Below are 66,930 nucleotides of genomic sequence, written 5' to 3' on the forward strand. Positions count from 1 at the left end.
TCTTGAGGGCCGTGCTGAGGATCCCCTCTGAGCAGGGACGGCACAAAGCGTTTTCCACGTGTCTCCCTCACCTGGCTGTGTTCTCCCTCTACGTGAGCACAGGCATGTTTGCCCACCTGAAGCCTCCCTCCGTCTCCTCCCCATCCCTGGACCTGGCGATGGCTGTTCTGTACTCAATATTGCCTCCAGCAGTGAACCCCCTCATCTACAGCATGAGGAACCAGGAGCTCAAGGATGCCCTGTGGAAATTGATGACTGGATGGTTTTCTGAAGCAACAAACTGTCCATCTCCTTCTGCATATGAGTTTTAATGTAACTAATTTCAGGCCTGACCTGTCATCTCTATTTTTTGTTGTTGGTGGTGTTTCTATTGTGATAATGTTGTCATCCCCTTTCAAATTCACTGTCTGTTGTTCTTTTATAACCACTGACTGTGCTCTTTGTGTATTTAAACAAAATAAAGAGCACCTTGCAGTGCAGGTGGAACCTGGGCAGGGGTTCCCGGGGCACCTACACCCGCACCAGCTGTTTGTACCCCTGGAGCTGAAGACATTTGTGTCCTAAATCCATTCCCAGTTCTGGAAAACTCTTTCCTTTTCAAAGAAAAGAAAGCCTCTCAAAGAAAAAAGAAAAATAAAGAAAAGTATGTTGACACCTTCCTTTGCTTTGGATCTTTGTCTTCATTTTTTCTTATTTTAATTTTCATTGACATCAACTGACATCTGATTGGCCTACAAGCATTAAGCCAAGATCATTTTGTGTCTTGCCCAGCACCCCATGCCCTCTAAACCTTCCTTGCCCAGGACTCCTCACACGTTGCCCAGAGCGAGTCACATTGTGGTGTTGGCTGGTTCGCTGGCTGAGATGTTGGTTTAGATGGTCACCTACAGCACAGGCGGATTCGTGCCCCATCATCATCTGCTCTGCTCCAGTTAGAAACAGAGCCCAACATCGCAATGGGATCATAAGAGAACTGAGGTTGAAGGGACCTCGGGAGTCTGCAGTCCACCCTGTCACAAACTGGGTCACACCAAGGTGTTCAAGCCTTGATTCAATCCAGGTTTTAGCAGGACTAGAGAAGTGATCATCCCTTTGTAGTGGGCACTGGTGAGGCTGCACCTTGAATCCTGGGGTCAGTTTTAGGCCCCTCATGGCAAGGAAGACATTGGGGTGCTGGAGAGAGTTCAGAGGAGGGCGACAAGGCTGGTGAAGGGTCTGGAGCACCAGTCTTATGAGGAGAGGCTGAGGGAGCTGGGGCAGCTTAGCCTTCAGAAAAGGAGGCTTATTGCTGTCTACAACTACCTCAAAGGAGGCTTTGTCATGGTGGGTGTTAGTCTCTTCTCCCAAGTAGCAAGTGATAGGACAAGAGGAAATGGCCTCAAGTTGCACATGGGGAGGTTTAGACTGGATATTAGGAAAAAATTCTTCAGGGAAAGGGTTTTGAAGCAGCGGAACAGACTGCCCAGTGAGGTTGTGGAGTCGCCATCACTGAAGGTGTTTAAAACACAGATAGATGGGGCTCTTAGGGACATGGTTTAGTGCCAGATTTAGGTTATGGTTGGACTCAGTGATCTTAAGGGTGTCTTCCAACCACAATTATTCTACGATAAGTCATTTTTTATATTTTCTTCTCAGAGGTCTATGCAACCTCCCTGAGAGCCAGGACTTTTCTGAGGTGTTTAGGAGATATCTCATGGTCACACCAGCCAGTTCCACCAGCACCTGTCTGTCCCTTCCCAGACCAAACCTTTTCTCCATATCCCAACTTTCCAGGCAACTTTCTGGGACACAGCAAATGCTGCCCAGGTCTACTGGGCTTGTTCAGAAGAGAGCAGCTTGCCAGTATGTTGATGGGCTCTCTGTGCACTTCAAAGCTTTCCTGACCTTTTTGCTCAGTGATCCATTTCTGCCCAACCTTTCTGGTCCTTGAACTGTACATGTAAGGAAGGTGTAAAAAAAGACTTTGCCAAACTGTCTTGGGAAGGCTGTTCTGGGCATCCCACAGTCAAGGATGAGCGTCCTGTAGAAAACAGTGGCATTGGTGAGAGGAGCTGGTGGAGAAGGCCTTGTGCCTGTCTACACTGGGGTAGAGAGCTGGGATGCCCATGTGAACAGGAAGGGGACCAGTGGCTCTAGAATGCCCTCCAGCCATTTCTTTACCCATCACAGATACACCATCCAGGCCATGAGCTGCAGCTTCTCCAGGAGATGCTGTGGGATACAGTGTCAAAGGCTTTACTGAAGTCTAAGGACACAACATCCACAGCCTGTGTGGTGGATTCACTCCCCACAACAGACTTTCTCTCATCTGCTCAGCCAGACACCTTGTCATAGAAGGAGATCAGGCTGGTCAAGCAGGACCTGCCTTTCATCAAGCCATGCTGATTGGGCCCAATTGCTTGTCTCCTATGTGTGACCTCACAGTCCTTTGCCAGCCATGTTCCTGCTCTTGGCCTATCCCCTGCAGAGGCAGAAATGACCTTACAGTGGCCTCCACAGCCATTGGCTTCCTACTGGACTATGAGTTCCTGAGACACAAGTGACCACATCACATCGTACCCACCATCACCCTCCTTGTGGTCCAGTGTGTGAGCAGATAAAACTAAACTGGTTTCATCAAATTTATCTAGTAGAGTTCCTATCAAGGGTTTGAGTGGAGAAACGTTCCTGAGAGGAGCTGCTGTATTTACACTGGGGCATTTTACATCTCTGTTTCTGCCTCTTATTATTTTTATTTCTTTTTCCTCTGTCTATTCTGATGTGAAAGAGCTCTCCAAGGAGAAGATTCATGGAATCCTACAATAACGCAGGTTGGAAGAGACCCCTGAACACCAACTCTGTCCCACTGACCTTTATGGCACCCCAAGGAGTAGCTGACAGCATTTGTGCTCACTTGGGTTCATCTCACCACATGCACACAGTGGACATGCACATGATGTTTGTGTTTACAAGTCGTCTATACAATGAAAACAGGGACAATTGACCTAGTATTTCATAGAATCCTAGAATATCCTGATTTGGAAAGGACCCATCAGAATCATGGAGTCCAACTCCTGTCCCTGCACAGGACACCCCACAGTTCACACCGTGTGTCTGAGGACGGTGTCCAGTCTCTTCTTGAACACTGTCAGGTTGGGGCCGTGGCATCTCCCTGGGGAGCCTGTTCAGTGTCCAGCACCTCTGGGTGAAGAATCTGTTCCTCATGTCCAACCTAAACCTCCCCTGGCACATCTTCCTGCCATTCCCTGGGGTTCCTTCACTGGTCACCAGAGAGAAGAGCTCAGTACCTTCCCTTCCTTCTCCCCCTGTGAGGAAGCTATAGCCACCATGAGGTCTCCTTTTAGTCTTTTCTTCAGCTCTGATGCTGAGAAACCCCTTGATTTGCTTTCTGAAGCAGAAAGGAGAAGCCATGACCTCCAGGCAATGGGAAGGGGGATCCTGTCCCTCACACACAGCTCAGGGCTCTTCCTGGGACCATGGGATGCGGGTGTGCAAGGCCCAGGGAAGGACAACACTGGTACAACAACTTCCAGCTTCCCCATGGAGCTGCAAGGAGGCACCGAGGCCCCAGTGCCATGAGGACAACATGTCTTCTCCTGGGCCTCAGTGGCAGAGACAACTGCCATGGCCAAGGCGACAGAGACCTGGGTTATATTGGTCCCTTCCAGCCTCACCAGCACCCTTTGCCATCTCCACCATAGGCTGTTCTACACAGTCCTACACCCGCCTCTCTTTCCCTGCAGGCTGTAGACACCCATCTCGCTTCCTCTCCGTGTTCAAATTTGTCAAATACATTTTCTACTGACAATGAGAGCGAAAAGCACTCCTCACTGGAACTGCTGTATTTATGTTACCGCCTTCTAGATCTCCCCTTCTACCTTTCTCTTTTTTTTATCTTTTTTTTTTTTTTTTTTTTAAACTATTCTTCTACCTATTCTCTCTCCAGAAACCTCTCCAAGGCAAAAATTCTGTCAAATCAGAGAAAAACTCAGGTTTGCAGAGAGCCTTTGTCTCACTCATTTGTCTCACTCTCCTGCTCAGGGTGATCCAGGTGAGGTTGCTCAAGGCCTCCACCCAGGTTTGCATCATCCTCAAAGGAGCTGAAAGTGCACTCTGTTACATCATAGGAGGGGAGAATAAAGATGTTCAAGAGTGTTGGTCCAAGTGCTGGTCACTGAGAGATGACACCATTAACTGGCTGCACAAAGGACTTTGTGTCACTGATGATATTTGGGCTTGATGGTTCAGCCAACTTCCCACCCAGCATCCACTTCTTGAGCCCCATCAGCACCACTCTGGCCAGAAGGAGACCATGTCTGAGGCCTCGCAAACACCCTGTACACAACATGCCTTTCTTTCCCCTGTCCATTTGGGTTCAGCAATCCCTTCCTTGTCCTTCACATTCCTGGAAATGGCTGCAGGAAGACATGCCCCTTCCCAGGGAGGGAGGTAGGGTGGCCAGCCTGTTATTCTCCCAGTTGCTATTCCTGCTCTTCTTGAAGATGGGTTTGAGGTCTGAATTTTCTAAGGACCCAAGAACCATTCTGGTTTCTGGTGCCCTTTTGACATCACAATCTGGAATCACAAGAAAGGGTGACAGAGCAGACTGGAGCACTTGCAATGATCCTTTCCAAGGCAGCTGAGATGAATCTCACTGATCCAAGGGGGTTTGTTCCTGGAGTCACACACAGAAACGTTAGGGTTCTGTCAGGTGTGAACATCTGAGCTGGCCTCATGGACTCCTTAAGAAACCAGGGATGCTCAGAGACAGAGCCTGTCCCTTTTACTCACAGAGGCAGGAGTCACAGTGTCCCTCTGGCCTCCTGTTTCCACTCCAAAGGGATGGGAGACACCTCATCCCTTTGGTGTGTCACTCTGCTCTGCACTCATCTGAGATGTCCCACATCATGAGGAATGGACACGGGGACCTCAGTTAAAGGAAGCATAATCCAGTGATGCATTCAGGTGATTTCCCATAGGTTGTTCCTCCCAATATGAAGTGATCTCAAGACCTTGTCTGTGCCACAGGCCTTCACAGAATGGAAAGGAATAACTGATGGTGTTTGTGCTCAGTCATGTTCATGTCACCTCATGTACAAGGTGTGCATGCTTGCATCTCGTCTGTACAAAGCAAACATGGACTACTAAACCACTCATTCAGTGTCCCTCCATGGAGGGAAGAACAACCTTTGTGGGTGAGAGGCGAGTGCTGGAAATGGTGGTTGTGAGGGGTCATTCCATGGTGATTGAACTGGGGCTCCTTCCACGGGGTGTCCAGTGCACAGGGGCACAGCCCAGCCCCTGCTCTGCTGGTCCTGCAGGTCTCTGGCAGGAGCCTGGCTGTGAGAGGACACTGCTGTGTGCCAGCCCTGCACACACACACTGCTCAGCTGTACAATGGTGTTTCGTTTGCGGCCACTTGTGTGGGCATACTCTTGAGAGAATCTTTGGAAGAAGTACTAAGCCTTCAGGTCCTGCCCTGAGGAGATCACCTTTCTATCTGGAAAGGCTGTTGTGAGTCCAGCTCTGTCACAGCAGTGCCCATTGCCTGTCCCTGCCTGCGCCCACAGGACTGACACACAGCAGGACGGTGACCAAGCTGCCAGAGCACTCAGGCCTTGCACCAACACCAGGGATGAGAGGGAGAGTGTGGAGTGGAACCAGAACAGCTCTGGAAGAACAAGCGCTGGTGCTCCCTGGCAGGGCTGCCATGCTGGACTCTGTTCCCCTCCTCCCATGCACACAGAAACTGTCCCTGAATCTCCAAACAGGTCTTGGTGAAAGGATCCCATGAAAAAGAGTCACTACAGGCCAGCACCTCAGGTACACTGGGCCCCTGAAATGGCACTGGCTGTTTATGGTGAGACAGCTGATGACTGATGTTTTTCTGGAAAGGTGCATTTTTTGTTGTTGTTTTTTGGGTTTTTTTTTTTTTTTTTGGTCGGTTGGTTGGTTTGCTTTTGGTTTTGTTTATGTTTTTGATTGTTGTTTTGCCTTGTTTGGTTTAGTTTTGTGTTGTTTTTTTTTTCTTTGGTTTTGTGGGTTTTTTTGTTTCTTTGGTTGGTTTATTTGTTTGATTGGAGTTTTTTTCTTTGTTGTTTTTTTTTTTAACATATTAGATTGTAAAAAGGCGAAAAGTGAATTATGGGGAAGTGTATTAAGGGTAGGAGAAGAAATATTGGTCTTCCCCTGTACTTATTACCAACACTATATTATTTCATCTCCCTCGTCATTCAGGAGTTCCCACCTCTCCTGATTAAATGTCCCTGTCAAAGGACAACTTTCCAGCACTGTCTGGACGTTTGCCCTTCCCAGTGCTCTCAGGTTTCTCCTCCACTTGCTCTTTGGTCATTCAGTGGCCTCTCAACTGTCTGGTTTCTGCTTTGAGCTTCAGGGAGTTACAAACTTACCCCATTCTTCAGAGCTCTAATTAACATGACAGTCAACACGTTCATTGTGTTTATTTCTATCTATCCTTTCCTATCTCTCTGTCTCAAACAGTTCTTGTGTGGGTGTCCCTTGTGGATGCTGGACCTCATCAGATCCAGCTTACACACACAGTGAGGAAAGTGTTTTGCTGTTTATTAAACTGTGAAGTGTTTGCACAGGAGAGCAGGTGGAGCTGGTGCACAGGAGCTGCAGCATCTCCTGCAGAGCTCAGTGGAGAAGTCTGATGTAGGAAAAGTGATGCAATCTCTGGTGGCCAATGAGGGAACCGGCAGACTGGGGGTGGGGGTGAGGAGCCAGGTTGTCCATACAGTGTCCAGCCTCAAGGGACTCTTCTCCTGCCTGTCCAGATGTCTTCAGGAGACCCTTGGGATCAATGTCCAGTGTAGAATGCTGCTGTCACTTCTTCTATACACCGGAAAATGACAGAAAACACCCTTGAAAGAAAAAATACTCCTTTATAAAATCTTCTTTGAAATCTTCATCACTAATTGTCCCATTGAAACCTCTCCAGTTAGTTCTACAAGTCTGGAAGATTTGAAGAAAATTAGGGAAAGAAACATCGCTCATTAGGGCTCTCTGTGTTTTAATGAGCCCCATGGTGTATTTGGTGCTGAGTCCATGAACCTCAGATACCAAGGACAGACTGAAGAATCTGCTCAAGAAGTCAAAGCCAGAAGCAAACTCCAAAGTACCTTGAAGCATTAATGGCCCCACTGAGGGCTGTTACTGACAAAGCCTCCCCAGGGACTCGTTAGAGCAGATAAATGGAGGCAGTGATTGCATCAGGCAAAGGCAAAGTGCAGCAGCTCTGATGCTGAGAAAGCCCTTGGTTTGTTTGATGAAGGACAATGGCCAAGCCTTGAGCCCCTGCCCCTGGGAAGGGAGATCCTGTCCCTCACTGTGGTTCAGGGCTCTTCCTGGGGCTGTGGGGAGTGCGATGCCCAGTGCATGACAATGGTGTGACACCTCCTGGCCTGCATGGGGGGTGCAAGGAGGCAATGGGGAGCCATGGCCATGACAACCGTGTGTCTCCTCTTAGGCCTGGCTGTCAGGGACATCAGCCATAGCCAAGGGGACAAAGACCTTGGCTCTCGCAGGGTCATCCAGTGTCACCCTTGGCCATCTCCACCACAGTCCATCCAACACCATCCCAGGCCTGTGGCTGTTTCCCCACAGGCTGCAGACACCCCATGCACATAGACCAGAGTTCTAATGAAGCTGGGAAATTAAACCATTTTTTTTTAAATAGACTTATTCTGTGGTAATTAGTTGTAAGAGACTTCTTAGTAAATTCACCGTGCCAGTTTTTGAGGTCATGGAGAGAATGAAAGAAAGGCCACTTTTTGAAACCAGAAGAATGCCAAATTTGGAACAAAGTTTTACCATAAGAATTCTTGTAGTTGCCAGAAAGCCCTCTACCCCTCTTGGGTCAGGATTTGTTAAGTAAATTGTAAGCTGAAATAACGTTTTCTGAGAATTCTGTTTAGTTGCATGTCCCACAAGAAGCTGCTTGGATGGTGCAGATCTGCTTGTGCAAGTGAGAAACCTCCAAGGAAATTCCGAATGCTGTATTTCCACCAGTATGAACAGCCAATGTCTCGATAAAGCAAACACTACACTGATAGAACTGAAACAGGACTTCGATCCGGTAAGGGAAAACAATATGCAATAAATATGACAACAAAAATGGTGTTAGAGACTTTGAGGAATAAATTCATGACAACCTTACAGGCTGGCTGCATTCGATTGGACTTGCGGATTTGTCTGTTTGTAGCTACAACATAGAAACAACCTGTGGCTATTGTGGGACAGTATGATGAGATTGCTAACACTGATATACCGATTGTTACTCTGATCAGGAAATGCAGGGAATGAATTTAAGTCTCAATAGGCCATGATCCTTTTGTCATATATGTACCATTCGTGAAATCTAATTTTGATTTTTTATTTGCAATCTACATCCTTGTAAATTGCACTAAGCTGATTTTCTTACCAGCACAGCTCTTGGCAGCATGAATGTAAATTGCTGCAGAACCTGCAAGTCTTTAATGTCAGGTCACAGGCCATACGTGTATCTGGTCTGATCCTACACACTCGCACAGTTTTGTTGGTGGTTCTGGGCAGTCTCATAAAGCTGTAGTGGTTTGGTGTGAAGATAACAATTGGCATCATTCTGTACAAATTATTGAAGGTTCAACCCAATGAGCAGAACTTGGCGCAGCTTTACATTATTAGAACTTTTTAAGGAGAAACCTCTAAATTTGGTTTGTGATTCTGAGTACGTAGTCAAGGTCCAACGCATGGATCTGATTCTGAACTGGTTTTTTGTTTTTGTGTTTTCTTCATTTTTAAACAAAAAGGGGAGAGAAATAGGGAAAACACCACACAACCAATTGTCAAAAGCGTTGGATGTGATGAATCACTTATATCTAAGTGGTGCAGCCCAAATTTGCCCTGTGATGAAACACTTTGCAAGTGTGACCCAAAACATGCTAAATCAGAAAGAACCTACATTAGTTATGGTCAAATCACTAGTTAATGGTCAATGGAAAAGGCCACATCAATTGATAACCTGGGGGAGAGGCTCTGCTTGTGTCTTTACAGATCAAGGGCCGCAATGGTTGCCAGCACGAAATGTGAAACCTGTGTTATCTTCCTGACAATGATTGCTGCAGCCGCTGCGTTTTGGATGCCCACACAGACAAAGACTAACATGTGGAGTACTTTAGCCAACATGACTGGCCAGGACTCCATATACCAAGCTGTGGCATCTCCGGAAAACCCGTTCCGCACATGCTTGGTTGGCATCTTCCTGGATGACTACAGCAGCATCACACAACTGTTTCAAAATAGTGGTCGGTGCAAAGGCATTGCAACAAACTGTAATAATACTAACATGGCACTTTGGATTAACTGTCTCCCGGAAATAGACATTGAACCACAGGAACTGGAATTGCTGGGATCTGTGCCCATGGATGCTTGTATACAACTGGTTTGTGAAAAGTGTCAGAACAATATACAAGAACATGAATGGATAAAGCTGCAAAGTGTTAATGCTACCCTTGGTGACTATAGAAATGAAACTCGATGCTGTAATGCCTCGCAGAAGAATCCAAGGGCTGTCATTGATAATGTGGGACAGCGACCCCAAAACCTCCTGCATGGTGTATTCTTGATCTGTGGAGATAGAGCCTGACCAGGAATTCCTGCTAATGCTGTTGGAGGACTGTGTGTTTTGGGACTATTAACTCTCTTAACGCCCAATGTATCTGTGATAATAGATCACAGAAGAGCAAGACGAGAAAAACACTTTTTGCATGTATATGAGTCAAAATGTGATGATAATGTAGATTTTTGGGGATCGGGGTTAAGGGTTTTAGGATCTCTTGTACCTGGTGTTGGCACAGGTAAAGCTTTAAATACTTTAGAAAAAATAGGATGCTGGCTAGTTAAGCAAACTAACAGAACTTCTAAGGCTTTAAGTGGACTTTTGTTAGATGTAGATTCTGTAAGACATGCTACACTGCAGAATAGAGCCGCAGTAGACTTTTTGTTATTAGCTCAAGGACATGGGCGTGAAGATTTTGATGGGAATCGTTAAATAAATTGCGTAGCGGTTGGGGGTTTTTAGGATGGTTGTTATCAGTAGTGAAAACGGGACTGATTGTTTTGATGATTGTTGTGGTTGTGTTACTAATTTTGCCATGCATGATTTCTCTGCTGCAAAGGGCCCTGCAGCGGACAATGAAGGCAATTTTTTTAGCACAAAAACAAAAAGGGGGAATTGTGGAGGACTACAGTGGGTCCGTGGATTCCCTGACAGAGGGCACGGGAACAGAAATTAGCCTTGAAGATATGAAGGCCTACCTGTGAGAAAGATGGGAGTAAAGGAGTATCCGGAGATGTTAAGGATGTACCCGTGAGAGAGAAGGGAGTAGAAGAGTAACACTGATGATAGCAAAATTAGCCAATGAGATGTTACTGCTGTAACTTGTAACCAATAGTGAAGAGACACCTAAATTGGTAAAACTGTATAAAAATGCCCTTGTGGCAATAAATGGCATCTACTACTTTAATCCTGGAAGAACTTGGTCTATGTCGTTTGTCTGTCTCAACCACGACAGCACCTCCCCAGAGCTTGAGAGCAGCGGATGCTCCAGCCCCCCAGGCCTGTGCGAGCACGAGACCGCTCCCAATTGCAACGTCAGTCACAAAATCCATACAGCCGGCCCGGACGTCGCTGTGGGACCAGCCGTGGGCCATCCCAAGTGCTGAGAGCAGCACCCATAGCCAGGAGGTGCAGGGGCCATCTGTCTCCCGGGTACCTGAGACCAGCAACCCCAGCACCACCAGCCAGGAGGCATCAGGGCCATCCCACAGCTCCGTGGAAGTGGAAACCAGCAGCCCCAGCACTACCAGCTTGGAGTCTTTGGGGTCTTCCAGTAGCTCCACAGAGCAGGAGAGTGGCCAACGCTCCTGGTCCCCTGGGCCTGTGCGAACATGAGGCCACTCACGTTTGCAGCGTCGGGCCCAAATAGAACAAATGCCTCTTCTGTCTCTGAATCCGGTAAGAGGTATCACTGTTTTTACAGATGCAGGAGGTCGTTCACAAAAAGCTGCAATAACAGGGCAGGAAGAGGGAGAATGGAAGGATCTTGTGCTAACTGATCTAGAGGGTTCAGTTCAACTCTTAGAACTACAAGCAGTAATTCAAGTCTTTAAGATGTGGGACAAACAACCTGTAAATGTAGTTTGTGATTCACTTTATGTTGTAGGGATTGTACTGTGGTTAGAATGAGCAGTTTTGAAGAATACTGACACTTTACTACAGTACAGATTATTTAAAATTTTATGGGATTTACTGAATCAGCCAACACATCGTTACTTTATCACTCATATCAGAAGTCATACAGGAATTGCTAGTAGCTTAGCTGAAGGTAATCAGCACGCAGATAAATTAGTTGCACCTGCTTGGACGGGTCCTTCTATAGACAGGTTTGCTTAAGCTCGTGGCTCACATGTTTTTTTCCATCAGTCAGCTAGCGTTTTACAGAAACAGCTTCATACTCCTGAGAGTGATGGACGAAACATTGTTTTGTCTTGTGCTGATTGTCAAAATTGCTCTGGTAGGCTTTCAGGAGGTGTTAACCTGCAAGGTCTTGGGCCTTTAGAGGTATGGCAGAATTTGGATGTCTCAAGTATGTTCATGTTTCGGTTGTAGCCTTTTCTCATGTTATCTGAGCTGCTGCTCAGGCAGGAGAGTCTAGCAAATATGTTCAAAACCACTTGAGGACAGCTTTTGCGGCTCTTGGTATCCCAAAATTAATCAAAATGGATAATGGTCCTGGCTATATTGCTTAGGCTACCAATCAATTTTTATCCTTATGGGGCGTTACCCATACGACAGGGACGCCACATCAACCAACGGTGCAAGCTATTGTGGAACGTACACATCACACCTTAAAACAGCTGTCGCAAAAACAAAAAAAGGGGGAGGTTGGCCTAGCACCTCAAGAACAATTATAAAAAGCTATATATGCTATGAACTACCTTAGGTTACCCAGGGGAGAAAAGGTTCCTCCCATGGTAACTCATGGTGCAGGTTTAACAGGAGGTTTAGAACAAGTCAAAAAGGGACAAGCAAAAGTTTGGGTAAAAAATGGAGTTACAGGACAATGGGAAGGTCCATGGAACTTGGTAACATGGGGACAGGGATATGCCTGTGTCGTTACAGGTTCCAGCAAAGTGGATCAAACCCTGGCTAGAAAACCCTGCTCAGAGCACACAAGTGAGAAACAACGGGGAGACGAGAGAAGCAGAAGCAGCGTCATCTAGTGGTGAAACTGATTAGGTACCTAACATACAACTAATAACATAGAGGGGGAAAATTAAGACTGACTAATTCTAACCTGTTGGGATAATATAACTGCTTTGATTATTCATACAGAGTTCAATGATGTTATGGATTTTGCAATGCATAGTAGGCATTACTCTAATAGTGCTAAACATAAGCGATGCTGTTTGGCTTCCTTCTCAGCCAAAGACTAACATTTGGACAACTTTAGCCAACATGACAGGTCAAGACTCAATCTGTTTAGCTACTGCATCTCCGAGCAATCCTTTTTCAACATGTTTGGTTGGAGTTCCACTAGATAGCTGGCCTGTTCCTGGAAACAAGAAACAATTGGTTGGTGGTAAAAATGTGACAGATAATTGGGACATCTGGGTTGTAGACCTACCACAAGAACGTTTGGAACCTCAAGAAATTGAGTTACTAGGATCAGTAAAAATGGATTTTTGTCTGTACTTCAATGATTCAGGAAAAAACATCTCTCTCGTGCAAGTGGTGAACACTTCATCATCTGTATATCACAATCAGAGTTTTTGGTGTAATCATATCAGTCCAAATGTATCCAGGGCTACCAACATTCCTTTGAAATTACTCCCAGGAATTTTTCTAATTTGTGGAGATAGAGCTTGGCAAGGAATTCCTTCCTACATAAAAGGAGGACCATGTTCTTTATGGAGATTGACCCTATTGACTCCAAATACATCACCCATTTTAAAGCATAAGAGAGGAAAATGAAGCATCCATGCCTATAACAAAGATTATAAGAATAATATACAATTTTGGGGAAAAGGTGAAACTATAGCATCTTCTATTTTTGCACCTGGAGTTGCAGCAGCACAGGCTTTGGCTATGCTTAACAAATTAGGATGCTGGTTAGCAAAACAGACTAAAGCTACTTCTTTATCATTATCTGGACTTTTAGCAGACACAGATTCAATTAGGCATGCTACGCTTCAAAATCGTGCTGCCATAGACTTTTTGTTGTTAGCGCAAGGACATGGTTGTGAAGACTTTGATGGAATGTGTTGCATGAATTTGTCTGACCATTCTGAGTCAATTCACAAAGCAATTAGAAGGATAGATGACATGACCAAGAAGTTAACCTATGAAGACTGGGGCTTAGACAAGTGGTTGAATGGTTGGGGTATTACAGGATGGATTAAGGATCTATTGAAAAATGGTCTAATTATATTGGTGGTTGTTTTAGTAATGTTAATGCTTACTCCTTGTATCTTACAATGTGTACAACGTACAGTAGAAAAATCCGTGAAAGGTCTATGGTTGGTTCAAAAGCAAAAAGGGGGAATTGTGGGAGATTTGAGGGATTCTCTTGAAGTTAATGGACATTGTATGGAACTGAACTGAACAGGCCTCTGAGGCCTCTGTGTCCAGCAAGAGAGCAAGCGAGCAAGAGTTGAGCAGCCTATGTGTCTTATGTGACTTTGTACAACCTTGGATAAAACAAAAGAAAAACTGTCTAGTGAAGAAAAGAGTCAGCAAGTCAGCTATAATATAAATACATTTTGTTTAATATTAGAGCTTGTGCAGAAATGTATAATCCAATCACCTATTAGTTTGCGGCGCGTGAACAGTAGCTATTGACCAATTACAAGCAGCCTTCTGATGCATGGACAGAGTGTGGACAGGTCAAAAGATATTTAAGGAGAGTTGTGACAAGTAATAAATGGCTTTGCTTAAATTCACATTGGATTGTGTGGAGGCCATGGAGTCCATGATTTTTCACCGTTGCACATGCCCCCTTTTCCTATTGCTGTCTGCCTGGGAGAAGAGACCAATCCCCACCCGGCTATAACTTCCCTTCAGGTAGTTCTAGAGAGTGCTGAGCTCACCTCTAAGCCTTCTCTTCTCCAGACTAAACAAGCCCATCTCCCTCAGCCTCTCCCCACAGGTCTTGTGTTCAAGTCCCTTCCCCAGTCTTGTTGCTCTTCTCTGGACCCGCTCCAGCACTTCAATCTCTTTCCCGACCTGAGGGGCCCAGAACTGAACACAATACTCCAGGTGTGGCCTCCCCAATGCAGAGCACAGGGGAAGGATCACTGCCCTTGTCCTGCTGACCATGCTATTTTGGATACAGGACAGGACACCATTGGCCTTCTTGGCCACCTGGGCACACTGATGGCTCGTGTTGAGCTTCCTGTCCATTAGTCCCCCCAGGTCCCTTTCTGCCCGACTGCTCTCCAGCCACTCTGTGCCAGCCTGGAGCGCTGCAGGGGGGTGTTGTGGCCAAAGTGCAGGACCCAGCACTTGGTCTTGTTGAATTTCATCCCATTGGAATTGGCCCATTTTTCCAGCTTATCCAGATCCCTCTGCAGAGCCTCCTGCCTTCCAGCAGGTCCACACTCTCTCCCAACTTGGTGTCATCAGCAAATTTGCTGACGATGGTCTCAATCCCCTCATCTAAATCGTCAATAAAGATGTTAAACAGGACTGGACCCAACACTGACCCCTGGGGACACCACTAGTGACTGGCCGCCAGCTGGATGCAGCCCCATTCACCAGCTCTCTCTGGGCCCAGCCCTCCAGCCAGTTCTTAACCCAGCGTAGAGTACACTTGTCCAAGCCATGGGCTCCCAGCTTTTGCAGGAGTATATTATGGGAGACAGTGTCAAAGGCCTTGCTGAAGTCCAGATAGACCACATCCACGGCTTTCCCCTCATCCACCAGGTGAGTCACCTGATCATAAAAGGAGATCAGGTTGGTCAGACAGGACCTGCCTCTCCTAAACCCGTGCTGGCTGGGTCTGATCCCTTGTCTATTCTGAAGGTGCTATGTGATTGCATTCAGGATGATCTGCTCCATAACCCTGCCAGGCACCGAGGTCAGGCTGACAGGCCTGGAGTTGCCAGGGTCAGCTTTGCAGCCCTTTTTGTGGATTGGGCTAACATTTGGCAATTTCCAATCATATGGGACCTCCCCAGTGAGCCAGGACTGTTGGGAGATGATGGAGAGCGGCTTGGAGAGCTCTTCCGCTAGCTCCCTCATCACCCTAGGATGGGTCCCGTCTGGTCCCATAGACTTGTGAGGATCCAGGTGGCTCAGTAATTCACCAACTATTTCCTTCTGGAATACAGGGGGGCTATTTGGCTTCCTATCTCTGTCAACCACCTCCAGAGGCCAGCTGTCCTGAGGGCCACCTGTCTTACTGGTAAAAAATGAGGCAAAGTAGGTATTAAGTACCTCAGCTTTCTCCTCATCTTTGTTAACTATATTTCCCTCAAAGTCCAACAGAGAATGGAGGTTTTCCTTGCCCCTCCTTTTGTTATTAACGTATTTAAAGAAGGACTTTTTATTATTCCTAACAGAATTGGCCAAATTAAGTTCAAGTTGCACTTTTGTTTCCCTGACTTTTTTTCTGCATGATCTAGCTATTTTCATAAATTCTTCATAAGTAGTCAGCCTTTTTTTCTACAGTCGGTAAACTCTCCTTTTATTTCTGATTTCCTTCAGAATCTCCCTGTTTAGCCAAGCCGGTTGTCGTCCCCGCCGGCTAGCCTTTCGGCACACTGGTATAGCCTGTTCCTGTGCACTCAAAACCTCCTGCTTGAAGCATGTCCAACCCTCCTGGACCCCTTGTTTTTAAGCATTGTTTCCCAGGGTATGCTCTGAACTAGACTTCTGAATAGGCAAAAATCTGCCCTGGGGAAGTCCAGTGTAGAGGTTTTATCAATGGCTCTCCTTGCATCTCTGAGTATTGAGAATTCTATTATTTCATGGTTGCTATGCCCCAGGCGGCCTCCAACCACTATATCTCCCACCAGCCCTTCTCTGTTTGTAAACAGTAGATCTAGCGGGGCCTCAAGTGACCTCAAGACTGGCCGTGCCACAGGCCTTAATGGAACCACAAGAAGTAGCTGATGGTGTTTGTGCTCAGTCATGTTCATGTCACCTCATGTACATGATGTGCATGCTCACATCTCATCTGTACAATGCAAACATGGACTGGTGAACCACTCATTCAATGTCCCTCCATGAATGGAACAACAACTTATGTGGGTGAGAGGCCAGTGCTGGAAATGGTGGTTGTGAGGGGCCAGTCCATGATCATTGACCTGATGCTCTTTCCATGGGGTGTCCAGTGCACAGGGGCACAGCCCAGCCCCTGCTCTGCTGGTCCTGAAGGTCTCTGGCAGGAGCCTGGCTGTGAGAGGACACTGCTGTGTGCCAGCCCTGCACACACACACTGTTCAGCTGTACAATGGGGTTTGAACCTACAGGTTGTTTGTACATCTTCTTGAAGAAGACCTAAGCCTTCAGGCACTGCCATAAGAAGATCACCTGTCTTTATAGAAGTACTGCTAGAGAGGCCAACTCTGTGACACAAGTGCCCATTGCCTGTCCCTGCCTGCACCCACAGGACTGACACACAGCAGGACGGTGACCAAGCTGCCAGAGCACTCAGGCCTTGCACCAACACCAGGGATGAGAAGGACAGTGTGGGAGTGGAACGAGAACAGCTCTGGAAGAACAAGCGCTGGTGCTCCCTGGCAGGGCTGCCATGCTGGACTCTGTTCCCCTCCACTAGTGCAAACAGAAACACCCTGCATCTCTAAAAAGGACTCAAAAGAAGATCTCAGGAGAAAATCAAAACAAGACAGAACACTGTAGAACCCTTTATTTTTTTTTTTTTTTTTTTAACACAGGCAAAACGGCTCCTCATTTACATAAAGAATTGGTCAGGAGAAAAGGCAGGCAGTGAATTAGGAAAGAGATGACAACATTATCACAAAACACGATGACAACAACAACAACAGAAGAAGAATGGCTGAGCCTGCAATGAGTTATACTGTAACAGCTATGCAGAAAATGAGAGTTTGTTGCTGTTTGTTATTGAAAACATCCACTTATCAGTTTCCACATGGAACCCTGGAGTTCCTTGTTCCTCATGCTGTAGATGAGGGGGTTCACTGCTGGAGGCACCACCGAGTACAGAACCGCCATGACCAGATCCAGGGATGGGGAAGAGAAGGAGGGGGGCTTCAGGTAGACAAAAAAAGAGGTGCTGACAAACAGGGAGACCACGGCCAGGTGAGGGAGACAGGTGGAAAACGCTTTGTGCCGTCCCTGCTCAGAGGGGATCCTCAGCACGGCCCTCAAGATCTGCACATAGGACACCACGATGAACACAAAACACAAAAAGAATAAACCGGCACTAATGAGAAGAAGAGCCAAATCCTTAAGGTAGGAGTGTGAGCAGGAGAGCTTGAGGATCTGGGGGATTTCACAGAAGAACTGGTCCAGGGCATTGTCCTTGCACAGGGGCAGTGAAAATGTATTGGCCGTGTGCAGCAGAGCATGGAGAAACCCAGTGGCCCAGGCAGCTGCTGCCATGTGGACACAAGCTCTGCTGCCCAGGAGGGTCCCGTAGTGCAGGGGTTTGCAGATGGCAATGTAGCGGTCGTAGGACATGATGGTGAGCATAGAATACTCTGCTGTTATCAAGAACACAAATGAAAAGAGCTGTGTAGCACATCCTAAAAAGGAGATGATCCTGGTGTCCCAGAGGGAATTGGCCATGGATTTGGGGACAATGGTGGAGATGTAGCCCAGGTCGAGGAGGGCGAGGTTGAGCAGGAAGAAGTACATGGGGGTGTGGAGGTGCTGGTCCCAGGCTATGGTGGTGATGATGAGGCCGTTGCCCAGGAGGGCAGCCAGGTAGATGCCCAGGAAGAGCCAGAAGTGCAAGAGCTGCAGCTCCCGTGTGTCTGTGAACGGCAGGAGGAGGAACTGGGTGATGGAGCTGCTGTTGGACATTTGCTGCCAATGGTTATGGGGCACTGTCACAGGACCAAAAGACAGTGACAAATTAGGGGAGACTTCTCTGGGAGAAATCAAATACACCCTCCCCTGCTCCACACCCCCTTGTCCTTTTCCAGACCTCCCTCCAGCTCTGTAGCTGAGCCCTGGGTGGTGCTGGCTGGAGGAGCCGTGAGGAGCTGGGCCTGTGCCCACTGGCTGCCGAGGAGTCAGCCCTGCTGTGCAGCAGGGGCCAAGGGAACGGGGGGCAGGGCCAGTCCTGGGGTTCAGCTGTGTCAGATGGAACTTCTCCTGCTGCAGAAGGGCCTGTCAGCATGACAGAGAATGAAACAGGATGGTTGAATGAAGTTTGAGAGGTTTGGTTTTTTTACAGCTCCTGCAATTGCCCTGGAGAGTGTTCTTGTATCTTAGAAACACTCAGCATTTGTGCTGCAGTCAGGGAGAACAGAGCAAGTCCTGCAATACCAGAGGATGCCTGTGGGTCAGTGCAGGGTGAGGGCAGCTGGTCTGTCCCTCTGTCTTGCTCCAGCTGCCCTGGGCTGGCACCTTTCTGAGATGGGGGCTGATCACACTCCCATGTTACCCTGGAAAGCCACCAGGCACTGCTGAGAGCAGAGGGACCCACCTCAGAGCACGACATGTCTCACCCTTTCCTGAGGTCTCAGCAACCCATGTTTTGCCCAAAACACACTTGGCACATTTCAAAAACCCAACAGCGTTTTCTCTGTCACAGAATCTCTGTGCTTCTCCATGGGGCTAAAGTGCTAAAGTGCTGTAGGACAGGTTTGCATCCTAGAGGCATGGTCACAGTTTGGAAGGACACCTCATGGAGACAGCCAAGAGTCCTAATGATGGCATTTGATTCAGGGAGACTCTGGTGCTCCCTGGCAGGGCTGCCATGCTGGACTCTGTTCCCCTCCACTAGTGCAAACAGAAACACCCTGCGTCTCTAAAAAGGACTCAAAAGAAGATCTCAGGAGAAAGGTTTGGTGTTTCTACAGCTCCTTCTGCCCTCCCACCCTGGGGAGTGTTCTTGGACATCAGAAACACTCAGCACTTCTGCTGCGCTCAGGGAGAACGGAGCTGCGAGGTCTGTTCTGTGAGACCAGAGGATGCCTGTGGGTCAGTGCAGAGTGAGGGCAGCTGGTCTGTCCCTCTGTCTTGCTTCAGCTGCCCTGGGCTGGCACCTTTCTGAGATGGAGGGTGATCACACTCCCATGTTACCCTGGAAAGCCACCAGGCACTGCTGAGAGCAGAGGGACCCACCTCAGAGCACGACATGTCTCACCCTTTCCTAAGGTCTCAGTACCCCACGTTCAGCACAGGACACACAAGGCTCATTTCACAAACACAACAGCATTTCCTCCATTATAGCAGCTCTGCACTTCTCCATGGAGAATTCAGATAATGCTAAAGTGCTGTAGGACAGGTTTGCCTCCTGGAGGAAAGCTCACAGCTTGGAAGGAAACCTCAGGGAGACAGCCAAGGGTCCTAATGATGGCATTTGATTCGTGGAGACTCAGCTCATTCCCCAGCCCCACAGACTGCATTGCCCACACCCCACAGGTCAGAGCAAAGCTGGGACACGTGTGCCCATGGACACACCTGCAGGAAAGGACCCACAAGATCAGGCTGTGACTCTGCAGCTGAACCTGCCATCCCCAGAGAGCCTGACAGCAAGAACAACATCCCAACAGCAGTGACCCAGAGCAGGGGAGCAAGAAGGACAATGCGGTGAGGGTGGGTGTGAGAGAGGCCAGGGCAGAGGCAGCCGGGCACTCAGACAGCGTCACCCTTCCCCAGCTGTGCAGCCACCTCCCAGACACCAACACTGCCGGGCAGCTGCTCTCAGCCCTGTGCTCTGCAGAGGAACTGCAGCTCTGGCTGCACAGGAGCTGCTTCATGCCCTGGAGCCCCCGGCCCTGAGGGCAGAGGCTTTGCTGGGTGGGACAATAGGCCAGGGGGCTGCTCACAGGAGGGATCTGACCTGCAGGGGGTCACAGGGACTTTTCTCTCTTCTCCCTCCCATAACCATTCCGGGTTTGGTTTCCTCTCATTTCTGATCATTTCCCTGCTGCCTGGGAGGTGTTTCCCTCTCCATGTCTCTTCCCTGTCAGTGCTCACAGACCATCCCACCCTCTGTGCCCTCCCCCTGGCCCTACAGATCCTGCCTGTTCACAGGGCACTGCCTGGGGGCATCTTCCTGTTTGCAGGCTGGAAAACAGGACAGGTCAGACTAAGGCTGACGGGTCCATCAAAGGTGATGCAGGTGCTGTGCACAGGCAGAGGAGGGGTTTAGGGGTGTTGTGAGCCTTCTGGGAGCTCTACTGATCTCTCAGAGATGCAGTTCAGGAGTCTCAGTGACTTGTCTAAGCATGAGAGCTCATTTTCATTTTATCCTTTCCAGCACCCCCTACACCTTGGGTTAGGAAACTGAAAAGGCAGGCTCAGGAAAGCTCCTTATCTTTCTGATAATCTTTGCATTGATCTTGTCCTTGGAGCATTCACTCGGAAAAATCCTGGGTGTGATCTGGAGCTGTGAGCAGCCCTGACCCACACAGCACCCTCTCCATCGCAGAGGCACCTTTCCTGCCCTGATAGGGGTCACTCCTTCACCCGACAGCTTCTCCCCACAGCACCGTGGAGATCTCCCCGGGCAGGCTGAGCGCTGACCCTGGCAGGCGGCAGAGTCCCTGCCCGGCACAGCCCTGGGGTGCAGGGACCCTGCTCTGCAGGACAGCCCTGGGCACCCCTGGGTGCTCACCCGGCTTCACAGCTGTTCAACATTGCCTGACAAGATCCCCTCCTTACAGATCCCACCAGCTGTGCCTGTGCCAGTTTCAGGAGATGCCTCCAGGAGCTACAGCTGCACTGCCCTGCACCAGAGACTTACCATGGCAAGGGCTGTAAAAGGTTTCTCCTCCATTGAGCTCTCAGTCATCCTCCCAGTCCTGACCACCTTTAATCTCTCTCTGCCTTGCTCGTCTCCTGAGATCCCCAGGCAGAGCCCTCAGCCCTGCTGCGTGTGCAGAGGAGCTGCTCCTGGGCAGAGCTGTCTCTCTGCAGCGCTGCCGCTGCCATGAGCTCCCTGTGTCCCAGGAGCCCAGCCCAGCTCAGCAGCACAGGAGCAGCCCAGGGCGCTTTAATGACCCCTCTGGTGGGTTTGGTGCTGACTCCATGAACCTCAGACCCTGGAGGAAGTTGAAGAAACCTCTCAAGAAGTCAAAGTCAGGTGCAAACTCCAAATTTTCTTGTACTTTTAATGGGTCCCACTGGGGGACACTACTGAGAAACCATTCCGAAGGTCAGTTAGAGAAGAAAACTGGAAGCAGTGAGGACAGGTCTCTCTGATGCTGAGTAAACCTGGATGTGTTTCATTAACCAAAGGGCCAAGGCCTGACCCCCAGCCCTGGGAAGGCAGATCCTGTCCCTCCCACGCTGCCCAGGGCCCTTCCTGGGACAGTGTGATGTGGGGCTGTGCAAGGCCAAGGGCAGGACTATGGTCCCACACCTCCCAGGTTCCTGGCTGGGGACAAGGAGCCATGAGGCCCCTGTGCTGCAAGGACAAGGTGTCTCCTCACAGGCATCAGAGGTGCAGACAACAGCCACAGCCAAGGGGAGAAGGAGCTCATGTCTGGTGGGGCTTTCAGCCTCTTTACATCCCTCGATCATCTCCACGACAGCCTGTCCTGTGCTGTGGCATCCCCTGCACCTCTGTCCCTGCAGGCTGGAGACATCCCCCCTGCTGCCCCACCTTGCTCCTGTCTGAGCATCTTCCTTCCTTTGCTGAGCTCTCTCCATCCTCCCCAGCTGGTCCTTGAAGCACAAAGCCTTGGGCTGATGCAGACTCCCTCTGCTGACCTGCTCCACCACAGCACTGCCCTTCCATCACATTCCTTTCTGCTCATGTCCAGCCTGGACCTCCCCAGCTGCACTTTGGGCCATTATTTCTTTCTCAAGCTCTTTCTCACTATGAAGAAAACCTCCACCATCTCTGAGACCGCCCTTCAAGCACTCTCAGGCTACTCCTACACTGCTGCAGCCTCCCCAGCGCTGCTGGGCCAAAGCAGCCCAGGTCCCTCAGCACCCCACACCATGTGCACAGGGTCCTGAACCTGCCTTGGCACAGCCCTGCACTCTGCAGTTCCTCCCGTCTGCTCCAAGCTGGGAAGCCGCACACTGGCACACACCCATGTGTGTGGGTCACACCAGTGCTGAACCGAATGGGATGAGAACTGCAGGTGTCTGGTCCCCACACTCCTCCTCACGCAGCCCCGTGTGCAGCTGCCTTGTTCATGGTGAGCGTGCCCCACGGGCTGGTGTGGGGACCTTGGAGTGCCCAGGCCCTTCTCCTCAGGGTCACTGCTCAGTGCATCAGGTACTGGTCTGTCCTCATGTATGGAGTTATTCTTCTGCCCTAATACAGAACTGGTCACTTCCCCTTTTTTGATGTTTTCTGATGGGTGAATCCCAGATTGCCTCAAATTTGTGACTCTCCCTGGACTGAAGCTCCATTTGATCAGCTGTTAATGTTTGCATGCAGGTGGCTTATCCTGATAAAAGTTTCTCTCCCAAGATAACAGGAGAAGGAGCTGCAGGGCACTTCACATACCATCTGATGGAGAGATTGTGAAGTCTTGGGGGTCTGTTACTCACAATGCCAGAGATCTGGACTCAGAGGGGACGTTTTCTTTCATGTGGGAGAGCAGCAGGAATATGTGGAGCTCTGCCTGGGGACAGACAATTTCAGCTGAACATTGAGGAGTCAGCATGAGAGGCCAGAACAACATGGGCAATGTTGTGGTGACTGGACATCAGCTACTAACTCACTGATGAGGAAAAGGAATGAGATTGAAGCCTCCTTCAGACAAATGAAAGAAGCCTCATGTTTCCAGGGCAGTGTCCTCATGACAGACCTAAGATATCCCAATATCTGCAAGGTACCAGCCATCCAGGAGGGTTTTGGAGCCCATTGACAAAATCTTCCTGACACGGGTGACTGAGGAGTCAGTGGGGTGAGGTGCCCTGTGGGACTTCAGACTTACAAACCAGAAAGAGTTGGTCAGGATGGAACAGTCAGGGATGGGAAAGTAGAGTTGAGGCTCCTGGAAGATGATAACAAGGCCAAGAGCAGGATTTCAGGAGAGCAAGCATTGGCCTGCTGAGGGACCTACTTAGGTCCTATGGGATATGACCTTGGTGTCTGCAGCATTTTTTCTCTCACATTTCCTCCCTCCTCCCTCCCACCTGCTGTTGTGCAGTGTTTTTTACCCTTTCTCAAATACAATATCACAGAGGTTCTGCCAACATCTCTGAGTGGGTCAGATTTGGCAAGGAGTGGGTCCATCTTGAAGCCAGATGAAATCTGCTGTCTGATATTGGTCAAACTCCTGTTGTCTTCTTTGAGAGTCAACAGCTGTATTACACCCACCCTCACCCCCAGTTCCAAGAATTTGCCATGTAAACCCAACACAGGGTGACAATGTTTTGGGTGTTACAATCTACTTGATCATGGAGAAGAAATGAAAAAGATCTGTCAGCAACTTGAGAAAGACTCCAGTCAATGAGCAGCTTCCTATGGGGAACTGTAATTGCCCTGACACTCACTGGCCAGGCAAACTAGCAGGTGCCAACAGTCTAGAGGATCTTGGGACAACTTCTTAATGTGGCTGTCTGGTAGGAGAACAAGGGTGATGCTCACCTGGTTCTGGAACTGGGAAACAAGGAAGAGCTGGACAGGCATGTGAACATCAGTGTCCACCTTGGCTGTCGTGACCAGGAAACAATGGGGTCCCAGGCACCAGAGGGGAGGGAGGAAGGCCAGCAGCACAGCACAGGCCGGTGGAATCCAGAGGAGAAGTCTTTGACATACTGGGGGATGGCAGGCGAGGTGGTGACATGGAAGTAGGTCTGAGGGGTGGAGGAACTCAGGGAATCTGACAAGCCTTACAGGACACCCTGGTGGAAGCACAAGAATGATCTCTCCAAGTACCCATGAAAAGAAGCATTTATCTCGTGAGGCTCCTTGTCTGAACTGATGGAGCTCCAGGGCAAAAAGGCAGCACACAGGAGATGGAAGCAGTGGGAAGATGCAAAGGAGGAATTTAGAAACCTTGGCCATGAATATAGAGATGATGCCAAAGCTCCCCTGGACTTGTTACCTGAAGGGGAGTGTAAGGGCAGCAAGATGAGGTGATACAGCTTCCTTACAAAAAAAGAATACACAGTCGATCGTGGGCCTGCTGCTGAACTTCATAAGGCTAGAATCAGACAGGACTGAGGTTCTTCATGGATTTTTTGCCTCCATCTTCACCATCAACGTCTCCCAGGACTTTGTTCCTGAAGTCAGGAATCTGGAGAACACCCAGCAGTGGATGGGGCTGATGTCAGGGGTGATTTGAGCAAACTCAGGCGCCGTTACAGAACAGGAGATGGGTCATTTGATCAGCTACCTGAACACAAGTATCACTGTGCTGTGACACCTGAGATTCCCAGGAACACCCACCTCTTGGTCCAGAGGTGTCTGACTCCTCTTGAGGTGTCCTGGCCTGTCTCCTGTCTCAAGTGGTGCATCAGGTACCCACTTTTCTGACATATTGTTTTGTCTTCATCAGTAAATACTCCAGATCAATCAAAATTGGAGATTGCTGATACTACCTCTTCTGGAAATGTGGAGGAGGGACAGGGGGGAAGGAAACAGAAGAAATCTGGCTTTATTACTCTTTAGTATGGAAATGCTCTCTGTTTGGCTATCCCTGAAATCCCCCTAATCATCCAGACCAGACTCGAAGCCTCTAGGAAAATGATGCACAGAGCCTTGGCTTGCGAGGGCATTTTCGATGTTAATGAGCCCTCTGCTGCCATGATCCTGAATTGCAGCTACTGAAAGAATGAACAAACCTCTAATGAAGTGAAAGGCAGAAGCAAAACCCAAATTTCTGAGGGTGTTTTTGTCCCCATGAAGGGCCATCACTGACACAGCTGTGAAGGAAACAACCAGTGCAGGGCCCTGTCCCTGGAGGCTGGTGAAGGAAAGACTTGGAGACACTGGTCACAGGTGGTGAGGGCCATGTGGAGGTGGCTCTGATGCCATGTCAGCCCATGATGCTTGTTCATCACCAGAATGGCTGAGCCTTGACCCCTGGGACCTGGTAGATTTTTCTTAAATGTTTTTCAAGTCTTTTCCTGTGGTCACTGTGAGTGTTTTGGGGGTGGGTTTTATGTCAAGTGCTGTTGCTTTAACTGCAAGGCTCTGGTTTTCTGTGGAGCTGGAAATGCCTGTGAGTTCCTCATAACTCATCCAACTTCTTTCATAGTCCTGGCAATGGTCACCAATCACCTCAATGTCCCAGTCCTACACTTGCTTGAATCCTCTGTTTGAATTCACACCCCATCACTCCAGGAGGTTCATGCATCCTCCAGGCTCATGGATGATTCCTGAGGTCCACCCAAGTGCGGGCAGTGTAAGAGAGGAGCAGAGCAGGGCCAGCTCATGGGCCATGACTGAGCACAGCCTCCCCAGCAGCAGCCGTTCCCCATCTCCCAGGCACAGCCATGCCCACAGCATGGAAATGTCACTGACATACATGATTAGCCCAAGAGAGGCCTTTCTTCCTTCCATATTCTTAGGAAAACCTTCCTCCTGTTCTTCCTCTACCTGCAGACATCAACTGTTTTACATTTCTGGGCTCAGACAAGTGGGGCTACTACAGATGCGGAGTGAAATGTTGGAGATATTTATATTTAGTCAGAAGCGAAGGGCAGGATGGTTTGGGCTCTGTCCTGGGATCTGGAAACTGAAACGTGCTCCCATCTCCCAGCCCCCTGCCTTCCTCAGTGAGGGGTGTGAGACATTCTGCAGCGAGGGCTGAACTCACAGCCATGACAAGTATCTGATGTCCAACTGCAGCCAATAGTGTCCTGCCAGCTCAGGATTGGAGCTTCCATTGCGGGAGGTGTTTAAATGATGTGGAGTTGTGGCACTTAGCGATATGGTTTAGTGGTGGATTTGGCAGTGTTTGATTTATGGTGGGAGTCCATATTCTTTTCCAGCCTAAATAATTCTATGATTCTCTGATTCTATGATTTGGGTTGAAACCATTTCAATTCCATCACCTCCAGCTTCCCCCAGAGGCTGCTGTTGTGTGGCACAACTGTCCTGTCTCTCCAGGCAGGTTGGGCACTGGTTGGTGCCTGCATTGCAAGTCTTCCCCTTCCTGGGGTAAAAGGCTGTTGAGCAGAGACAGTTGTAGAGATTTGGGTCACAGAGGTTTGAAGCAATCCTGTCAAAATCAGCAGGCTGAGCTTTGGAGCCCAGGAAAAACGGAGATGCTCTGAAGGGTGTTTGTGAACAGTGGTGCTGTCACTAGTAACAGTAACAGGGAACTCCTTATTCTCACTGATGATGATGATAAACTAAATCTCTTTAATTTCATTCCTAGCAGTCATTCTTGCTTTTCAAAACATCTACTACATCTCAGTAGTTGTGTCTTGAAAGAAGTTCTTAGAATAATGCCTCATCTCTCACCTTTTTTTTTTTTTAAAGAGTACACCTCTTGGACAGAATTACCCCCAAAGCATTCTTCTTTCATAATTTTTCTCCTTTTGTTTTTTTTTGTTTTTTTTTTTTTTGTTTTTTTCCTGCTGTGAGGTGTTGTTGGCATAGGAGAATAGTTTATTTTTGAGACAAAGAATACCGAGAAACAGATCCCAGGTCAGTACAAAGGAACAAAGGAAGCCAGAATCTTTATGTGTGTGCACTGACACACACTGTTACCTGCATTTTCAGCCTCTGCAGTCCCAACTGTGCAGCAGAGTCTGGAGTTCTGAGCTCCCTTCATCTGCCCTGTGTGATACATGTAAAATGGAAGCACTCCAGTCAAATGGCTGGTTTTGATTCTCTTCACAGCCTGAAGCACCACATGGGTCAGGAGACAAGCCAGGATACCCAACCAGGACTCACATACTCCTCACTTAAAGTTTAGCTGGTCCCCAGCGTGTCAGGAGACAAGGCATGCCGATTGCCTGGTTCAGGGAGCTGGTCAAGAGCCTAATCTCCATTTCTGTAACAATGGATTTGCTGGCTGGCTGATGTGCAGACTCTGTACATGGATGCTGACACCTCTTGAATAACCTGCTCTGAAATGACTATCAGGATGGGCTGTTCTTTCTGGAAGGGTATTAGGACAGCAAAAAAGAAGACCCTGGGTTGGGGCAAATGAGAAGGGATGCAAAAGTTGTGGTCAGGACTGTTCATGGGTACTTGTAAAGCAGCCCTGCACTTCATGTGAATTATTCTTGTGGTCGGGGAGGACCTGAGAGCTTTCTCTAAATTGAAAACATGAAAGGGGATGAAAGGACAGTGTCATTCAGGCTGGATGGGACCTCAGGAGGTGTCTTGCCCAACCTCCTGCTCACAGCAGGGTCAGACCAGATTGCTCAGGGTTTTATCCAAGCACATAATGGTCACTTTCTGGGACACAGTGAGTGTGCACTCCTGGGAAACAGCTTCCAGTGCTGGACTGTCCTCATGACTGGAAAGTTTCTCCCTTTCCATAGCACCTTTCCAGGCCCACCATCCAGGTTGTTTTAACCCATCTGCTTACACACTGACACAGACCATAATATCCTAACTAGGACACAAGAATATTGTGGGGGATGATGCTGAATGCCTTGCTGACTTCCAGGTAACAGACCACCACTGCTCTGCCCACATCCACAACCCTGTCCTTTCCTCACAGAAAGCAAAGAGAATATACATGCACAACCTACCCTTGGTACACCCCGTCACCTTCTCTTTCAGACACCCAGAAATGGGGTCAGGGTGGGCATGCTCTGGGGCACAGCCCTTATTTCCTCTGCTCACCCATTGTCCATTTTTGAAAAGTGTACACACTGTGTGAGTGCTCCCAGTCTTCAATGAGTCTCCTCAGTTTCCATGAGTTTTCAAAGATGGTGGAGAGTGGCCTCACTGTGACATGGTCCTGCTGTCCCAGCTCCTGGGATGCTGCCCCTGCTGTCCCATAGACTGGAAAGGATTGTGTTAGTTCCAGTGACCCCTGACTTGATCCCCATCCACTGCTGGTTGTTCTCCAGATTCCTGTCTCATGTCACAGAGGCCTGGGAGACCTTGCTGGTGAAGATGGAGGACAAGAGGACAGAGAAATTCTCACCTCTTTCTCTTTCTCTTATTAAAGTCATCAGTCACCACACAGTGTCTTTGTTTCTCCTTTAACTGTTATGGGGCCCTTGAATTGCCCTACAGGTCTAGACTGAGTTCTGATCTGGAGTGTTGCTGTGCTTGGAGGCTGCTGTCCTTGCAAACCAGATGAACTCACTCCTGCCACCCTGCCTGGCAGTTCATTCCATCCGTGTCACAGCTCTGTCTGCAGCACTGACAGCTCCAGCTCCCCAGTCAGGTCCCTGGCTGAGGACATTGCCTCACATCTGGGCTGAGCCACCCCAGCTGTGGCACCAGCCCAGCTCTGACCTGCCACAAGAAACCTGGTGCCAAGTGTCCAAGAGCCCATGTGTGCAAAGGCTTTGCTTCAGGGCAGAGACATGACATATTCAAAAGATTGATGAATGTCATTCTAGCCCTAGGACTGCAAACACAAAATAAAATACTTAACTCATTCAACTGAAGATATTCCTCCCCCCAGCTTGGAGAGTTTATATCCTTTGCTATAATCTTCCTGGTGTCCTGTCTAATGATGGGACAAGAAAATATGTTTCTCATGCCAAAATTATTTTCTAATATGAAAATAACTACTGCAGGAAAGAACTGTCTCTGTAGAGATGAGAGAAGAAACATCACTGATTACTTCAGCCTGTTTCATGGGCCATTCCCCTGGAGATCCAGGAAGGACACAAGGGAGCCCAGAGGGGACAGAGAAAGGGACATCATGGGCTGCTCCTGTGCTGCTGAGCTGGGCTGGGCTCCTGGGACACAGGGAGCTCATGGCAGCGGCAGCGCTGCAGAGAGACAGCTCTGCCCAGGAGCAGCTCCTCTGCAAAGCTCCTCTGCTGCTCCGCCAGCAGCACCGAGGGCACAGGAGCCAGGCAGAGAGAGCGGAAAGGCAATGTAGGGTGGAAGGTTTGCTGTGAGTTCACAAGGAGAGAAATCTTCAAAGACAGTATATCTCTGGCTGCACACCATTGCATCTACAAATCATGGTGGGATTTCCTAATGCCGGGACAATAAACGAGATACGTAAGTAAAACTATCAGAGACATTCTTGTATAGATAAGGAGGACATGCAGCAGAGCAGGGAATTCCTCCTTAAAGCATCAGAGGGATAACACATGGGAGCTTTCTCCTGGTGAGGATGACTCCTGGTGTGTGAAGCTGTTTCTGCAGGCAGGGGTGCCCAGGGCTGTCCTGCAGAGCAGGGTCCCTGCACCCCAGGGCTGTGCCGGGCAGGGACTCTGCCGCCTGCCAGGGTCAGCGCTCAGCCTGCCTGCGGAAATCCCAACAACACTGAGTGGAGAAGCTGTGGGGGAAAGGAGTGACCCGTATCAGGGCAGGAAAGGTGTTTCTGCTGTGGAGAGGGTGCTGTGTGGGTCAGGGCTGCTCACAGCTCCAGATCACACCCACAATTTTTCCAAGGGGATGCACCAAGGACAAGGCCAATGAAAGGATTACCAGGCAGATAAGGAGCTTTCCTGAGCCTTTCTATTCAGTTTTCTTTCCCAAGGGCTGGGGGATGCAGGAAAGGATCAAATGAAAATGAGCTCTCATGCTTAAACAAGTCACTGAGACTCCTGAACTGCATCTCTGAGTGATCAGTACATCTGCCAGAAGGCTCATAACACCCCTTCACCACCCCCCTGCCTGTGCACAGCACCTGCATCACCTTGGCTGGACCTGTCAGCCTTAGTCTGACCTGTCCTGTTTTCCAGCCTGCAGACAGGAAGATGCCCCCAGGCAGTGCCCTGTGAACAGGCAGGATCTGTAGGGCCAGGGGGAGGGCACAGAGGGTGGGATGGTCTGTGAGTGCTGACAGGGAAGAGACATGGACAGGGAAACACCTCCCAGGGGAGAATCTCCAGGTAGCATTGAAATAATGAGACATTAGAGGAAAATAAAAATCCGGAATTGTTATGAGAGGGAGAACAGAGAAAACTACGTCTAATCCCCTGCAGGTCAGATCCGTCCTGAGAGCAGCCCTCTGGCCTCCTGTCCCACCCAGCAAAGCCTCTGCCCTCAGGGCTGGGGGCTCCAGGGCATGAAGCAGCTCCTGTGCAGCCAGAGCTCCAGTTCCTCTGCAGAGCACAGGGGCTGAGAGCAGCTGCCCGGCAGTGTTGGTGTCTGGGAGGCGGCTGCACAGCTGGGGAAGGGTGACGCTGTCTGAGTGCCTGGCTGCCTCTGCCCTGGCCTCTCTCACACCCACCCTCACCGCATTGTCCTTCTTGCTCCCCTGCTCTGGGTCACTGCTGTTGGGATGTTGTTCTTGCTGTCAGGCTCTCTGGGGATGGCAGGTTCAGCTGCAGAGTCACAGCCTGATCTTGTGGGTCCTTTCCTGCAGGTGTGTCCATGGGCACACGTGTCCCAGCTTTGCTCTGACCTGTGGGGTGTGGGCAATGCAGTCTGTGGGGCTGGGGAATGAGCTGAGTCTCCCTGAATCAAATGCCATCATTAGGACTCTTGGCTGTCTCCATGAGGTGTCCTTCCAAACTGTGACCATGCCTCTAGGATGCAAACCTGTCCTACAGCATCCTTGTGTTATCTGAAAGCCCCATGGAGAAGCACAGAGATTCTGTGACAGAGAAAACGCTGTTGGGTTTTTGAAATGTGCCAAGTGTGTTTTGGGCAAAACATGGGTTGCTGAGACCTCAGGAAAGGGTGAGACATGTCATGGTCTGAGGTGGGTCCCTCTGCTCTCAGCAGCACCTGGTGGCTTTTCAGGGTAACATGGGAGTGTGATCAGCATCCATCTCAGAAAGTTGCCAGCCCAGGGCAGCTGGAGCAAGACAGAGGGACAGAGCAGCTGCCCTCACTCTGCACTGACCCACAGGCACCCTCTGGTCTCACAGAACAGACCTCGCAGCTCTGTTCTCCCTGAGCGCAGCAGAAGTGCTGAGTGTTTCTGATGTCCAAGAACACTCCCCAGGGTGGGAGGGCAGAAGGAGCTGTAGAAACACCAAACCTCTCAAACTCAGTTTCTCAGGCCTGAGGGTACAGATGCTGACAGTCCCACCTGCACCAGGAGCGGTTCCAGCTGACAGAGCTGAACCCCAGGACTGGCCCCTCCCCCACCCAAGCACACAGGGTCAGGCTGACTCCTCAAGAGCCCCTGGGCAGAGACCCTGCTCTTCATTGCACACTCATCAAGCACCGAAAAGGGCTCATGCCAGGACTTTCCCTGGAAAGAGAAAAGTGTCTCTTTGTGTGATGGAGTGGGAGGATCTGCAGGAAATCGCTTTGGTGTTTCCCAGAGAAGTCTCATCTAAACCGTCACTCTCTTTTCCTCACTGCACATGTCCTCATGCCCAGAAGCAGCAAATGCCCAACAGCAGCTCCATCACCCAGTTCCTCCTCCTGCCGTTCACAGACACACGGGAGCTGCAGCTCTTGCACTTCTGGCTCTTCCTGGGCATCTACCTGGCTGCCCTCCTGGGCAACGGCCTCATCATCACCACCATAGCCTGGGACCAGCACCTGCACACCCCCATGTACTTCTTCCTGCTCAACCTCGCCCTCCTCGACCTGGGCTGCATCTCCACCACTCTCCCCAAATCCATGGTAAATTGTCTCTGGGACATCAGGGCTATCTCATATGAAAGGTGCACTCCCTGCACAGCTCTTTTTCTACCTGTTCTTGATAGCATTCTCTTCTCACCATCATGTCGTACGACCGCTACGTTGCCATCTGCAAACCCCTGCACTACGGGACTCTCCTGGGCAGCAGAGCTTGTGTCCACATGGCAGCAGCTGCCTGGGCCACTGGGTTTCTCCATGCTCTGCTGCACACGGCCAATACATTTTCACTGCCCCTGTGCAAGGGCAATGCCCTGGGCCAGTTCTTCTGTGAAATCCCCCAGATCCTCAAGCTCTCCTGCTCACACTCCTACCTCAGGGAAGTCAGGCTTCTTGTAGTTAATGTATGAGTAGGATTTGTCTGTTTTGTGTTCATCGTGGTGTCCTATGTGCAGATCTTGAGGGCCGTGCTGAGGATCCCCTCTGAGCAGGGACGGCACAAAGCCTTTTCCACGTGTCTCCCTCACCTGGCCATGGTCTCCCTGTTCCTCAGCACTGCCTTGTTTGCCTACCTGAAGCCCCCCTCCATCTCCTCCCCATCCCTGGACCTGGTGGTGTCTGTTCTGTACTCGGTGGTTCCTCCAGCAGTGAACCCCCTCATCTACAGCATGAGGAACCAGAAGATCAAGGATGCCCTGTGGAAACATATCTTAGTGTTTTCTGAAGCAATAAACTGTCCATCTGCTTCTACATTGCAGTTTAATGTAACTATTTACAGATCCAGCCTGTCACCTGTATTTTCTCTTGTTATTGGCATTTTTTTTTATTATGATAACATTGTCATCCCCTTTCTAATTCACTGCTCTTCTTTTATAACAACTGGCTGTGTAAATGATGAACCATGATCTGTCTGTATTTAAACGAAATAAAGGATCCTCTAGTGACTTCATTTTCACTATATCCTTCCTGCAAGCCCTTTTTAGAGCTGCAGGGATGGTTCCCATGTTCATGGGAGGAGGGGAACAGAGTCCATCCTGGCAGCCCTGCCAGGGAGCACCAGCGCTTGTTCTTCCAGAGCTGTTCTTATTCCACTCCACACTCTCCTTCTCATCCCTGGTGTTGGTGCAAGGCCTGAGTGCTCTGGCAGCTTGGTCACCGTCCTGCTGTGTGTCAGTGCTGTGGGCGCAGGCAGGGACAGGCAATGGGCACTGCTGTGACAGAGCTGGCCTCACAACAGCCTTTCAGATAGAAAGGTGATCTCCTCAGGGCAGTGCCTGAAGGTTTAAGTCTTCTTACAAAGTTTCTCTCAAGAACACACCCAAGAAAGTGACCCACATATGAAAACACCATTGTAGAGCTAATCAGTGTGTGTGTGCAGGGCTGGGGCGCTCAGCAGTGTCCTCTCACAGCCAGGCTCCTGCCAGAGACCCGCAGGACCCTGCAGGGCTGTTTTCAGGGGCCAGGTAAAGAGAACATTTTGAATGAGCACTTTGAAGAAGTGAGAGAAGAATTCTCCCATGGATACTGGTGCAGAGTGTCTCCTAAGGAGGTTGGACAGGTAGCAAAAGCAGTTCCTTGAGGACAGACACGGGATGGACAACCTTGCTCCTCACCTCTTCAACCTCCCTGTTTTGCTCATTGGTTCCTGGGAGTTACATCACTTTTCTTTACATCAGATTCTCCACTGAAGTTTGCACCAGCTTTTCTGCAGGAATTGGTTCATGCTTTCCTTTGGGATCTGGATGTGAATAGGCACAAAGAGGCTTTCTTAATTGGCAAAAGGAAAAAAAGAAAAAAAGAGAGAGAGAGAGAAAGAAAACATAACAGAACAAACAGAACACAATAAACTATAAAATATACTCTGTTAGTTTTGGCAACTTCCAGTGAGGTCCATCACCACAAATGAAGAGTTGCCTACAGGGAGTATGAGAGCGATGGCTGAAAGACAATTCAACTTTTCCTACCTGAAGCTCAGAGCAGGGAGGGAGGTGAGAAGCTCTGAATGATCAAAAAATAAGAGGAGGAAGAACATCTAGAGAACAGTGGAAAGGGCAAATGTCCAGACAGGCTTCTGAAGAGATGAGTCCAGACATGGTGGGTTGAATAAAGACAGGTAGAAACACCTGGATGTTTAGGGGGATTAAATACACATAATCATAGACAGAGTCCCCTCACCTCGTCCCTCCCCAGCCTGTGCCCAGCACATGGGGCCATGCGGGATCTCCCTCTCGCCTGCTGCACTGGGGGCTGCAGGGCTGGCCATGGGAGGAGAGGCCTGGGCTGCTCCTGTTGTCCCCAAAACAGGGTTCTGTCACCCACTGTGCAAAAAAGACAAATTGTAGCACACAGAGACTAGATACTGTTTATTACAGAGTTGCACAAGCCTGGATGATGGAATAAAGCCAGGATGCCAGGAAGAAAAGTAACAGCCATTCTATACAAAATGTTATTCCTACACTCACACTCTAAATTGCCAATTGTTTACACATTTGCATAGTGCATTGCGTAATCTTTTCAGCATATGATGAGCAACATTCAGCTAAAGGACACTTTATCCAACAGTCTCGAGATATGTGTTAAAGCAAGACTCAACTAATCGTGTGGGCTTCAAAATGTCTAAGCCTGCAGGGTCAGTAGTCCCTGATGAGGTGTTTTGCAAGTCACTCTTATCTTTGTCTGACTGACCTAAAACTGAAAGTATTTATGTGTTGTTCTGTTAGCAATTGCAGATAGGATTCATTCTTTTAAGTGGTAATGACAACAACAAGGCCCCGCAGGCAGCCCCATGGCCAGAGCAGAGGGTCTTCCTACGTGAGACAGCACTGTGGAAGCCTCAGGGGATGGCAGGAGCTGAGGGCAAACGGTGGGACCAGCCCCACTACAGAACTGCGTGTCCTCACTGCCCCCTGCCTCTGTACCCTCAGCCATCTGCCTCCCCTGCCTGCGCACTGCAGGGCAGGGCCTGGGGGCTGGCGAGTGCACACCCACCAGCACCATAGCACGGCTGGGGCCTCGCTGTGCTGAGGGACAGCTGTCCTGCGGCAACAGGAGAGCCCAGGAACAACTCTGTCTGCTCAGCACGTTCAGCGTGCTGCACATCTGAAGGACACCAGGGCTCAGGCATTCTCCTCCAGCTTTACTGTAATCCAGACGTTGTGCTGAGATAGAGCTGCTCCTCTGCATGGCTTAGTATGACCAGCAGCACAGGGCTCGCAGGGTCCATCCTGGCCTTGGCTGCTCCCTTGGAGATCTCAGGATGATGATGACGGTCTGAGCTACCAGGGAGCAGATGGAGGGCTTGCTGTCTTCCGCCAAGGGCTGAAGGGCTGCAAGGGAAAGAAGCAGAGCCCAGATGACCTCTCATGTCTGCAGAGACCCCTGGGCATCCCCTCTCAACCACGCTCCCTACTCACCACTGCAGATCTCAGCCAGCTCCTCCTTCTTTGGTTCCCTCAGGTGCTGCGCAGTGAGCCCTGGGCACAGGGTTCCGTCAGACCCCTGCTCCCACCCCTCATCAGGGCTGAGCCCAGGGGAGAGCAGGAGATGAGGGGGGTGGGACTGAGCAAGGTGGCCACCAAGCCCACCCCAAGCCCACCTGCGTGGGCAGGGCTGGGAGGGGAGGCCAAGGCCCTGCCCGGGCAGCCGGGGCTCTGGCAGCCACAGGGCTGCTCCTTGTGCCAGGGCAGCGGTGGGGACTGGGGCCAGGCTGCCGAAAGAGGGACCCGGGGGCTGTGACTCACCGATGAACCTCACGGCCGCCTCTCGCGAGCTGGCCTGAGCATCCCTCAGGTACGGCAGCTCAGGCTCAAGAGCTCTTGAGCTCTGCTCCTGTCCCGCTCCAGCTGGAGAGAGCACAAGGGTGTGAGCACATCACTGTCCCCCCCTAGTTGGCCAGACCACTGCCTCCTCCCAGCACCAGCCATTCCCTTTATCCTCCCTGGCCATTCCCGTGTCCCAGCCAGGAGCCCTGTGGGGCTGAGGCTGAGAGACAGACACAGGTGGGGCGCGGAATGACCTTACAGCCCTTGAAGTTATAAGAAAGGTATGCATCTATTTACGATGCCGGACACACGGGGAATCATTTCACCTAATGCGTGTGTAAAATTACAGTAGCTGTGAACTTGGTTAAATGCAGTAAAGTGTTACATATTCATGAAAGTTTTAGGAATGCCTGTACATATTCAGAACCTGTCCCCGAGAAGGTGGTTCTTATTACAATGAGTTCCATATGGACCATTTCCACAGTCTCCACCTCTGGCTCCTCCTGGTTGCAGCTGCGCAGTGATCATGACCCCGGGTCCTCTTTCTCTGTACACGGTCACCTTTGGTCAGTGTGATGAGTTGGTTGGGTCTCAGACTGCTGAGTTGGTTAAAACTGGTGTATCTCCTGTCCTGTGCCCAAGTTTCTGTTCTCTAGTTCACCCAAGGATGCACCAAGGATTATTATTTTTGCAAGGCATCAGTGAAGCCCTGTTTATCATACAATAAGTTACACAGAGTTAAGCAAGGCCAGGCAATAGTGATTTGGGTTAAAGGGTCAGCTCTCTAAATGTCTTTAGTGATGTGGGGTAGGGTTAGTTCTTTAAGTGTCAAGTGTTAGTTTTTTAAGTGTTAATTAGTTCATTGTCAATTCCCTGTATCATTCCCCGCTTTTCTAAAAGGTTAGTAAATTCTTTTACTGATGGGATGATTCTTTATCTATGTTTTATCTGGCCACAGGTAAGAAGGCTCCTTCTACCTGAGATAACCCATCTCTATCCTTTTTGAATACAAAAGTCGGGCTCCTGGTGTTTGTCTACTGCGCTGCTGAGCTCTTTTGGGGCAGCTGACAACCATATGGCTGGTGCTCCGGCAGAAACGGCATCTTCTGGGCTGGGATGGGAGCTCACATTCTTTGACATGGTGACCCCGCTCACTGCAGCTGTAGGATTTGTCTTCTCTTTTGGGTTTCTTCTTGCTGAGGTAGTAAGTGCCGCCCGGGCCAGTCACCCAGAAGGACCAAGAGGATCACAGGGACCAAAAGGTCACCCAGAAGGTCCAGAAGGACCAAAACATGTCAAGGTGGACATAGCCTAATTTCTTTGATAGAATTTCAGAAAGGTTTTGGTTAATTACTACAAATTTAAAGCTCTCTACTGCAGAAGTGGGCAATGTAATATATATACTCTGATTGTTTTGATTCCAAAGCACCAATTTAAAGCATCCCCCCACGGTTTTATTCAGATCTTGTTCATGCCAGTTTTCGTCCCACCCGTGTGCTAAGGTTATGACTGTAAGAGAAACAATTTTCCAGGTTGCGCCTGGGTTACCCTCCCTGGTGCTTTGCAGGCATTCTTCACTCTAGAATGATGGATCTGGGCGTTCCATCCTTTAATCTTGATAGCAGTGAAGGATGTAAGGAGTACTTGAAATGGACCTTCCTATTGTGGTTCCAAAGTCCTTTTCTGCAAGAGACTTCGCATACACATCACCTCCCAATTGGATGTTATGTACTGGCCCATCCAGACCCCTACTCCAAGTTCAAGCACGTTTCCCAATTTTGTTAAGTTGTTTACCTAATACTATCATATAACAAGTCATAATTTCATCCTCTTCTTGTGCAGACATCCCCTTCTGTCCACTATAGGGTCTCCCATACAGGATTTCAAAAGGATTTAGCCCTTCCTTTGCCCTTGGCCTTGTTCATATGCAAGAAGGCTAAAGGTAAAGATTGAGACCGGGCCAAATTCACCTCCTGCCCCAATTTTACAATTTGTTGTTTAATCAGATGGATCATTTCTTTTTTTGTTGTTTTTTGTTTGTTTGTTTGTTTTTTCTTTCTACCTGGCCACTGGATTAAGAATTATAAGGTGTATGTAGCTGTCAGTCTATTCTCAAGTACTGACTGATTTGCTGTACAATTTTTGAAATACAATGTGGCCCTTTATCAGAGGATATATCAGCTGGAACACCAAACCTTGCTATTATTTCTTGTACAAATATTTTAGTTACCTCCCAAGCTTTTGCTGTTCTGGCAGGGAGTGCTTCTGGCCAACCTGAAAAGGTATCAGTTAGTACCAACCAATATCAGCATCCCCCTTTTCTTGGGAATTCCGAAAAATCGATTCGCCATTATTGCCCAGGTCCATTTCCTTTCCCAATTTGACCCATTTCTGGCTTAGGTATACTCTTAGGATTAGTCTGGAGGCAAAGATTGCATCGCTGTGTCACCTATCTTACAGTAGTATACAAATTTGTAGTTACTATTTTGATCAAATGTTTATATAATGCTTCTGCTACTAAAGGCCAAACTAAATAGGGGGTAACAATAAGTTTTCCCTTGTGGGGAGTGAGCCCACCCTTCCTCATTACATGATTCATCTAAATCTATAATAAGTTTTCAGTCTTCCTTAGTATATTCTGGCTTACCTTCTAAAATAACCTGCCCGTCGGGGACTAGGGCACTTTCCACTTTTACCTTTTTCTTAGGTACCAGTTTTGCCTCTCTGTCCACCAGCTCATTTCCTTTTTTCCAATTCCGAGCTCACTTTCTGGTGCACCTTGATATGCATGATTGCCACCTTCTTAGGAAGTTGAGCTGCCAATATTTCTTCTGCATATTTGATGTGTTTGCCTTGAGAATTCAAGAGTCCTTCTTCTTTCCAAATTGTTCCGTGCACGTGCACGACCCTGAAAGCACACTTAGAGTCCATAGAAACGTTCAGTTTTATCTTCAGCTAGTTCCAGAGCACAAGGAAGGGCGATTATTTCTGCCTACTTTAGACAGAGGTCCAGATTCCATCACTTCATGGCTAGTAGTTACAGCATAACCAGCATGCCTTTCACCGTTCAGGATATTGCTGCTTTCGTCCATAAAACAGTTCTCAGTGTTCTCCATAGGATTGTCCTTAAGATCTGGTCGGCTGGAGTATGTTGCTTTGATGGTTTCCAGGGAATTATGATGAACTGGTTTTCCAATGTTATCACTGAGGAAAGAAGCTGGATTGACAATATTAGTGACGATGGTTTAGCTTGATATTTGAGAAATCTTTGTGGGGAAAGCCAGTGTCCCCCTTTTTCTTTTAGAGCTGTAGACACTATGTGGGATACTAGCACAGTCATTTTCTGACCCATGGTAAATTTCCGGGCCTCCTGTATATTCAGTACCACTGTTGCAACTGCCCACAGCCATCCAGGCCACCCTTTTGCAGTTGCATCTAATTGTTTGGAGAAATAGGCCGCTGCTCGTCGGTACGGGCCAACATCCTGTGCCAGTATACCCAAGGCTATTCCCTGCTTCTCGTGAGAGAATAGACAAAAATGGTTTACTCACATCTGGGAGTCCTAAAGCAGGCGCTGTCATGAAAGCCTCAGCAAGTTCTTCAAAGGCTCGTGTAGTTCCTTTATTCCATTGCAGGTGTTCCTGATCTGTGGCTGCTAGTACATACAATGGCTTGACAAACAATCCATAATTATAAATCCACAACCGGCACCACTCTGTCATGCCCAAAAAGGGTCCGTAATCCTTTTACAGTTTGAGGCTTTGGAGTTTGGCATACAGCCTCCTTTCGAGCCTGTCCCAGGGTCCTCTGCCCTGCACTAATTTCGTAGCCCAAATAAATTACTTGTTGCTGTATCATCTGGGCTTTCTTCTGTGATACCCGGTATCCTTGGAGCCCCAAAAAGTTCAATAAACTTACAGTTCAGGTTATGCATGTCTTCTGTGTCCTGGTAGTGATCATCCACATATTGTTGCATCTGTTCTTCATCAGATGGGGCTTCCCAAGACTCAAGACCTTTAGCGAGCTGATTTCCAAATATTGTTGGGCTCTTTTTAAATCCTTGTGGCAACACCGTCCATGTGAGCTGGGTTTTACATAAATATTGTCTGGCTGGCTTCACGGAGAGAGAGGCAAAAAGGCATCTTTTAAATCTAAAACAGTAAACCAAATCAAATTAGAGTTAATACAGTCAGAAAGGTGTTTGCTACCACTGGGTAGAGGTCCTTTGTTATTCTGTTTATAACCTGATTTGTATTAATTTCTCTATTACTGGCCAAATTCCTTCCCTGTCCCCCCTTTTCTAAGGGCATTGTTTTATCCTTACCGGCTTTTCTCCTTCTTTGATTTTTACCTCGACGGGTACAGCATTTTTGCCCTTCCAGGTACATCAGTAGTCTATATCCCAGGATACACTTGGTTCACGACATCTTCATTAATCTTGCCTTCTGTGGGAACAGCTGCTAAAAGCAAGCCCATTATTTTCATATATTGTTGATCATTTACCTCCAGAGTAATTTCTCCTTTTTTTTTTTTTTTTTCTTTTTTTGAATTGATTACTGCATCCATTTGTTCCAACAAATTTCTCCCAAAAAGGTTTCAAGGAATTGGATATATATAGAAATTTATCAATACCTACTCGTTTACCCAATTTGTATTTCAAAGGTTCACAAAAATACGCCCTTTCACTTTGGCCAGTGATTCCCTTTACCTACTACGTAATTGTTACTTATTGTCAATCCACCAAAAATTCCACTTGTTTCTGTTCATTCCAGGTTCCCATCAGTCTTTTTCAAAACTTGCTACTGTCCGTTTCTCTCCCTGCCCACTTCCTCTGTACCTTCCCCAACATGCATTTTCCCGATACACACTGATCTCTCTCTAAAGCCTTTCAAAGCCTTCCAACCTCTTCAGTTCCATACTTTCTTATCCTTTCAACAATCTTCCTTTTCCCTGTTACTGAATACTCTCCAAGCTTCAACTAACATTTCTGAATTTCTACTTTCTGTTGCCCTTTCTACTTTCTGTTGCCCTCACTTTCTATCACTTCTCTAGGGGAGCTCACACCATTTCAGGTGCCAGGCTACCCCGAGAGGCACACGGCTTGTCCTCCCCCTCCTCCTTCCCCCTCGCTGCTTCTGGCAGTGGTTTTTTTGTTTTGTTTGGGGTTTTTTTATTTTTTTTCTTTCTCTCCTTGCTGCAGTTTAGACACAGGCAAGGCCACATGGACGGGGGAGGTCAAATTTATCTTACAGCTTAGCACAGGCTTGTGATTTATGTTACAACACAGGCCTGGGGTATTTCGCTTTCTTGTTTTTCCATTTAATTCCAGTCATAATACACTTCATATGCAATTTCAATTAGCTTAGTGATAGTTACGTTCCTCAGTCCCATTTACCTTTTGCAGGTGTCAGGAAAACAGCATATTAAACATAAGTCTATTATTTCTATTTTCCTAGATCAGTTCGATTCAGTTCATATTCTAGCCACTTACAAACCACTTTGAAATACAATCTCCCAAGCTCACATCCATCATAACATTTAGTTTATTCTTTTTCCATATCTCCAACTAGCACATAAATTCAATACGGATCAGAGTTTAACAACTTAAATCCTTTCCTGGTGCCAAAATTATTAGATAACAATAAAAGCAAATTATCTTAAAGTACTGTATCTCATCCTATTTTCCAAGTTCTGCAGAACAACATTTAATTGCGACTAATTGATGTAACCCCACATTCAAACCACAAGTGAATACAATATTGTTTCAAACTTTCTTTTATCAGGTTTCCCCACTAAGTTACTCAAACATGTAAGGATGCATCCTAAGAAGAGCAAGATGGTATTTTAATATTTTAACAGAACCGGTTCCCATTTTGTTATTATGTCCCTGATTTCAGAGGGTGAAAAACATATCTGCATATGCTTTCTTACATTGTGCGCACTGTAATTTTAACTCATATGTCACATGACTTAAATCAAGGTGTTTTAAGCTCATCTTCTGCTTTATACAGATCACATGCTACAGCGTACCACCATAAACAGCAATTACTGTAAGCAGCACACACTCACACAGCTCACACAGACACGGCTGGTTGGTCTTACGATTTACGAGTTACTTTATGATTTAGAATGGAATGCATGGAATGCCCGGGCACTTACAAAAGATAACACACAGTTATAGACCAATTATTCCTTTTTCACCATTACCTTTTTCAGCAGCTGAAATAAAGATTTCTGCATTACCCTTCACTCTTGCTAAATTAGTCATTGGCAAGAGTCCATCCTGGCTCTCGGAATCGAGACGCAGAAATCGCAGAGTTGCTCGATCTACCCCCAAGATCGCTAGCGGCTGTACCCCAAACAGACAGCAACTCCCCCTCAGGTACCTTATCCCACTGCGGAACTGTGGCCATGCGTGAGACGTCTCTCCACGCCTTACTGGCTTGCCGCCAAATGCAATTAAATGCATTTAAATTAGATTTATTACAACATACCTTATCCGCTATCGTGGCCAGAGGTCTTTTGTCTGCTCCTGCAATGAACAACATGGACTGGAGATCTTTCCGAAAAAAATCTTCGGGGCGCGCCTAAGACATCCCTTCCCAATTGTTCAAAAAGGCAAGCAGAACACCCTCCTGCCTGGCTCACCAAAATATGGCACAGAATGACTTTACAGCCCTTGAAGTTATAAGAAAGGTATGCATTTATTTACGATGCCGGACACACGGGGAATCATTTCACCTAATGCGTGTGTAAAATTACAGTAGCTGTGAACTTGGTTAAATGCAGTAAAGTGTTACATATTCATGAAAGTTTTAGGAACGCCTGTACATATTCATAACCTGTCCCCGAGAAGGTGGTTTTTATTACAATGAGTTCAGGAGACCATTTCCACAGTCTCCACCTCCGGCTCCTCCTGGTTGCAGCTGCGCAGTGATCGTGACCCCGGGTCCTCTTCTCTGTACACGGTCACCTTTGGTCCAGTGTGATGAGTTGGTTGGGTCTCAGACTGCTGAGTTGGTTAAAACTGGCGTATCTCCTGTCCTGTGCCCAAGTTTCTGTTCTCTAGTTCACCCAAGGATGCACCAAGGATTCATCCAAGGATTATTATTTTTGCAAGGCATTAGTGAAGCCCTGTTTATCGTACAATAAGTTACACAGAGTTAAGCAAGGCCAGGCAATAGTGATTTGGGTTAAACGGTCAGCTCTCTAAATGTCTTTAGTGATGTGGGGTAGGGTTAGTTCTTTAAGTGTCAAGTGTTAGTTTTTTAAGTGTTAATTAATTCATTGTCAATTCCCTGTATCACAGGCAGAGGGGTCCCAGGGTGCTGAGAGCCCTCCCTCCTTTTGGGTGTGGGGCAGAGAGAAGACCCCTTGGGGGCTCTGTTCTTGAGGACAGGGAACAAGGATGCAGCTCGGGGCTGCAGCAGGACAGGTGAGGCACATCTGCAGAGCCCACAGCACAGACATGTGGGGCAGCCCTCATCCGGCCTGGGCCTTGGTTGTTCTCACCAAGCTCTCTCCAATACTCCATGTCTGCTGAGTTTGGACCAGGTGTTGGAGCTGTTTCCGTTTCAGGAGCTCTGCTGCACCCAGGAGGGCTTCCCCGGCAGCCTGTGGAACAGCAGAAGCTGGGACATGGCACCACGGTCTGGGGAAAGAGAGCTGGCATCCCCCTCCTCTGGGCTTTGTTCCTGGGGTGATTCTGCCCTTAGGGAGATGGGACATGCCCTGGCCCAAACCTCCAGGGGTCTCTTCCCTGCATCACTGCTCGGCTTTGAAATCTGTACCTTGGCCACGCTCTGAGTTTGGTCACTCATGCGGAAGAAGAGAGGGAGCAGGCCAAGTGACACAATGTTCTTCATCTTTCTCTTGTTCCCCACCACCACCTTCATCAGGTGTCTGAAGAGGCTGATGGAGCTCTCTCTCAGCTGGCTCAGCTCCTGGGAGGGAGAAGCACAGTAGGACCTGAGCACCAGCAGCTCTCTGCCCAGGGGAGCAGAAGCTCCTGCATGGCTGATGGGAGGGAGACGCTCCAGGGCGGCATTGTGCACACTGCAGTTGTGGCCAGATCTGCGGCCCTGGGTGTGTGAAGGGCCACTCAAGGGACTTGCTCAGGCAGTGCCTGTGCCTCAAAGCGCCGTCCCAGCATCCCCAGCAGCCTCAGCAGCCATGGTGGGGAGGAGCTGTGGGAGCAGCTGGCAGGGAGAAGCTGGGCTGGGCTGCAGAACACGGAAACCATCCCACAAGAGCCCGGGGAGAAAGCAGAGGAGAAGCCCCTATTCCATGTGGCTGGGCTGAAGGGCAGCTGTCATTGCCCAGTTCCCATCTATGGGGATCAGGATTATATATCAGCCTTATGTCGTCAAAGAAGGGCAGGAGAAATTTTGCCAGCGGCACGGCGATGGGTCTGGCCTCCTTCCTCTTTAGCTGAGCCATCACATTTCTGAAGCCCACCAGAGCCTTGACCTTGATGGCCTTATTGTCGTACTGAAGGACCCACATCAGATCTGGCAGCATGACCTTCATTTTTCTGGCCTGTATGAAAAAGAGAGTTGCCCTTTGGAACCAGGTCCATGTGTGGAGAGTTCCCCAGGCAGCCCCCAGGCCCCACCATGGCAGGGAGGGCCTTTGGAGCAGGCACCCCAGCGCCTGACTCCCAGCCCAGGCCAAGCCCGAACCCACTGCCCCAGCTCTGGGCTGCCAACATGGCTCCCCTTGGCGAAACTCTACTTACCATCTCATCTCTCTCTGACAGCATCATGATGACCCTGAGCACCAGGGAGAGCATCGTTGACCTTCATTGCCTCAGAAACCTCACGACTAGGTACATTGGAGCAAACTCCTCATCTTGCAGATCACTGCTGGCCAGTAGCTGAAAGCAAGCCAGCAGTGAGCGACCGGCAGAGCTGCTGGGGCTCCTCACACCATGCAGCTCCTGGATCCCAGGGCAGCCCAGGCCAAGGGCACCAGCAGCTTTTTCCAGTAACTCACAGCCAAGCAGAGAATGGGGGTATCCTCCCAATGTGTATATAAGACCCCATAGTGCCGGTCCTGGAGTTGGATGTGGAGCTCCTTCAAAACATTCTGCAAGGTCTGGGGCACGGAGAACATCACCTCCCACAGCGCCAGGGCAGTGCTGCAAGGGAGCGCTCTGTCAGCAGGGCAGCCTGGGCCACAGCAGCGTGTCCGGCTCCGCGCTGCAGGACGCCGGGGATGCCCTGGGCAGCAGCAGAGGCTGAGCTGGTGCTCCCGTGGGGCTGGCAGGAGCACAGTGGGGGGCTCTGGGCTGGCTCGCTCAGCTGTGGCTGCTGCGGGCCTGGCTGACCCCAGCGCTGGAAAGCGCGGTGGGATGGAGGGTCCTGCTCCTCGGGGGTGTCCTGCAGGATTCCTTGGCGCTGGCAGCCAGAGCATCTCCAGGTCCCTCTCCCCACAGGGAACAAGGCCTCATAGCTTTTGGGGCCAGAATCTGTCTCCTGGTGGTGCGATTGTCAGCAGCGTCGACACCACCTCCCCAGGGCATTTGTCAGCCATCCAGACAATTAGGGACTCCATGCTCTGCTGGGCTCGTGTCGTGTTGATGCACCCCAGGGTTTTGTGGATGAGGCTCATGATTTTTGGCACCTGGGGAGGACACATATGAGGATGGTGCTGTCACTGAAGTGCAGCCATTTTTTCAGCTGTCCTTTCCATCCCTCTCTGCCGTCTTGATGTGTCTTCAGTTCCCTGAGACACCAGGAGTTGGGAGGAAGAGATTGATGAAGGGAGGAACAAGGCCTGACAGGGATAAAGGACAGATAAATCCAGCCTCAGGCCACTTACATCCACCAGCCAGAAATCAGAGTTTCTCTTGACCATGTCCAGCACATTTCTGGCCACCTCCTTGTCAAAGGTGCTGGAGTCTGTCATTGCCTCGATGAACACCAGGACCATGTCTGTTCTCTCAGAAGGCTGGAGGTATTCTGCAAAGAGCTAAGGGAGGAACGGAGGCAGCAAAGTCAAGTCACACGAGTGCCCCGGTGCTGCTGCGTAGCCGGGCAGTGCCAGCAGCCCTGCAGAGCCCCCGGCGGTGCTGCGGCAGTGCCCGCAGCCCTGCAGAGCCCCCGGCGGTGCTGCGGCAGTGCCCGCAGCCCTGCAGAGCCGCCCGGCGGTGCTGCGGCAGTGCCCGCAGCCCTGCAGAGCCCCCGGCGGTGCTGCGGCAGTGCCAGCAGCCCTGCAGAGCCCCCGGCGGTGCTGCGGCAGTGCCCGCAGCCCTGCAGAGCCCCCGGCGGTGCTGCGGCAGTGCCCGCAGCCCTGCAGAGCCCCCGGCGGTGCTGCGGCAGCGCCAGCAGCCCTGCAGAGCCCCCGGCGGTGCTGCGGCAGTGCCCGCAGCCCTGCAGAGCCCCCGGCGGTGCTGCGGCAGCGCCCGCAGCCCTGCAGAGCCCCCGGCGGTGCTGCGGCAGCGCCAGCAGCCCTGCAGAGCCCCCGGCGGTGCTGCGGCAGCGCCAGCAGCCCTGCAGAGCCCCCGGCGGTGCTGCGGCAGCGCCCGCAGCCCTGCAGAGCCCCCGGCGGTGCTGCGGCAGTGCCAGCAGCCCTGCAGAGCCCCCGGCGGTGCTGCGGCAGTGCCAGCAGCCCTGCAGAGCCCCCGGCGGTGCTGCGGCAGCGCCCGCGGCAAAGCTGCAGCAGGGGTGGCAGTGACGCTGGGAGGAGGAGAGAGGCCCGGGGTGAGGGAGGAGGGTTGGGGTCATGGCACAGGCTGCTGGCCCTGCCGTGGTGGCCAGCAGGACTGGGGCTGCTGCGGGACACTGGAGACCAGCCCTCGCATCGTCCCTGCTCGGGGACAGCAGGAACCCTCTCAGCAGGGACAGAGAGGCCACGCCAGCCCCCTGACTGTGGAGGCCTTTGCTCTCACAAGTCCCCTGCTGGTGCCACCACCAAGAGTGCCAGCAGGAGCTCTTTACCATGATGTTGGGTTTTAACCAGTCCTCAGAGCAGAGATGGAGCTTCTTAGACGCTGGGGCCTCTTCAGCCCCTGTCAGGATGGCGGTGCTGGGTCTGGCGGGGCCTCTGCCCCACGGCGGGGGCTGTGGCCCCCGGTACAGCAGGGGCCACCATGGCTGGACACGGGCGGCAGTGGTGGCGAGAAGCTGGACGGCCCATGGCTGTGTTCCAGCGGCACGGCCCGGGACACTGACTGTGTGAGCGGGTGGTGCCACAGGAACACGGGGGTGGACGGGGGTGGGAGGGACGGGGAGGGTGGCAGAGAGGAAGGGCCCCAGGCCTGGGCCAGGGCTGCTCGAGCTCAGGGCAGCCTGACGTGCACCATGTCAGAGCTCAGCCTGGCCGCCCACTGAGCCGCCTCCTGCTCACATCACTCTTCACCACCATTGGTCGGGAGGGCTGTCAGTCTCCCACCCTGAGTTGATGCTGCCTGGGATTGGCTGCCTGGGCTGTCACTCTGTCCTGGTTTGGGGCCCACCCTGCCCTGAGGCACTATTTTCTCTGATTGGCTGTCTGGGATTTCCCCCAGCTCCTCCCATCAAACGATTGATCAGACCACTTGTCAATCATCCTTGTGCTGCACTCCCGCCAGGTGTGATTGGTGCAGCCCGCCCCTCAACACTGCCCAGTTTGTTCAACTCTCGCCACCTTTCCTGCAGGCCTCGAAGCTTGATTGGCCGGTTACCTATCAGTCACATGACTCACCCCACCTCCTCAAATGTGATTGGCTGTCCTGGGTCCACTGACTCTCTATAGACTTCTGGTTGGTTGTTGCCAGGCAATGAGCTCCACCTAAAAACGAAACTGTGGGACCTAAGCAAAGGTCATAAGTGATAAAAGACACATTAGGACCTTAAACATAAGGATTTGGCCCCAAGAAGGAGGCTCTGGGCACTCAAAGGATGGGCAGATACTACAGATGGCGCTTTGGGACTGAACACGAGGGGACCCTCTTGGTTGCCACCCGAGCTGGGTTTGGTGCCCGTGACCCCACGAACAGACACCAGTGCTGCCCGGAGTGGCCATGGAGCAGATGGAGCCCAAAGCCACAGACTCCATGAGCTCAATGTGTTGTGATATTTCATGGATGTTTTACAGGGGCGGCCCATAGACTGAGGGCAACTGTCTGTGTGTGGCACCAAAGGGCGGGAAGGGCAGCGGTGGTTGGTGAGGACGTGTTGGGTCGTGTGGGACCTGAGCCTGATGTCCATGGAGTGGAACAAGGGGTGGAGAAAGGACCGTCGTGTTGAACCCCAGCCGGTAACTGAGCCCCACGCAGCCACTCGCTCCCTCCCCGCAGCGGGATGGGGGAGTGAACTGGAACAGTAACAGAACACTCATGGGTTGAGTTAAAAAAAGTTTAATAATTGGAATTAAAAAAAAAAAATAGATGAAAATTTTAAAAATTGGAATTAAAATAAGCAATAATAAAAATTATACCTATGATAATGAAAAGGAAAATACCAAAGAGAAAGGATCATAGAATCGTATAATGTCCTGAGTTGGAAGGGACCCACAGGATCATTGAGTCCTACTCCTGTCCCTGCACAGGACACCCCACAGGTCACACCGTGTGTCTGGGGACGTTGGAGGGACACAGGGGACCCAGAAGTTTGATCTGGTGGCCACAGGGGCATGGTTGATCCAGAATATTGACCTGTGGTTGGAGGGACACAGGGGACCCAGAAGTTTGATCTGGTGGCCAGAGGGACATGGGTGATTCAGAACATTGACCTGGTGGCTGTAAGGATGTGGGTGACCCAGAAGGTTGACCTGGTGGCCACAGGGACATGGGTGACCCAGAATGTTGACCTGGTGGCTGTAGGGACGTGGCTGACACAGAACATCACCTGTTTCATAGAATGCTTCATAGAATGTCCCAAGTTGGAAGGGACTCACAAGGATCGATCCAACTCCTGTCCCTGCACAGGACAACCCACAGTTCATGTTGTGTGTCTGAGGGTGTTGTCCAGTCTCTTCTTGAACACTGTCAGGTTGGGGCCGTGACACCTCCCTGGGGAGCCTGTTCAGTGTCCAGCACCTCTGGGGGAAGAACCTTTTCCTCATGTCCCACTGACCGTCCCTGGCTCATCTTCTGCCATTCCCTGGGCTCTGTCACTGTCACAGAGCAGAGCTCACCCTGCCCTTCCTGCTCCTGCTGAGGAACCTGCAGCCCATGAGCTCTGCCCTCAGTCTCCTCCAGGCTAAACAAACCCAGGGACTCCAGCCGCTCCTCATAGGCTACCCTCCACACCTTTTGCCAACTTCACAGCCTCCTCTGGACACTCTCCAGTAGCTTTATCTCCTTTTCTCCTGTGTCCCCAGCCCTGCACACAGTGAATGTTCCCGGTGAGGCCGCCCCAGCGCAGAGCAGAGCGGGACAATCCCCCCCTGCCCGGCTGGCCACCCTGTGCGGGATGCAGCAGGACACGGGTCCCTCTTGGCTGCCGGAGACACTGTTGGCTCACCTTCAACTTGCTGTTGACCAGAACCCCCGATCCCTCTTCACAGAGCTGCTCTCCAGAACCTTGTCCCCCAGTCTGTCTGTACAGCCAGGGTTGCCATGTCCCAATTGCAAAATCCAGCACTTGCTCTTGTTGAAATTTATGCGGTTGGTGGTTGCCCAGTTCTCCAATTTGTCCAGCTCCCTCTGCAGGTTCACTGTGCCCTCCAGAGTGTCAACAGCTCCTCCAATTTTGTGTCATCAGCAAACTTGCTAAGCAATCCCTCAAGTCCTGAGTCTAAGTCATTTACAAAGACATTGAAGAGTGCTGGCCCTCAATGGATTGCTGTGGAACCTGTTAGTGACTGGTCACCACCCCGACATGACCCCATTTACTAGAACCCTTTGAGCCCAGCCAATTTCTCACCCACTGCGCTGTGTGTTTACCCAGCTGTGTGCAGGACATCTTGTCTATTGGGGGATTGTGAGAGACACTATCAAAGTTTTACTGAAATCCAAAACGACCACGTCAAGGCTTCCCTTGTCCAACTAGGTGGGTAACCTTGTCCTGGAACAAAATTAAGTTTGTTAAGCAGGACTTTCCCCTCACGAACCTGTGCTGGCTGGGATCAATGCCTGAGCAGTTCAACAGGGGCAAGTGCAGGGTCCTGCACCTGGGGAGGAATAACCCCCGGCACCACTGAGGGTTGGAGTGGACCTGCTGGAAGGCAGCTCTGCAGAGAAGGACTTGGGACTTCTGGTGGACAACAGGTTGACCACAAATCAACAATGTGCCGTGTGACCAAGAGGCCAATGATACCTGGGGTGCACTAAGAGGAGTGTGACCAGCAGGTCACGGAGGTGAATCTTTCCCTCCTGCTCTGCCCTGGTGAGGCCGCATCTGCAGTTCTGGGTCCAGTTCTGGGCTCCCCAGTTTAAGAAGGACAAGGGCTAGGCCTATGAAGATGATGAGGTGTCTGGAGCATTTTTCTGATGAGGAGAGACTGAGAGAGCTGGGGCTGTTCAGCTGGAGAAGAGAAGCTGAGAGGGATGTGATCAATGGGATCAATATCTCAGGGTGGGTGTCAGAGGATGGACCAGACTCTGTTCAGTGGTGCCCAACGCCAGGGTGAGGGGCAACGGGCACAGACTGAAGCACAGGAGGCTCCATCTGAACATGAGGAGAAACTTCTTTGCTGGGAGGTTCCAGAGCCTGGCCCAGGCTGCCCAGAGTGGGTGTGAAGTCTCCTCTGAGACATTCAAACCCCCTGGACCCACCTGTGTGATCTGCTCTGTGACCCTGCGTGAGCAGAGCTTGGGCTGGGGAATCTACAGAGCTCCTGCAACCCAGCCAGGCTGGGGTTCTGTGATCCTGTGACACTGAGTCTGGTCCCACAGAGGCGGGGTGTCCAGAACTTGGGGAAAGGGGGCAGAGCTGGAGAAGGGGTGAAGGGAGGAAGCGGGACCAGGGTCTGGGGCTGCTCAGCCCTGGCGCAGCCCCACGGGCACCATGTCGGAACCGGGACTGGCCAAGACAGAGCCGCCTCCTGCTCCCGTCAGCCTCCACCAGCACAAGGCGGGAGGGCAGCCAGTCTCCTCCCTGGGGTGACGCTGCCCCGGATTGGTCCCCTGGGCTGTCATTCTGCCCTGTTTGGGACCCACCCTTCCCTCAGGGCAGCCTCTGATTGGCCCCCAGGTGCTCAGGCTGCTTGCTGCAGTGCCCGCCCCTCACCCGAGGTGTGGCCTCTGATTGGCTCCCTGGGCTGTCACTCTGCCCAGCTATGTTGCCCCTCCATGTCATGGCCTCAGCACAGGAGGATGCGATGGTGGGAGGCACCAAATTAATCTTCAGTGTTGGAGGATTTTCTCCTGATCTTGTGCTGACCACTGACATTGGGATGTGCGGGATCAGCTTGTGTTATGGTACTTTTGGCAGCTGCTTCTTCGTGGAAACGGCTTCAGGAACTGATGGAGTAAAAAGATTCTCAACCTCACGGCTAAAGTTGGAACAAACCTTCCTGGGCGCTCCCCAGGCAAACAGCGCTTCCAGCACTGCCCTTCCCACAAGAATGCTGCTGAGGTCCAGGGGCACCGCACAAGAGAAAAACATGTTTTTCACTTGAAACACTCTAGGGTCTCTAGAAGATGAATGTCTCTAGAGGGTCTCTAGAACACTCTAGAGGGTCTCTAGAAGATGAATGTCAATGAATGCCCTCAAGTAAATAATTGGTGGCTATGGGAAAACCCTGAGACACATTCCCTTTAGAAACTCAGCTCCCAGAGAAGGTGTGTGTTTGGTTTTTTTTCCTCTTGATTCTGCAAGTATCGCATTAAAAGGCTGCACCAAACACATCTGTCTCCACGTGCTGCTCTGAATCACATCAATAGTCAAACCCGCTGTATTTGCTCCCTAGAACAAAGTAAACACCTGGATTTCACTCTCTTTCCCAAAGAAGAGATTGTAGAAAGTTACATTTACACATCCTAGGATAGAAAGAAGAGCAAGAGGAATAGGAAAAGCATTCCAGACAATGGGAAAAAAAAATTGAAAAACATTCCATAAAGAAACAAACATTGTCATCCACCTGTATTTAATAACAGAATAATAAATGCTCAGTGTCGATGTTTGCAACACTAGACGCACAATGTGGCATTCTCTGTACTGATTGAAATCTTTCTTCTAAATGGTATTACTAGAGAAGTAAATCTATGACGAACTTGTATGAAACCTTTTTTTTTAATCAGAGTGTGCTTATTTTACTGTATTTCCTCTGACAAGCTGTTCAACTGGCTGTATGCAAGAGATTCTAAGATTATTTCTTGAGGAACCAGTGAGAAAGCTATTGGCATCTACAATCAAAATGTAGAAATTAACAGGCAGAAACAATATTATCTTTAGTAGAAAACTACTGTTTGTTCGCAAAATTTCTCCATTAGATGTCAAACGAGCACTTTGAGTTCCATGCGCCACCACCCCACTTCCCCCCCAAATACACTTTATGAAACTTAGGAAGCATTATTTCAGCTGAACTTCTCTCAAGTTGACATGATCTCACATGTCAGCTCAGCTCTGCACATTCTAAGGGGATAACAGCACAAAGTGTTACGATGAAGTTTGTGCTCTGTGTTTTCTCAGTATTTCACGTGACTTCGGAATATTAGGATGCTCCTGAATAACAAATACATGATAGGTGAGAAATTCTAGATGGAAAAAACACAACTCACTTTTCAAGCACCACATTTGTTTGGTCAACAGCAGCTGAACATGAGCCAGCGTGTGCCCAGGTGGCCAAGAGGCCACCAGCATCCTGGCTGGTATCAGCACTGTGTGGCCAGCAGGCCCAGGGCAGCGACCGTCCCTGTGCTGGGACCTGGGGAGGAAAAACCAAAAATCCTGGGGGTAGTTTTGGGCCCCTCATGCCAAGAAAGCCCTTGAGGTGCTGGAGTGAGTTGAGAGAAGAGAACGGAGCTGGTGAGGGGCTGGAGCACAAGTGTGATGGAGCGGCTGAGGGACCTGGGGGGTTCAGCTGGAGAACAGGAGCTGAGGGGAGACCTTCTGATCTCTGAACTGCCTGAAAGGAGCTTGGAGCCAGGGGGGTCGGGCTCTGCTCCCCAGGAACAAGCGCCAGGAGCAGAGGAAACGGCCTCAAGTTGCGCCAGGGGAGGGTGAGGTTGGATTTAGGAACAATTTCTTCCCCAAAGGGCTGTGGGGCATTGGAACAGGCTGCCCAGGGCAGTGCTGGAGTCACCATCCCTGGAGGGCTGGACAGACAGACATGAGGTTCTCAGGACATGGGGCAGTGCCGGGGGTGGGTTATGGGTGGACTTGATGATCCTGAGGGTCTCTTCCCACTGAAAGGATTTGGTGATCCTGTGGTCAATGATTAACCCTACCCCCCCATGATTAACTGGGGTAAACAATGGTTAACCAGAAATTGATACGCAAGGGCAAAGGACATTGTGCAATTAGCAGCACAATTGTCAATAATTAAACACAGTGCTGTCAATAATTGATGATTAAGCATGTCAAGTGATTGATTGCCACTAATTAAGAGTACCTTGCAATTAATCAGAACTGATGCAGGCAGTAGTTAACAATGAAGCATGTTGGGAGATCCATAATCAATGATGTGTAGAAAATTAATGAGCACTAATGAAGAGCATCAGGCAATTAATAGTTGATAACAAAGCTCATAATGCAGTTATTGATTGTTAATTGAGAATGTTGTGGAATTAATGATTAATAATGATTAATCACTATGTGTGTTGGGTGATTAATAATCCAGGACGTTGTGCAATCAAGCATCAGGGATTAATTGGGGTTGATTAATGAGGACAGAGCTAATGAGTCCGATGAAGCTGAGGGGGAACAGGGAGGACACACTGAGTTTCAGGGGTACGTTCTGCATACACTCAGGGCTTTGCACGCTCACTTGGGACTTTGCACACTCATTGGGGGATTTGCATGCTCTGTGCACACTCACTCAGGCCTTTGCATGTATCTGCACACTCAGCTTGGGGATTTGCACAGCTCTGCACAACTCTGCATGGCTTTGCACACTCACTGGGCCTTTGCACAACTGCACACTTGCTCAGGTATTTGCACAGCTCTGTATGCTTGGCTGGGGGCTTTGCATGGCTGTGCACAGCTCTGCATGGCTTTGCACTCTCTTTGCACACTCCCTGCACACTTGCTCAGGGCCTTGCACGTTTCTTCAGGGTTTTGCACAGCTCTGCACGCCACTGGGTTCTTGGGGAAGGCAGGTTCTGTGCCCCCCACCCCATGTCCCCCCAGAATGATGATCAGGGTCCCCTGTGTCCCCCCGGTGATGACACAGATGCTGAGTTCACAAGAGACTTTATGGGGGGCTCAATGCTTGGAGGGGGTCCTGGTGCCGGGGGGGTTCCCAATGCGGGGGGATGGGTCCCAGTATTAGAGCGGGGTCCCAGTACTGGGGGTCCTGGTGCCAGGAGGGGTTCCTGCTGTGTGTGGGGGGGTGGTGTCCCAATGCTGGAGAGGGGTTTTCAGTGCTGGGATGGAGTTCCAAATGTCAGGGGGTCCTACTGCTTGAGGGTCCCGATGCTGGGGGATCCCAGTGCCAGGGGGGTTCTCAGTGCTGGGGGAGGGTCCTGGTGCAAGACGGATTCCTGGTGCTCGGGAGGTCCCTGTGCCAGGAGACCTGGGTGCCAGTGGGTCCCAGTGCTGGGGTGTCTGCAACGCTCGGGGGATGTCCTGGTTCCAGGGGAGGTCAAGGTCCCAGGGGTGGTTCCAGTGCTGAGGGTTTCTGTACTACGAGGTCCTGGTGCTGGGGTGGTCTGAATGCTGAAGGGGGATTCCAATGCTGTGGGGGTCCTAGTGCTGGGAGGAGGTTCCTGGTGCAAGGGGGGTCCTGCTGCCCAGGGGGGTTCCTAATGCTGGGGGGGTCCCAGTGCTGCAAGGGGTTCATGGTGCTGGGGGAATCCTGGTACCTGGGTGGTGTCCCATTGCTGGGGGAGGTCTTGGTGCTGGGGGGGTCCTGATGCAGGGGTTCTCAATGCCAGGGGGGTCCCAGTACCAGGAAGGGTTCCCAGTACTGCGGGGCTCCCTGTACCAGGGGGTCCTGGTGCTGGGGGGGTTCCCAATAACAGGGGGATTTCCCAGTCCTGGGGGGGTCTCAGTGTGTGTGGGGGCAGTTTGGGTGCTGGGCGGGGATGTTCCTGGTCTGGGGAGGTCCCGGTGTGGGAGGGGTTCAGCGCGGCACCATGCGCAGCTGGTAGAAGGGGGGGATTTTGGTGAAGCCGGACACCACTGGTTCCAGCGACAGCTGTTCCGGGGGCTGCAGTGGCTGCAGTCGCAGGTTCTGCAGGATGGTGCAGAGGAACAGGAACAGCTCCATCCTCGCCAGACCCTCACCCAGGCACAGCCGCTTCCCTGCAGGGACACAAGGGGTCAGGGGGAGCCAGGGGTGCAGGGCCCCCACCCTCAGTGCCAGGGCTACCTGAGGAGAAGGGGACAAAGGCATCATTGCGCTTGAAGCGGCCACTCTCGTCCAGGAAATGCGTGGGGTCGAAGGCGTTGGGCTGTTTGAAGACGGAGGGGTCATGCAGGACAGAGCTGAGCAGCGGGTACACGTCGGTGTCCTGGGGGAGTCAGAGGGGACATGCGGTGGGTGGGGGACACGGGGCAGTGTGCACCAAGTGTGCACAGGGAAGTGTGTGTGCAGCAAACGTGCGTAGAGAAGCGCGCGCGCAGCAAGTGTGCGTGGGGCAGCATGCAAAGAGAAACGTGCACGCAGCAGGAATGCATGGAGTAGCATGCATACAGCAAATGTGCATGGAGCAATGTAAATGCAGCAGCAGGCATGGAGCAGCACTCATGCGCAGATGTGCACAGGGCAGTGTGCACAGAGATGCATGTGTGCAGCAAGTGTGCATCGAGCAGGGTGCACGGGGAAGCGTGCATGCAGCAAGTGTGCATGGAGCATGCAGCACACTTGCATGGAACTGTGCAAATGGGGCAGCATGCACAGAACAGCACATGTGCAGCAAGTGTACATGAAGCCGTGTTAGCGGGGGGTGAGCACAGGACAGTGCAAACAAGGCAGAGTGTGTGAAGCCGCAAGTGTGCACGGGGCACGCAGCAAGTGTGCAGGGAGCCGTGCAAACGAGGCAGGTGCACAAGGAAGCAGACATGCAGCAAGGGCGCATGGGGCAGTGCAAACATGGGAGCGTGCAGAGAGCACTTTGTAAAAGGCAGTGTGCACAGAGAATGGTGCATCCAGAATCGTGCACAGAGAATTCTGCACACCACCGGCACCTTGGGGATGAAGTAGCCACGGAAGACGATGTCGCGGGTGACACGGTGGGGGACGTTGAGGGGGATGAGGTCGCTGCAGCGCTGGATCTCGTGGATCACGGCATCCGTGTACGGCATCCGGCCCCGGTCCTCCAGAGCGGGCGCCCGGTCGCGGCCGATCACCTGGTCGATCTCCTCGTGCACCTTCTCTGCAGTGCCGAGCAGGACGGGGGTGTCAGGGAGTGACAGGGTCCCCACGGGTGAGTTGGGGCTGGGTGGGATGCGCCCGCTCACCCTGCACGTGCGGGTGCTTCATGAGCATGAGGAAGCCGTAGCGTAGGGTGGAGCTGACGGTCTCGGTGCCGGCAAAGAAAAGGTTGAGGGTGGTGAGCTCCAGGTTCTCCAGCGTGAACTCCGAGGAGGGGTTTGACTTTTCCTGGGGGGACACACATACATGGAATGTGGAGGTGCAGGGAGTGCCCCAGAGTGCACAGGAGCACCCCAGGCTTTGCACAAGTGAGCTGGGTGCGCATGAACAGCTCTGGGTGCAGGGCATCAGCCCAGGGTGCTCAGAGGATGTGGGTGAGCAGGAGCACTGTGTGCACAGGAGCATCCCATGGTGCATGTGACCCCCTCTGGGGTGCAGGTGCCTCCCCGGTGTGCAGGAGATCACCCCAGGCACACAGGAGCACCCCCGGTGGAGGGGATCTCCCCGTGTGCACAGGAGCATCTGAAGTTTTGCACATGGAAAACTGGGTGCAAAGAGGCCCCGCCGAGGTGCAGGTGACCCCCCCTCCCAGGTGTCGGTGCCCCCCACCTTCTCCATGTGCTGCAGGAAGCAGTCGATGAAGTCACGGGGGGCCCCGGGCTGCAGCGAGGCCGCATTGTCCCGCACCCTCCGGGCGATGAAGCTGCGCATCCGCTCCAGCATCACGGGGATGCGCCGGTGCGGGCCCGGCAGAGGCTGCATCAGCGTCTCTGCCATGTCGTACACCTGGTGGGGGGGAGACGGATGTCACTTGTCCCACAGACACCACCCTGCATCCCAGGAAGCCGCCAGGCCCCCCCAGCCACCCCTTGAATCCTGCCTGTCCCACCTGCACCCAGAGACTGGGAGGTCCAGAAACTCTTGATCACCATTGCACCCCCCAACCGCCCCATTACACCTCCCTGTAGTCTCCCCACTGCACCACCGTGACACAGCCCCCCCCGCACTCCCTGGACACCCCCCCAGCCACCCCTTGCACCCCTTGGGGTCCCAGCTGCCATCCAGGGGTGCTGAGCTCCCAAAAAGTCATTGCACCCGCTGACACCTTCACCTATTGCACCCCCCCCAATGCACCCCTATGACACCTCCAGAACCCCCCCAGCCACGCTTTGCATCCCCCAGGTCGCACCTGCACCCAGGGTACTGAGCTCCCAAAACCTGCTGTTCATCATCAAACCTCCCCCAAACCCCACCACCCAGCTCATGCACCCCCTGACCCCACATGCACCCAGAAACTGGGTGCTCCGGGAAACTCTGGTTCATCATCACACGCCCTGGACCCCCCAATTCACTGCCCCCCTTCCCCCACTGCAGCCCCATCATCATCCCCCCTTGCAGCCCCCCCACCTGCGCCCAGGGGGTGCTGAGCTCCCGGAAACTCTCGTTCATGAGCCGCAGCATCTCCAGGAACTCGCTGTCGCGATAGTCGAAGCGGTTCCCGAACACGATGGAGCAGATGATGTTGGACACAGCGCAGCTCAGCAGGTACGTGGGGTCAAACGGCTTCTCTGGGGGAAATGGGTATTTTGGGGAGGCGGTCAGCACCCAAGGTTGACCCCACACCCACCCAGACCTCCCCAAACCTTCTCACCCCCACTCCATAACCTGAGTGCAGCTCAGCAGGTGCAGGGGAGTTGAAGGAGGGACAGGAGGATTTTTTGGGGGTGTCAGCACCCAGGGCTGTGCCTGCGCCCTCGTCACCCCACCGACCTCCCTCCAATCCCCCTGAGCCCCCTACCCCAGGTGCAGCCCAGCGGGTACGTGGGGGTCAAAGCACTTCTCGGGGGCAGCGGGGGCTGTTCCCGGGGGGTGTCAGCACCCAGGGGTGTGTGTCCCCCACCCAGACCCCCCGTACCCCGGGTGTCTCGCAGCTCCTTCAGCAGCGCTTGCGCCTCCTCCTGGATGCGGCTCTCGATGCTTTTCCGGCCCATCCCGAAGTCCCTCAGCACTGAGAGCGAGAAGCGGCGCAGCTGCCGCCAGCGCTCCCCGTTGGCGAAAACCACCCCTGGGGGGGGACACGGGGGGTCAGCACCCTTGGGGAAACAGCATCCTGGGGAGGGGACATGGGGGGGCAGCACCCATGGGGAGGGGACAGGGGCGTCAGCACCCATAGGGGGTGGGTAGCACCCTTGGGTGGGTCAGCACCTGCATGGGGGGAATATCACGCAGGTCCAACCACTGTCAGTGTGCCACCATTGGAGTCCCACCCCCCGTGTCCCCGCAGTGTCCCCGCGCACCGTGGCCGTGGAAGGTGCTCTCCAGGGTGGGCAGGCGCCCACGCCCGGCGAAGGCCTCGGCGTTGTCCACCAGCGCCTCGCGCACCGCGGCGTGTCCACAGAGCACCAGCACCCGCCGGGTCCCCAGCCACACCGTGAACACAGGGCCGTACTTCTCACTGAGCTGGGGACACCACGGACACTCGTGTCACCCACCGTGTCACCCACCCACCCGCTGCGTCCCCTGCCACACCGTGAACATTGGCCCGTAGTTCTCATGGAGCTGGGGGGACACCAGGGGACACCTGTGTCACTCACCCACCTGCCGTGTCCCCAGCCATACCAGCAACATGGGGCTGTATGTCTGGCTGAGCTGAGGGGACACCGGGTGACACCCAAACCCCCCTGCTCCCCTCACCTTGAGCAGCCCCTCCAGGGTCCTGGCTGGGGACAGCTGCAGCAGGTTCCCATGTCCCCCCATGTCACATCATGTCCCCCCATGTCCTCACCTTGAGCAGCCCCTCCAGGGTCCTGGCTGGGGACAGCTGCAGCAGGTCCCCATATCCCTGCCATGTCCCCCCATGTCCCCATGATGTCCCCACGTTGAGCAGCCCCTCCAGGGTCCTGGCTGGGGACAGCTGCAGCAGGTCCCCATATCCCTGCCATGTCCCCCCATGTCCCCATGATGTCCCCACGTTGAGCAGCCCCTCCAGGGTCCTGGCTGGGGACAGCTGCAGCAGGTCCCCATGTCCCTGCCATGTCCCCCCATGTCCCCATGATGTCCCCACCTTGAGCAGCCCCTCCAAGGTCCGGGTCAGGGACAGCTGCAGCAGGTGCCCGTGTCCCGCCATGTCCCCCCATGTCCTCACCTTGAGCAGCCCCTCCAGGGTCCTGGTTGGGGACAGCTGCAGCAGGTTTCCCAGCAGTGGCAGCGCGGGGGGCCCGGGGGGCAGTGGGTGCCCCCCCTGCCGCCCCTTCCCCAGCAGCAGAAGCAGCAGGAGGAGGAGGAGGAAGAGCAGGAGGAAGCTGAGAGACCCGGTCAGCTCCATGGTGACACCTCTGTCACCGTGTCACCTGCTGACGTTGCTATTTATGCACTGATTGCAGAAGAGGGGACAGGCCCAGCAGGGCCACCACCCCATGGTGACTGGGGCTGTCCCTGTGGGTGGCACCAGGGGTGGACCCGTAGGTGTCCCCGTGGGTGTCCCTGTGCCTGGCCCTGTGCATGTCCCCAAGCTCTGGTGTGTGTCCCTGTGGCCCTGTGCATGTCCCTGTGCCCTGGTCTGTCTCCCCATGCATGTCTCCAAGCTGTGGTGTGTGTCACATGCATGTCCCTGTGCTCCTCATCCATGTCTCCAAGCCCTGGTGGGTGTCCCCATGTTCTCGTCCATGTCCCCAAGCCCTGGTGGGTGTCCCCATGCACATCCCCAGACCCTGCTGTATGTCCCTGTGCCCTCTTCCATGTCCCCAAGCTCTGGTGTGTGTGTCTCTGCATATCCCCATCCATGTCCCAGGGCCTGGTGTGTGTCCCCACACATGTCCCCAGGCTCTGTGCATGTCCCTGTGCCCTGGTTTTTGTCCCCATGTATGTCGCAAGCCCTGGTGTGTGTACCTGTGCCCTCATCCATGTCCCCAAGCCCATGGGGCATCAGGAATGTGTCACAGTGGGGTGTGGGGACACAGCCCTCACCTGCACCCTCTGCCCAGCAGCGGGGTCCCCCCCCAGTGACACCGGGAGGCTGCAGTGATGCATGGCCTGGCCTGGCCACAGCAGGGCTGGTGGGTGCTGATGGCCCAATGCCAAGCCAAGGCTGCCATCATCATCACCGTCACAGCACCATGACCATCCAACTGCTGCTGGACCCGCTCGGGGACCCCCAGAACTCACAGCACCCCATAGCACCCCATGGGGACCCTATGGACACCCCACAGCACCCACAGACACCCTACAGCACCCACAGCACCCCACAGACACCCTACGGCACCCACAGCACCGCCTGGACACCCCATGTCCCCCACGGCACCCCATGGTACCCACAGCACACTATGACACCCACAGCACCCCATGGACACCCCACAGTCCCACAGCACCCACAGCTGTGGATGCTCCAGGGCTGGGAGCAGGGGGTGCCGAGGGGAAGGTGTGGGATGGGGGATTGGAAGTGGTGGCCAGGGGGAACAGAACCTCTGTCCCTGTCCCCTTCCCTGTCCTGGTGCTGGCAGGGCGGGTGACACGATCACTGTCCCTGTGCTAGGGAGAGGCAGCAGGGAAACAATCACTGTCCCCATGGCAGAGGTGGCAGTGGCCATGGTGGGGATGACACGGTCACTGTCCCCAGATCCACCCCCCTGGCCTGGGGCCTGTGGTGTCACTGACAGCGTGGCCAATTCCCATCAGGGAGAGGACAGTGATGTGACACCCAGGGCAGGGACACCCCCTGGCCCCGGAGTGGCCTCCACAGCAGCTGGGGGGGCCTGTCCCAACCCTGTCCTGTGTCCCCACCTCATGTCTGCACCCTCTGTTCCCACCCCCTGTCCCTGCCCTGTGTCTCCCCCCGCCCCCACCCATGTCCCCACCCTGTGTCCCCAGCATAGTTCCTTGTCCCAGCCCCAAGTGGCCAACCAGTGTCCCCACTTGGTGTTGAACTGGGTGCTATACTGGGTGCTGGGGGTGCAATCTGGGTGCACCAGCAATGTGCCAATGCTGGTGCACGCCCTGGTGCTGTGGCCTCGCATGAGGTCCATTGGTGGCAGACGGGGCCCGTCAGTGTCGCACGGGCGTGCTGGCACAGCGCGGGGCGTGCGAGCCTTGCAAAAGGTGCGTGAGCCTCGCACGAGGCATTTTAGCATTGCACAGAGCGTGTCAGTGTTGCATGGGCTGTGCAAAACTTGCACACAGCGCGTTGGCATCACACAGGGCACACAGGACTTGCGTGGGGTGTGTTGATGTTGCACAGGGTGTGCAGATTTGCACGGGGCACACTGGCTTTGGACAGGCTGTGCGAGCTTCACACCAGGTAGACAAGCCTTGGATGAGGTACATTGGTATTGCACGAGACACACAAGCCTTGCATGGGGTGCACGAGCCTTGCACAGGGTGTGTTGATGTTGCGCAGAGTGTGCAGACCTTACACGGGGTACACTGGCCTTGCATGAGGCATTTTGGCCTTTTCAAGCAATTGCTAGAGAAAATCCCATGGGCAAGGCTGCTTGAAGGTAAAGGGGCCCGAGATAGTTGGTTAATATTCAGGGATTTCTTCTACCAAGCTCAAGATCAGAGCATCCCCACATGTAGGGAGTCAAGGAAGGCAGCCAGGAGACCTGCGTGGTTAAACAGGAACTGCTGGGTAAGCTCAAGTGGAAGAGGAGAGTTTACAGATCATGGAAGGAGGGGCTGGGCACTTGGGGAGAATATAAGGCTGTTGTCAGGAGATGTAGGGAGGCAACTAGGAAAGCTAAGGCCTCGTTAGAATTAAACCTGGCGAGAGGGCTCAAGGACAACAGAAAGAGTTTTTTCCAATACGTGGCAGATAAAACTAACACCAGAGGCAATGTAGGCCCACTGATGAACGAGGTGGGTGCCCTGGTGACAGAAGATACAGAGAAGGCAGAGTTACTGAACGCCTTCTTTGTCTCTGTCTGCTCTGCCGGGGCTGTCCTGGGGAGCCCCGTACTGCTGAGGCCCCAGAGGAAGGCAGGACAGTGGGGGAGTTTGCCTGGGTTGACGAGGACTGGGTTAGGGAGCAGTTGGGCAATCTGGACATCCATAAATCCATGGGGCCGGATGGGATGCACCCGCGGGTGCTGAGGGGGCTGGCTGAGGTCATTGCTGGACCGCTCTCCATCATCTTGGCCAAGTCTTGGGAAACAGGAGAGGTGCCTAAGCACTGGAGGAAAGCAAATGTCACTCCAGTCTTCAAAAAGGGCAAGAAGGAAGACCCAGGTAATTATAGACCAGTCAGCCTCACCTCCATCCCTGGGAATGTAATGGAACGACTTCTCCTTGGTGCCATCTCAAGTCATATCAAGGGTAAGAGGGTCATTAGGGGCAGTCAACATGGCTTCACCAAGGGGAAGTTGTGCTTGACCAACCTCATTGACTTTTATGAAGATATAACGAGGTGGATGGATGATGGCAGAGCGGTGGACGTGATCTACCTTGACTTGAGTAAAGCATTTGACACAGTCTCCCACAGCATCCTCACAGCTGAACTGAGGGAGTGGGTCTGGACGATCGGGTGGTGAGGTGGACAGCGAACTGGCTGAAGGGAAGAAGCCAGAGAGTCGTGGTCAGTGGGGCAGAGTCCAGTTGGGGCCTGTATCCAGTGCAGTGCCTCAAGGGTCAGTGCTGGGGCCAGTACTGTTCAATATATTTATCAATGACTTGGATGAGGGAATAGAGTGACTGTCAGCAAGTTTGCTGGTGACACCAAGCTGGAGGAGTGGTGACACTGGAAGCTGTGCTGCCATCAGAGACCTGTACAGGCTGGAGAGCTGGGCAGGAAAAATGTAATGAAATAGAACAAGGGCAAGTGTAGAGTCTTGAATCTGGGCAGGAACAACCCCAGGGTCCAGTGTAAGTTGGGGAATGACCTATTAGAGAGCAGCGTAGGGGAAAGGGACCTGGGCGTCCTGGGGACAGCAGGGTGACCATGAGCCAGCACTGGGCCCTTGTGGCCAGGAAGCCAATGGTACCTGGGGTGGGTTAGAAGGGGGTGGTCAGTAGGTCAGAGAGGTTCTCCTGCCCCTCTGCTCTGCCCTGGGGAGACCACACCTGGAATCTTGTGTCCAGTTGTGGCCCCTCAGTTCCAGCAGGACAGGGAACTGCTGCAGAGAGTCCAGCGCAGGGCAACAAAGATGCTGAAGGGAGTGGAGCATCTCCCGGGTGAGGAAAGGCTGAGGGAGCTGGGGCTCTGGAGCTGGACAAGAGGACACTGAGGGGTGACCTTATTAATGTTTATAAATATCTAAAGGGTGAGTGCCACGAGGATGGAGCCAGGCTCTTCTCGGTGACAAACAATGGTAGGACAAGGGGTAATGGGTTTAAGCTGGAACATGAGGTTCCACTTAAACTTGAGAAGAAACTTCTTCTCAGTGAGGGTGACAGACACTGGAACAGGCTGCCCAGGGAAGTTGTGGAGTCTCCTACTCTGCAGACATTCAAAACCCACCTGGACACGTTCCTGTGTAGCCTCAATCTGGGTGTTCCTGCTCCGGCAGGGGGATTGGACTGGATGAGCTTTCCAGGTCCCTTCCAATCCCTAGCATTCTATGATTCTATGATTCTATGTCAGTGTTGCACAGGGCACGTTGGTGTCGCACGGGGCATGTTAGTCTTGCACGGGGCACAGTTGCTTTGCACAGGGCACATGAGCCTTGCACAGGGTGCATTAGCCTTGCACAGGTCATGTTGGTGTGGCACGGGGTGTGTGGACCTTGCACAGGGCGTGTCGGTCTTGCACAGGGCACACTGGCCTTGCATGAGGTACATTAGCCTGTCACAGGGCATGTTGGCATTGCACGTGCTGTGTGGACCTTGCACAGGGCACATGAGCCTTGCACAGGGAATGTTGGTGTTGCACAGGTCATAAGAGGAACAAAAATCTTTTAGAAAACCCTAGGCCTAATGTAACAGGAACTTAATAGAGAAACAACAGCTCGGTAGAGACTGGACATGAGGCAAAGCGGGATGTCCTGGGCTTGCAAGCTGGAAGAGCAGAATGTTCCACTAAATGCAGAAAGAGCTGTGTGACTGTTGCTGAGTAGCAGTACGAACCAACAACACACGCACTCTAGAAATCAGGTCAAGGAGCCGACACTGAGAGGGCAGCAGCTGCAAGGACACCAGGGACACCAGTGACCCTGACGAAGACTCTGGAATACCAAAGATGGACTGCCAGCAAAGGGTGGGGTATGTAAATAATTGATGTTTAATGCATGAAGGAAGTGGTAGAAACAAATGAACATGCAATAGGTATATGTAATAAATACTAAGAAGTGTGAGTCATGCCCGTGCTTGATTAGAGGAACAATCCTCTGGGCGTCTGGTGCGCTGCAATAGAAGTGCTGCTTTTTAACACTTCAACACAGTGTTAGAAAGGTTTTTTTTCCAACTTTTCAGTATCATTAGCAAACCCAATTTCTGCACACCAATTACCCCAGAAACAGACAAACACATACAGAGACACAAATGGGTCTTGAGATTGAAGAATATAGAATAATAGCACATCTAGAGTGAGAAGGGACCCATAAGGATCATTGAGTCAAACTCTTTGCTCCTTGCAGGGTGACCTAAAATTGACTATAAGACTGAGAGCGTTGTCCAGATGCTCCTTGAACTCTGGCAGGCTTGGAGTCATGACCCCTTCCTGGTGGAACCTTTTCCAGTGACCAACTGTAAGAGTTGGCCTGAAGATGGAACAGGATTTGCCTGAAACATTTGCCATCAGGGACTAGGAGAACCGGGGCCCCGACAGAAAGAACAGATGGACAGTGACTTAGAGAGAAGCCTAAGGAGAACAATTGTGTTGCACAGGTCTCTCCAACCCGGGGGTACCGGTAACAATGGTTGCTGTGTGGAATCACCTGCTGCCTCAGCCAAACTTGCCCCTGCCTCCTAAAAGGGATTGTTACATGGGTCTCTCCGACCCGGGGACAACAGCTGCCGTCCAGAAGATGTGTTCTCACCTGCTGCCTCAGTCACACCTGCCCCCACCTCCTCCCTCAAACAAAGGCCAACGAAGAAGAGCATGCCCAGAAGCTCGCCAAGGGGCCTGAGGTCACCCAATGGACCAGAAAGAGTCCCCTGAATGTGAGGCCACACAGGCACAGATGGGTCCTGGCAAGCAGAGCGGGGACTTTTTGAGCCTGTGCAGTTAAGCCTGGATTGCGAAACAAAGGCGGAGATTGGCCTCAAACAATGGGAGCGAGAGGGGGTGAAGAAGCATAAAAGATTACTCCCAAAGGGACATGGTGAAGATCTTCCCACCAGAGGATCATGGATCACGACAGAGGACCAGCAGAACGCTGCTTGGGACCTTGGACCGTAGACATGCCTTTGGGCCCGTGGTGGTACCCAACCAACCAACCAACCAACCCTCTTTCCACCTTTTTTTTTTTTCCTTTCCCTTTCTCTCTACTCTATCATGTACCGCTTTATGGGCAAAATAATAAAGTAACAGTGCTTGATTGAATTATAACTCATTGGCATTTTGGTTGCCTTAATTTTGCACTTCGAGGTCAAGGTAAATGAACCATCACAAATCCATCACTGAATGGACCGTGACATTAAATTGGCATCACAGACAGGATTCTGGGAAACAGAGGGTGCAGGTGATGTCTGGTCTGTATCAGGGAAGGACATTTTGCTCCAGCCGCACCTGGCCCTGCGCCGTGATCGGTGAGAAGTGTCCAGGACGCAAGTGGGACGATTCGGATTTCCCGCACACCACACACCCCTTGGCGTAGAGCGCCCAAACTCGAGGGGAGGGCTCTGTCTCCTGGAGTCAAACCAAAAGTTCTCCAGGTGCAAAAGGGGTGTTGCTCTCATGTTGATGAGAATTTTCTGCTAGGGAGAGTGAAGGGGTAATCTTGTCTGTTCATGTAACTACATTGAGCCTCCCCATAGCAGATTTTGGCCCCTTCAACAACTCGAGAAAGAGAAGGGTGACGCAGCTGTTGCTGTGGCTTTGTAACCAAGTTGTGCCTTCCCAGAGTGAGTCACGCCCCTTCGTAATAAGAATGACTGAAAAGGCTGATAATCAAGATTTTTTGTTAGCAAAAGATCAAGACTCATTCCATACACTTTTAGCAAAGTATGGGGCTCAACCCTTCATACTTGGAGAAGAATGGGCTCGTGATAACTGGGCTAATTTACAGAGTGTAGTCGCCTGAGTGATTTCTTTACAGACTAAGTCTAAGTTTAGATCAGATAAAGTTGTAGCCTGTGCTGTCCTAGGAGCCAGCCTAGTAGCAGCAATTGAAGATCGCCTCAGGCAACGTGGTAATGAAAGCAAAATTTTAATATCCCTTGAAAATCTAATGCATGTTTTGCTAAAAACTACCTTCAGTTTAGAACAACAATTAGAAAATTGTTTTCAGCAATTAGAAAAAGAGATGGAAGAAAACAGCTCATTAAAACTACTCTAAAGGAATGTTTAAAAAACACAGAAGTGTTGTGGGAGTGGGAGCTGGAGGAGAAAAGTATCCAACAAATCAAACTAATTAAGAGGGTACTTACTCTCACATTACAACTAAGCAAACACCTTACACTGCCACTGTGCTGGCCAAGCTAAAGAGAGAGTATGGTCGCCTCCCTAAAGAATCTGGAGTGCGTGTGGCGCATATCCCTAAGTGGGGGGGAGTCCCTGGTAGTCACTAGCACACCTGATCAAATACTAGAAAGTGTACACAAAGCAGCCTGCTGCAAATAATACATGAAAGAAAACTGATTCCTGAATATGAATCCCCAGTGATGCTGCCAGTGAATCCTGACGTAATAACTCCCCTAGTGAGAGGAGGAATGGAGGATGGATTTATATCCAACAGCTCACACACACAAAAGGGGGAGATTTACTGATCACAGCTACAGTGAGTTCAAAGCATTCTCGTGTAACCTTTTTAATCGATACCGGTGCACAGATTTCTGCCCTAAGTGAAGAAGATGCTAAAAGGTTTGGGGTTTCTCACTTGAGGGGACGTTTTTGTGTACTC

The 66,930-nt window shown here is 51.4% G+C and overlaps 3 protein-coding genes and 1 pseudogene across 4 annotated transcripts in view; 2 read left to right on the top strand and 2 right to left on the bottom strand.

The window, feature by feature from the left end:
* The window catches only part of LOC309450089 (olfactory receptor 14A16-like), a gene marked incomplete at both ends in the record, with an annotated part of 966 nt that extends 655 nt beyond the window's left edge, over positions 1-311 (top strand). Inside the window, one exon of the mRNA XM_082072753.1 lies at positions 1-311. This exon is cut by the window's left edge and continues 655 nt beyond it. Coding sequence (XP_081928879.1) covers positions 1-311 — 311 coding nt within the window.
* A 16,835-nt stretch (positions 312-17,146) lies between these two features.
* LOC309450090 (olfactory receptor 14J1-like) lies at positions 17,147-18,073 on the bottom strand (the record flags this gene model as incomplete). The annotated part of the gene is made up of 1 exon (XM_082072754.1): positions 17,147-18,073. One exon carries the CDS (start codon positions 18,071-18,073, stop codon positions 17,147-17,149), a length of 927 nt encoding a protein of 308 aa, XP_081928880.1.
* A 13,507-nt stretch (positions 18,074-31,580) lies between these two features.
* LOC309450091 (olfactory receptor 14A16-like) lies at positions 31,581-34,371 on the top strand (annotated as a pseudogene). The gene is made up of 2 exons: positions 31,581-32,539; positions 34,294-34,371. The product of its transcript is annotated as an olfactory receptor 14A16-like (transcript).
* A 20,317-nt stretch (positions 34,372-54,688) lies between these two features.
* Positions 54,689-59,069, bottom strand: LOC309450092 (cytochrome P450 2G1-like; the record flags this gene model as incomplete). Its single annotated transcript, XM_082072755.1, has 10 exons — positions 54,689-54,870; positions 54,938-55,079; positions 55,756-55,943; positions 56,029-56,170; positions 56,552-56,728; positions 57,350-57,510; positions 57,858-58,007; positions 58,240-58,402; positions 58,451-58,501; positions 59,007-59,069. The coding sequence occupies 10 exons, from the start codon at positions 59,067-59,069 to the stop codon at positions 54,689-54,691; spliced, it is 1,419 nt and encodes a 472-aa protein (XP_081928881.1).
* Positions 59,070-66,930: the final 7,861 nt, after the last annotated feature.

Source organism: Streptopelia decaocto, assembly GCF_964273445.1.
Source record: "Streptopelia decaocto genome assembly, chromosome: 25".
In the NCBI taxonomy this organism is placed as follows: Eukaryota; Metazoa; Chordata; class Aves; order Columbiformes; family Columbidae; genus Streptopelia; species Streptopelia decaocto.